The sequence below is a fragment of the Colossoma macropomum genome, unplaced genomic scaffold, assembly GCF_904425465.1.
Source record: "Colossoma macropomum unplaced genomic scaffold, Colossoma_macropomum, whole genome shotgun sequence".
Classification (NCBI taxonomy): domain Eukaryota; kingdom Metazoa; phylum Chordata; class Actinopteri; order Characiformes; family Serrasalmidae; genus Colossoma; species Colossoma macropomum.
Genome location: NW_023494804.1, coordinates 32,042,307 through 32,114,395, shown reverse-complemented (window position 1 = coordinate 32,114,395; position 72,089 = coordinate 32,042,307). Strand labels below are relative to the sequence as shown.

Here is a 72,089-nt window from a genome sequence, read left to right as displayed (position 1 = left end):
CTCTGAGGATAATGAGGCAGCTGAACATGTGGAGGTGAAGGAAAGTAAAAGTAAAGTCCAGTAAAGCCCTAATAACTAATGCTTAATCAACTCTTGTTTACTATATAAATAACACATAGTTCATCACTTATTAACCTCTTATTGACCAGGATATATTTTGGTTTTTCCATCTGAATTTCCATGACCAAATCTTAAGGCAAATTATTCAGTAACTGCATGAGATGAATGTAAATTTTTATTTTATTTATTTCTTTATTTATTTATTTATTTATTTTTTTTTTAAAAACCCCTCAAATTAACAGAACATGTGTTTTATGATCATACACATATTGCTATATGCTTACAATCTACTGCTAAAAGCCAGAAATCATAGATGCTCTCTGTATTATTTTATAAAAATAATGTTTACAGAGCAGATCACTGAAGAGACGCCATCTGTTTATAGTTTATAGGCCACATTTGTGGAAAAATGGGTCAACTTTCAGTAGACAAAAAAATTGTGCTGACCAAGAGGGGACAGTCAGAAAACAAAAGAGCAAATTTCTGGACTTTGTGTTTTATAACAAGAGACAAATGTTGCTTGTTGGACGTCAGATAAAGGTGCGTGTGGCTATAAAGTCAGCTCTTCTCATGCAAGCGTTTGAATGGGTGTGTTAGATGGTACTTTGCATTGTTGGTGCTCAGTTGCTTAGTGGTCATTCATATTGTTAAGTAGTGATTCATTGATACCACTTTCTTCAGACTGAGTACAAGTACGAATACATTTTTTAGTACTTGCCAATACTGATTCTGATACCATACTGAGATAGAGTAGCATTGCAGTGGAGAAGAATGAGTTTTGTTCCACGTTAGAAAAGTACTTCAGTACAGCTGTAAGTAAAGTATGTTTCATAGTTTTGATCCCTGCTCCTCATTTGTCTTTTTCAACAACAGTTTCTGTAGCACAGTAACAGCAGGAATCACATCTGACGCTAATGCATCTGAGGAGCTGATGTTTTGAGTTTTACGTCTTGTTGGAATCTTTTGTTTGGCTGGTTGAGCTGTAGTTGAATGTCCTTTAAAGCCAGACAGACACTGTGCGATGCACTGTGTATAAATCTTGTTCTTTGGTGAGTTACACTGCACCTTTGAATGGACGATTGTGAGCAGACAAAGTCTGATTTATATACTCACACTGTATGAAAACACTCAATCAATGTGATGTGAAACGCAACTCCTATAGAGCTCTGATAATTATCAGTGCCCTAAAACCAAAAGCAGGCAGTGATGTACATGAGTAGGACGTCTCTTTACAGCCTATATTGCAAATACAATTTAACCCTTGTGTGGTGTTGATGTGTTTGTTACTCAGTGGTCTGCTGGACCCACCACAGTATTGTTCTTTAAATCAATACAGCCATGACAATTTATGTAAAAATAACAGTTTAAAGTATCACAAGTGGCCAGAGTAGGGTTCTCCTTTAGCAGCTGTAGCCAGTCAGCAGCCTGTCCATGTTGTCCACCCTCACACCCACACACACACATACACACACACACACACACTAACAGCAGGCCATGTTGGAGGAGAACAGAGTGAAGGACACAGCACCTCCACACTTTTACTCCCCGCAGGTTCACCCAACACCACATGTGTAATATAAATGTGTGGGGGGTGAACAGAGTGAAGACACTGAAAATGGGTTATTTTATATGCTGTTTGCAGAAAATGAACAAAGGCCAAAAATCTGAGGTTGAAATAATAATAAATCACATCATTTTTTTTTTGCTAAACATTGAAAATGGGTCCCACAGACCGGAACACCACACAAGGGTTACAAAACTATACTTTGCAAGTACTTCTACTTGAGTAATTATCATTTCAAGGAAACAATATTTGAAAAAGAAATACATTTTTGGCTATTCAACCTCCTCTGAGAGCTTTAGTGCTGGATGTGAACACACCATTCCTGATATTATTAAAAATGTCACTGGCAGTAGCAATTATTAGGGGACTAATATTTTGAGAGCCATCAATAAATCATATAGCATTACATAGAGCGAGTAACTTGCGTCTTTTTCTTGAGATAGAAAATGTGTTTTTTGCCAGAAACCACAAAATGGCTGTGAGAGTGAAAAGGGCGGCAACTGTCCCTGATGCAACAGCAGAGGTAGTGCATAAGTGTCAACCTCTAGAGATCATAAAGGTTATATTCAGTTTCCCAACTGTTCACTCATGCCTGTACAATACATTTGTACCATTAAGAACAGCAACAACTGATCTAGTATCATTTTACTGTGATGTACACTATATGGCCAAAAGTATGAGGACACCATCATTCCTAAATGAGCTTGTTGGACGTCTCATTCCAAAACCATGGGCATTTATATGGAGTTGGCCTCCTCTTTTCCACTCTTCTAGGAAGGCTTTCCATTTTTTCCACATGTTGGAGTGTGTCTGTGGGAACTTGTGCCCATCCAGTCAAAAAAACATTTGTGAGGTCAGACGCTGTTGTTGGATAAGAAGGCCTGGCCTAGCTTGCTCCAGTTCATTCTAAAGGCTACGCTCACATTACCAGGTTGAAGTGGCACAAATCCGATTTTTTGCCCTAATGTGACTCAGATCTGATGTTTTCAGGGCTGTGTGGAGACGCAAATCTGATCTTTTCAAATCCAACCTGAGTCACTTTCATATGTGCTCAGATCGGAATTCATGTGCTTTTCCTCCACTGCGCGTGCGCCATCATTCAGCGTTACCATGGCAGCAGTGTCAAACAGAATTAAAGCCTGTAAACAATGGAAAAGCAGCTCATCTCACCTTTTTCTCCTTCGTCTCGCCCTAATAATGAAGCTGAGAGCTGATCAGAGTTAATTATCTTCTCAGCGAAGCTCGTTCTGCTCGTTAGTTTGTGCTGATGATGCACGTGATTCATTCACGTGACTTTACTGAGTAGGATGAGCGCATGAGGGTCATTTCAGGAAGCCGGTTCGTTCACATTAATAACAGATTTGAATCACTTACCTAAACGAGTGTGAAGCATCGTGTCAGAGAGATCGGATTTGAGCAAAAAGTCGGATTTGAACAATGAGGCTTGTAATGTGAATGTAGCCAAAGATGTTCAGTGGGGTTGAAATCAGGGCTCACTGGAGGTCCTCCACGCCAAACTTGTCAAATCATGCATTTCTGGATCTTGCTTTGTGCACAGAGGCACAGCCATGGAAAAGGCCTTCACCAGACTGTTGCCACAACGTTGCTAGCTTAAAATCGTTGTCCAGAAACTGAAGTAAAAAAAGTAAAAACAACAAATTCTTTGCATTTCTGGTTTCCTACATAATTTCAGCTCAACAGCTACCCTTTACATTGTGTGTACCATGCTGCAAACTTAATAATGAATGGACCAGTAGAAACACTAATCATGCTACATTAACTTACATTAAAAGTTGAGAACTTTTTTGCCCTGTTCTGTAAAGTCACCATTTCAGTGAGTTGTTTTTCTTCTGAAACTATTAGTGAAATGTAATTTATCACTCCAGAGAACACATTTCCACTGCTCCAGAGTCTTGATCTTGAGTGATCTTAGGCTTGTTTGCAGCTGCTCAGCCATGGAAATCCATTTCGTGAAGCTCCCAGCGCTGAGTTCTTCTGCTGACGTTGCATCCTGAGGCAGTGTGGAACTCTGTAGTGAGTGATGCCAAAGAGGACAGCCAATTTTTATGCACTACATGGCCAAAACTCCCTGCCAGCCCTTTGCCAATGTCGGTAAAAATGTCTAGATCTGCTGCAGCTAAGTGACAAAGTCATTATTAGGCAAAACTTTTTGAAAAATTTGGTGAATGATGCTCTAAAGTTGTCACATTAGGCATGTCATGTTAGAATTTCACATAGATCGGTGTACCTGCTCAAGCCCTCCACACACAGTCTGGTCAGATAACTGTTTAGCCCAGTAAGTGAAAAACAGTGCTTAGATTTTTTGGCCAGAGTTTGTGAGGAACCTACATTAGACTAGATATCCTGCATCACAGCCTAATACACCCAAAACTGCAACAAACAACAACAACATAAACAGTAAACAGTGTAAACAGTATGGGATGATGTAAACATCATGCTAAAAACATAAACTCGGTGAAGGTCTAGTTGCATTTTCCTTATTTTGGGGCCCTCTCCTCCACAGCTCAGCGCAGAAAGCCCCTCACAGAACTGCCGTGACTCATTTGTTCTTGAACTCCTCACTGCGGTAACCGTCCCCACATGTGAGCGCATCTTGGCGTCCGCATCACCTGTGAGCCCGTTCTTTCTTCTGAGACGCTGCTGGACATATGTTCGGCCTGCGTTCCAGCAAAGAGTCAGCAAGGCTGAGAGTCACATGTGCCTGCATCTAAAGACTCTGTACTGCTTCACATCTTCACATAAGGGAGAAGAAAATGATCTAACAAAGCTGGCATTGTGCAAGCAAACAAACGCAAATCAATGCAAGGCTCTGTATGTAACAACTGCTGTAGTTTTCGTTTCTGCTTGCTTTTTTTAACTAGGCTCATCTGATCATCATGTAAAATTAACAACAGCTTGATTAGGAAGTAGTTTGTGAAACAAATGATGTCCTTATGTGAGAACAGCGGATTTATTTTCTCGTAACGTTTTAAAATGGCTTGAGAATGGAAAGCTTATAATGGCCATGGGTAAAACAAGTAAGCTGCAAGTTGTTTCCTGCAGATGAAACCTCTCAGATACCCGGGACTGGATTCTCAAAAGTGTCTTAAGAAAGAAAATCTTCTTAAATGTGTTTTTTCTTAACTTCACTCTTAAGAAAAAGTTATGAAACATTGTTGTTCTTTAAATAACTTCTTAAGAATTCTCTCATTTGTTTCTAAACTCTTTTCTTAAGAATCATATTAAGAATAAGTGGTATTCTTGAAAACAAACAGCCTCACACTTGTCTTAGGCTGTAAGTTCGACAAGATAAGCATCTAAATTGATCACAGACGCTGCCTCTGGTTTTTGTTTGCTAATTTTTTTTTAACTTGTTTTGATGTTTTTTTTTGTTTTTTTTTTGCCTCTTCTGAACAGATTAAACTAAATAATGGAAATAATTCAATTCAGAATGTATCTTGTATTGTTTAAGCTGTAAAATACAACATTTTCCTACATAAGAAAACATTTTTCTTAAGAAAATCTAATTAAACAATAAAATAAAATAAAATAATTAAGACTCTCTTAACAGAATATTCGAGAACTTAAGTTTTTTTCAAGAATTGCTCTTAAGAACGTTGGGCCTCATTCTCCAACATCTTCCTAAGTCTTTTCTTAAACTTGTTCATGAGAAACGTCCTAAGAAAAAGTCTGCGTCAGATTCATGAGTGCAGTAAACAACAAATAAACAACAGCATATCTGTTAAGAAGGCATTAGGATGCATCTGCTTGATCTGAATCCTGTAGCCTGTACAGATTTGGTTACAGTGCAACAGCATACAGAACGCATTATAGCCTACAACCAGGGACACGGGGAGGGGTTTTAGTTAGACGTGAATGATGATGTGCAAAATGATTTATTTGATTTTTTTCCTGATAATTTTCATCAAACAGAGCCTGTCATACCATAATGCGGTGAGGGACGACAACATACACATAATAACTGACACATTAAACCTCTGACGCACACCCTGATCTCTCTGCTCTGTTTCCTTTTGGGTTAACCTCATGCAAATGAGCTGGCTGATGTCCAATCAGATGGTTGATGTGTCACATACAAATACATTCAACATAACTGAACAGTACAGTTGTTCATTCTGCGGTTCTCTTGTTGGTGTCTGCTTTTCTAGTGTGGAATGTTGAAAACAGCTGCACAGGAACATGTTATTTCATTTATACAGCAAATCTTTGTCCAAAGGATACAAAATGTTTCTCAAAACTTTACAGGAGAGGACAAAAACATTCTGTACTTCTATTGTTAATGTAAAGAGATTTTCTATTGGTCCATCCATCATGAAATCTTCACATCATGTAAAAACAGCTGCTGCATTTACATGATGTAGAAAACTACTAATTGAAAAAAGGAAGATACATCTGGATTTCGACAATGTGAAATAAAAATAATTTCATGCAAAATAATATAAACCATGATACAACCCTCAAATAAAAAAGAGCATCACTTCATTAACAGCTACTAGCGCTGCTCTGTTGGTGACCCTGCCAGTCTGCAGTGACAGCAGAGGAGGGTAAAGTTCAGCTCCTCACTGCTGGGCTTTAATTACATTTAGAGCATCATATGCCTTCAAAGAGGGGGGCAATTATTTATTATCACCCACCCCTAATTCTTCAGTGATATGAAGCTGAAGTCAGATATTCACCAGCTTCTTGTTCGAATTTTCCCGTTCCTGCTGCACCATTTAAGGTGGAACGGGAAATTTATCTAGCTAGCTACTGAGACATCAGCATATCACTAGCGACTTTACATGCTTGTTATGATGAAAGGGATCACAATACATTAAAACAATATTACACTAATATAATACAGTGGTTATCGTAATTTTTAACAGAGAAAATTCTCACATTTGTGGGTTTCTTTGGTCTCTTGTTCAGCCATCTTGCCAGTTTTTCTTTTTTCCTCATATCACTCTGTTTGAAAAACCTGAAAAACCTCTGCTTGGAGGGTCATGTAGCCCCAACACTTCACCCTACCCCTCTATCTCAACCAGAATCAGGACACCCTACCCCTAGACCTGAACACGCAAAACAGAGGACTAAGGGCTAAGTGGTAGGGCTGAGGGGTGAAATGGGATTGAGCTAAAAATTGTGGCTTTCCAACTATCTAGGCTAAAAACTTACTTGTATAGTCAAGACTTTGGTAATTAGTTTTCCCTGTCAGTTCTATACCTGCCAGAGTCTCCGCTGCTCTGCTAACACTGTAATCTGTGATCAGTCACTCTTTACAGAACTGACTCTCTGTGTGTTTTTCCTTTCTTTCTTTTCTTTGCCGAGTTGAACAGCTGCCCATCCTGTGCGTCTGATGCCGCTGCCTCTTCAGCCTTGATCGGGTGCCACTGCTGCCAGCCCTCTGGCCCGGCTTGACCACCATTTAGCTTCATGCTGTACAACGGCGTGCAAACCTCACCCTCACAACCTGACCCCACTGATGCTGCTGCTGCTGCTGCATAAACTAATCAAATTAATCATTTGCTCCACCTGTTTTCCCCGTTTTGTACTAACAATGTTTACTATCCGGTGTCGACCAGAGGAGGATGGGTTCCCCTTCTGAGTCTTGGTTCCTCTCAAGGTTTCTTCCTGTCTTGCCACTGTCGCCACTGGCGACGCTCATGGGGGCTCAGACCCGGATTTCTTTTTGTAATGCTGATTTTGTTTTGTTCTGTGAAGCTGCTTTATGACAACACCTGCTATAAAAGTGCTATATAAATAAACTTTGCTTGCTTGCTTTGCTATTGTAAATATGTCTTATTAATGCTCTTAGTTATTTACCTGAAATACGTATATAGGATGTTTTGAAGGACACTTTGCCTTCATTTGTATTCAAAAGTTTGGGCACCCCTGGTCAAGTTTGATTTGATTTGAAGTGAAAATGTCAACATGCCCTTTATTAAGAACACATCTCTGCACATTTTAATGCACAATTACTGTTTACTTGCTAAATTTACCACACTGGTAAAAAATGTGGCCTGTGCAAAGGTTATGGCCCATTTTGTGTTGTATGTTGTATTTTTATCCAAAAAATTCAGCTCAGCAAATAAATAGACGTTGTGCAGTTAAAGTGTTATGTTTTAGTGTGCTCTCTGTAGAGGAAGTGTTAACTTATTTTCACTTAGAGAAATAACAAAACACGAAGGCTACAGATCCAAACTACGCAGTTCCCTTTGAAGGTTTTTAGTGTTGTTTTCATTAAAACCTGAGCTACAAAACAAGAGACATTCAGAAAGCAAGTCATCTACCAGAGCCTCACTTCAAATTTACCTACACACAAATTAATTTAGTGCATGCAGTTTATGGGGATAAACATCACTAGCACTCCTTAAATGCACTAAAACACTGTAACAAACCTTTTTTATCATTTTCTCTGATAGTTAATCCATACAGAGGAAAGATCAGTCAGCATGCTTTATGCTAACCTACACTAGAAGACTTTAAAGACTTCTGAAAGACTAAAGTCTGACTCTCTCACATCTAAAGACAGTGTCACAGTTTTTAGTCTCAGACTGTGATTTTGTGAAGACTGGGGATCCTGCAGTGTCACTATTTACAAGACTGCAACTAGATTTTTGAGATTATTTCCCATCATGCACCTGGTGGAAATGTACAAGCAGATAAACCCTTTTCCTTCTCCACTCTGTAGAGGGACAGATGGGCAGATACGTTGGCTGGTCATGTAAAGATCTGGGTTCACTGTAGAGCTGTATATTCTGGCAGATCATCACTCAGTATTTTATTAACTAACCTGTAAAATGTGCAGTTACTTTATTATTTATTATAAATATTTACACATAAACAAAACATGCAGTGATTTAGCACAGATGACTGGGTGTTATGAACTAAACCTAGAATAAGAAACCACTGTAACAGAAAGTTTTAAAAAATGGGGAAAAATATTGATGCTTCTTCAGTAACAACAGTTTTACAAGTCCTCTCCATATTTCCTTACAGCACTGTTACACTCAGTGAACTTGAAATATTAAAACAGCCAGTTTACATCTTTAGATTAATATGATTACTGTTTAAGTGGAGCAGATTTGCCTCCTTACAGAGATTTCAGGCACTCACAGTAGCTCATTCCCACACGCAGCCCTGGCACATCACTATTTGCATGAGCCAAGACTTTAAAACTTATTATAATATTAAACACGATTGATTTTGTCGTAGCGTCAAGACCAGAAAAAGACTGACCTGAGACGGCCATCCTGACCACCTCACACTAAACGATCGGGATGGCGCGACGCAACTCTAGCAAGATGCTCATGATTGTATTCCGACCCTGGAACTTTGTCTGCGAGAGTGAAATCGCTTGAAAAGTCGTTTGGTGTAAAGCCGGCATTAGCAAACTTCTGATATGACTCTGTTTTACTTTCTCACGGCTCTCTGTCAGGAGACTTTGGAGCTTCACAAAAGAGGAATAATACGAAGCAGATAGCAGCTGATGCGGTCACCTGTTTGCTGTTAAGCTGTGTAAGTGGATGAGGTTTTGTCTCGAGGGTTTCCCCATCAGAGAACCACAGCAACCCGTTTTAACCATTAGCTGATGCTTAATCATCAGCATCTCTAACGGTGCTGGATAACAGGACGACATGCGTGAGAGTGGTGCACGATGACCTCATCCGCTTTTTTGTCCTGACTTTTTGTTGCTCGCAACTGATACACGCCCCAACCTCTATAAGGTCAGATGGTTGCGAGGCAGCTCTTTTCAATACAAATAAAAGTCTTCATTAGGAGAAGGTAAGGTTTAGTTATTCTCTTAATCCTCTCTTTAACCCTCTACTGCACACATTATGAGAGTAATCAGATCTGATTATTAAAATAAAAACACATTTAAAAATGTGTTCAGGGGTCCTTTAGGAGTATCTGTGCATTGATTCAACATTGTACATCAATGAGAAGAAATTATATAGAGGCAGAAGTAGTGAGATCTGGCTTGTGACTGGCTAAATCAATTCTTCTGTTGCATAATGTTGCCTCTAGGCAACAAACATGTTTTTGCAAATTCTTATAACAAAAAAAAAATGATAAACTGAATGATTTGACAATGTTAAAAAAGATGTTTAAATGTGCTCATTAAGAGACAGTATGGCCAAGTACCTGCTTTTTATTGACTTACTCAAACTCTTCCCTTTATTATTAAGGTGAGGAAAATGAGTTTGTTGCCCTGAGGCAACATCATGCAATAGAGGGTTAATTTGCTGCCCTTTGAGGCTTGTCCATCCTGCCGAACAGTTGCTTCTTATTCACACTTGTTGGCTCATATAACGACATATCAACAACAAATAATCAGAACTCAAAGTAAGTTCAAAAGGGGTGAAATGTCTCGATCCTTAAAAAAAACCCTGAATCTAATCTAAATTTGTCTAAATGACACTTGTTTTCTCTTAGGCGACAGCGAGCAGCCAGCTGTTGGAATTTCTTTTCAGAATTCATTCATTCTATCCGTTGTCTTTTCTTTCTTAAGTGTGCCTATTAGATCTGAGAGCGTAATGATCTAGCACCATTAATGCCTTCAAAGCCAATTAGAGCGTAAAAGCAACAAACAAATGGCAGTTCAGCTTGATCTAAGATCAAAAGCTCAAGGCGAAATGCATTTAAACAAGAGCATTTGTCAAGGAAACCAGACACAAATGCGATAAAGCAGTAAAATACGCAAAGCACCAGCTTCTCCTGCCAAAGACACACTGGGCTTAGCTGTGGTTTGTTAGACACTTTCTTACCCTGTTAAGCAAACATAAAGCAGGAGGCCATGCCCTCCAGCCACATCGCTCACCACATCACTCTCACTGTGAAACTATGTTTGCTTTTAGTCATGAGTTTTTCATTACAAATATGACTGAAATCAGTCAGCATGTCATCACAGCGACACCAGGGCCAGGAGCCATCCTGCAACCCTCAATGTTTCTTTTAAGTAAACCAGGAGAAGCTCTCGTGTTGTAGGTGGAGTGTTACTGCATACAAAAGATAACCGTGGTGTATTTCAATGTTGCGTCTGGATAAATAGTCATAGAATTTGCCAAATTCATCCGTATTTACTATAGTAAATAGTAACTGAATGGGAATTTAGTGTACTATGGAATTAATTCTATATTATTCAGTGGTTGAGATATAATTAAAGTCATTCAGAGTGGTTTGATGTGAAATGGTTCCTTGTGGAGAAACATTCTGACTCTTTACAGTGGTGCTGATAGGAGCCAGGGGTCATGATGTCCACAACACAGAGCTATTTTAATTATTATCTAAAAAGAGCTGTGGACGTACATTATTACATGTGTCTTTGAGTTTTATATGTAATGTTAATAATGTTAAAATTGTGTTAAATCTGAAACTTAAAAGTTTTGCCTTACGGTGTCCTGCGTGTACCTCTCTGCCATGGATTTACTTAAAAAAAATATGCTTTGGGCCGAAGCTTCACTGCAAAAAATATTATAAAACAATGACTCTGGCATCAGACAATGTATTTTTAACCATTTATGTGAAGAAGCTTTGAGAGGCATTGAATGCTTCAGACCAGGGGTCGACAACATGTGGTTCCGGAGCCGCATGCAGCTCTTTTACTGCCCTGTTGTGGCTCCACAGCAGAATTAGATTTGTAGGTAAAAGTAAAATAATCCTCCTTTACAGTAAAATAAAGCTCTGCTGATCGTTCAACACAGTTTAACAATAAATGGTCTTAAACGCTGGAGATAATGTAGAACTGCTAATTCACCCTTTAACTCTGAAGATCAGCACAGACTGCTGGTCACCATAGAAAGTCAGACCACAATCCTGCCTAGCAAGTAGCTAATAAAATGGCAAAGAGAGAGATTTAAGACGACAGACTTATTTGCATTTATAATCACTCCAGCTGGTTTCCTGATACGTTTCTGCAACGAGAAACTGTCAAACACTAAAATGTCACAAAGCTGAAGTCAGCTTCTGGTTTAAATTGTCCCATTCCACGGTCCTCGTAAAAAAATTGAACGCTGAGAGACATCCAGTTTTGTGGAAAAGTTTCCTGCCGGAGATGCGAGAAAAGCGGCTATAGCTGAGCTAAAGCTTAAAGCAGAGCAAGTAAGTCTGTGTTTTATATAATATTTGTAAGCCTATAATAGGGCATTAGCACATACTGAGACATATTTACAGCCAAGATGGTAAAATGGATATAAAATGTTGTGGCTCCCAATGTGGTTAGATCTTTTTTGAAAGGACAAAATGGCTCATTTTAACATTTGGGTTGTGACCCCTGACCTAGAACAAAGCATTTCACATCAAACCACTCTGAATGACTTTTTTTACATCTTAACTATTTAATTATGCTGAACTTTTGAAGTCGGCACAGTTGCCCATTAACTATATAACCAATAAAACAATGTATTTATATGTGTGACTGATATGTCTTGTGTGTCTGTAATTAGATTCATTTTTCAAGCCTTTTGTTGTCTAATCCTTAAAAACTATAATGTAGCATTGTAATGAAACATGTAGTGGCTTTCCAGGTATTTCCCCGAACCAAATGTCTGACAGATGAGAACTCTCCTATATGAAACTTTAGAGCTAATCAGATTAGTTTGGACTGTAGCTTTCCTTTGCGCATAGCTGATTGCAGTGGATTTCTCATGCAGGAGTGGAGGAGGACAATAGGCTTCAGAGCTGGTTCTCCAGGCACAGAAAATCATATGATCTCCTCGAACAAGAGCCAAACATGCAGTCAGTGAGGCAAAAGTTACTCCTGCGCTGGGACGGCATTGGAACCAGGCTTTTCCAACACTTTTCAAGGTGCTTAAAACCAAGTTCGATTGTGCTTTCAAGGGCTAAATTACTGAAACTGTACTTGTAATGCTCTGAAACACTTCTACACACTCCTACAGTCGTCTCGCTGAGTCGGGGTTAATTGCTGTTGGAGGGACGCATCTGGACCGAATGCACAGGATGCATGTTGTAATCGAAATGCTGCCAAAGGAAACCCAGTGACACTGCAGAAGAATGATGTGATGCTTTGGCTCAGGGTGGGATTTCCAGCTAAGCTTGACATTCTTCTGGAGCACGGAGGAGCAGCGACTTCTGAAGCGGATTACAGTATGCAACCCTAATAATGACCAGAGGGATCCCATAAATCAATGCCTGCTTTTCCTTCGCAGCTCGATGCAATCTGACAAGAGCTTTGGAGAGCGGGCCCCTCAAGGCTTGACTCCTTCAGTCCCTTTTTCATGACTTTAATCATGTCCATATTGATATTGGATCAGAGGATGTCAGGGATTCAGTGGGTTTTAATGGCTTACTAGACGGATCCCACTTTAAAGCTCGACCAAACTGGATGCCTGAAGCCGCCGCTTACTCAAGTTGTTTCAAGTTGAGTTTGAATGTGTTTGCTTAGAAAGACAAAGACCATGCAAGGTGTGTCCTAAACAAAGAAAAGAAAGGTACCACGATCCCATATGTTGCTGCCCGTACATGTCTCAAAAGCCGTGTTTGCCCACTGCCAGGACAAAAAGGTCTGCAAGAACATCAAAAACGGCAAAGGTCAAATAACCAAACCACAAATTCACACCTGTAACCGATGACCTCATTTTAAGGTAGTAGCCGAGGAACATATTGGCTATTATAACACACAGAATCAAAAAGAATGAAAATAATGGCACCATAAATATGAAATACTACGAAACGGTGTTCGTACATCCATTAAAGGTCAATTTTATTAAACAATTTACCAAACAGAGGTAACAGGTGCATACTTTTGAGGGGGTTTAGAGGCACTTGATACATACACCATCAGGAGGAGATAGATGCTATAGAGAACGAACAAGTGCACAAGAATGCCAAGCTGAAAGTATCGTGCTTTAGGGAACTTAGGAAGACTGAAATGACTTGAATAAAACAAACAAAAAGTCACATGAAGTAACAGGATAAGTGCGTCGGTTTAGAGCGTACACTTGCACTCGCTCTGAACGTGATACGGTTTACAGCATGCTCAAACGAAAACATGTGAAGCTTTGCACATCCTTAAATGTAAAAAAAACACATTCATAGGCCTGAATGCAAGCACCAAAAACATGCACAGGTCAGACATCAAGTCTTCCATAGCTCCTGGCATGCCGTCGAAAATATAAAAATATTATTTAAACCTCCTATTTTCCCTCCACACCACCACCAGTTCAGTCCCAGCATGGATAAACTTTAGACAGAAGGCACTAATTGCATTTATTAAAGACGTCGGTACGTCAGTTCCTTTGAGGCTGTAAACATCTCGTGAAGCGTTTAATAACAGATTATGTTTGTGGGCTAACATGTTGTTCCGTATCAACATCTTCCCTTCACGCTCTGAGGAGACTGCAGGGAACAGCATGTGCCAAATGATGCCCTGATCTTGGTTACTGCCTTTTTATTGGAAGAGTCGGAAGACGTTCTCGGAGTTATTTTCTCAGAGTAAGAGAACTGATCTAAGCGAAGCCCCAGTTTGTCATTGTAACACTTTCCATTAGCTAGAATAGCTAGGATCGACTCCAGCCCTGCCAGTATACTTTCATTAGTGTAGGCCTAAAATGCAAATTCAGATCCCAGATCAGCGCTCTTAGTCCGAGAAGTAGGAATGAACAGACGTCCTGTTCTTCGGGATCACTGTCTGCGCTTGGCAGGATGTCTCACCAGTCTCACTCTCCTCTTCATCCCTGCAACATGAACAGGAAGAAGGTAGAAGGGAACAAACATATAATTGGTGAACGTTGTAATTCAGTCATGTGTACTATAAACTGTTTCAATCAGAGTCACTTTGAGCTGAAGTTTCTTTTCTTAAAAAGTATCACAAGCTGGGCTTCCATCTATAGCTGTGTTCCAAAGTCTAGGTTGCAGCCGAGGTAGTGCGGGTCTTCGGTCGGACTGAAGACTCCTCCTTAGTAGCCTATTGGTCACACAAATGGAGCAGTCCTAACGAGGCTGTGTGGTGACGTCACCAGAGCGGCGCGACACTCGTGAGAGAACTGGTGCAAGAAAATGGAGCTGCTGCATTGAGTTTGTTGCTTTTTCATTTCTTCATGGAAATGGAGGAGATGTTCTTATGTAGTTCAATAAACTACATATATACAAATACTTATTAAAAAACGATATATGGACGAATGCTTTAATTAATCAGTCATTTAACACTTCATAAGGTAACAAAGACAAATTCAGGTATGTGAACAACTTACTTCTGTATTTGCGTATATTTTGACATATTGATTAAAAATGACTTAATGGAAATGGCAAATATTGCTGTTCAAAATTTCAAAATCCAAGCTCTTTTGAGGAGGATACATGTTTTGCGGATAAGAAAGAAATGTGATAAATTAAAACAGAAACACATTGACTCAATAAAAACCTAAATGTAAATAAAATATAAGGTCATATGCCTGATATGATTTTAGGCAGCAAATAGATGTACGGTGTCTGTAGCTGATCTTGAGCCACAGTACGCATTTTGTCTTTGCACTCTTAGACTTTCAGAAACTTTCATGCAACTAATTGCATGTTGTGAGTTGCAGGCAACATCATTTCCATGCAACTTGACAGATATACACAACACGACATTCAGTTACTCCACTAATTTTACAAACACAGCTCATATTTTTGAACACACTGTATTTTTAAGTGTTTGTTTTCTCGCTCATCCTGTCCTAAAGTCACAGGTTAATGGAGGATATTTGGAGCTTTTCTGTGTCCTCTTGTATAATAAATGAAACTGAGCTCTGTGTAAATTTAGGAGGCATTGAGAGAGGAGAAGATTAATCTAATCTTAATCTACATAAATCACAATAACAGCAGGCTGGAAAAATAAACAGCTGTCACTATTAGCCAGCTACTTAAACCAACTAGTTGCAGAAGTTGGCTTCATGAAACTCACATTTGTTGTCATGGCTCAGGAAATTTTTATTACAATTTTAAACTTTTCACTGCCAGCTTCAGTTTAATTTTCCTGTGCATTTATCAAGTCAAATCAATGGTTTTAAAGCATGCAAAACAAAACAGCGTTGAAAAGTTGGCAAACATTAAAAATTTCTCTGTAAACTTGCTCTACAGTTCACTGTCGTGCCTTTATGGACTTGTCATAGAGTATTATATTCTCTTGTACAGAGCTGATGGAAATAATTCACATAATTTAATTTGACAGCTTGATGGAAAACTGGCCATTGATTCGTTTGAGTCTATCCATCATGCTTTTCTTACCTGGTGATTTTTTGACAGCTGCTCTTTTCTGAGAGCCACCCTCTGAAAAAAAGAAAGTTGACAGCTTAAGTTAGAACGTCTTGCAGCATAGTCACCTATTTCATGCATAACTGTCACCATCTTTATCACTGAATCCCAATGATGGTCCTGGAGTACCCCTGTCCTGTGTATTTAGGAGTGTTCCCAGCTCTTTAATGCCTCAAGCCTGGTTGCTACCATTTTACTGGAACTAATAAAACTAATAAGCTAACAAACCCTTCCTCAGTTGAAGAGGGTGTGTTAGAGGAGGGGAATGTGTGGCAGAAGTACTCCAGGACCACAGATTGGAACCCCTGTAGGTTAATGACGGCTCTAACTTTTGATAAGTTTGGCGATCCGCTCCGATTCCGCGTCAATTTGATCTGGGTTCGAGAAATCTGGACCTGCAGTGGAGGAACAGAAGCATCAGTAAGAATGCAAACTGACTTTTTAAATGATTTGCATTATTAGTTATGCTCAAAACTACTGACTGCATATTGATTATGCTATCAAATCTCACCTTCAATGATATGTGGCTCTGACTTGATCACCTTGGTGACGGTGGTGATCCCTGGCCCACCTCACGAACAGAAAGAAACAATACAAGCATTATTTATTTACAGGAACAAACACACCGCACCCAGGCAACAGAGACGAATCAGAGGAACTGCTCTATTGGGACAGAGAGAACATGTGGAACATCCTATTTTGCAGATCCAGTTCAAAAATTTCCAGTAAAACAAACAAAGTAACGTCTACCTAAATATTATTTAAGTGGCTAAATCAACTCATAGACACTTAAACCAACAGGCTAAATCAAACACTGCTCGACTGAAAACTACAACATGATGGTAAGTTGCAAAAACAATGTTTAAACAAGATCAATTTCCTATAGCTGGTTAGCCAGAATCTTAATAATGTGTTGTAAGCAAAATAGGAATGTTAGTCTAAACTGCAACATTCCTGTTCATAAAAAACTGCCAACAACCAAAAGACTCAGTGTATAGATGCAATTAAATCACTGGCATTTGTGATTCACATGAATTAAATCATAAAAATAACAGATAATGTTGTTATAACTGGATCCAGCGTCTAAAAGTTCTGTAAGGAAAATCTCAGCGTATTAAAGATGTTTCAAACACCCCTGACTAATGCCCCTAATCCAAGCTCTGCAAGTGATTTGAATCAATCATAAAACGAATACTGTTTTCTAGACTCAGCTATCTGGCGCTTCAACAATACTGGATAAAGCTCAGAGACATAAAAATGATGTGTTACAGACACTTTGCCAATCATTCAGTTGTGTCACTGGTGGATACATTTCCATCCCTTCATTTCAGAAAACATCTCTAAAAGTGTCCAATGTTAAAGAAGCTTTTACATTTAGAACATTTACATCCTTCATCTTCAATAAAGACCCCTTTATCTACAAATAACACTCACTTTATCTAGAACTCTCCAACCATTAGAAACACACTCCAGGCCCATCTTGCTGGTGTACAGTTAAAAACTTTAGCTCCTTTGTTACCATACACAGCTTTCTCTAGCCCTTGACCAGCGGTCAGTTTCTAACCACATAACCGCTCTTGACTAGATATTATTGAGTGGTGGACCACTCACAACCTAGCAGGGACACTGAGGTGTGTAAGGCAACCCAGCAACCCTGATTGTGTGTGACAACAGATGGGCTTCGGTCAACTATATAGTGGACCTATAAGGTAGGTGGCTAGCGAGTGGGGAAAGTACAATGTACAGTACTGTGCAGAAGTCAGAGACCACTGGACATTAGTACAAGTTATTCATTGCACAGCAGTGAAAAAGCAGAAAACATATTTAACTGAGCCTCAAAAACTAAATATATACATGTTTCAGTATTTATTGTGTCCACACTTCTTTTCCGAGACTTGGTTTTAGTTTTTCACTGAAATCTGCAGAACTGTTTTGAAACACCTCCAAAGTTCAGTCTTAGAAGTTAGCTGGATTTCATGCTTCTCACGATCCAATTAATCTCAAACATTCAGTGATGTTGAGGTCTGGACTCTGGGGTGGTCAGTCCATTGTTCAGCTTCTTTGTTTGATGTGTCCGTCTCCTTTTCTCAGTGAGGTTCTACTTGACAGCTACACATCCTTTCAGACCCACAGCGTTGAGTCGTCTTCTCACAGTGGAAGGATGGACAGAAACACCTGTGGATGTTTTCAGATCTGAAGCAGCTTGATTTTCTCCTCTCTCTCAAAAAGGAAAACAAAGCTGGTTTATGAAAAGCCTGGCCACTTCCTATTTTCCCCAAAAACAGGACTGCTAAGCAGCAGAGGGCACCCATGAGCAAGTCCTCAATGGATGGGAGTAAATGGAGCTCAACAGTTAAAAACGAGAAGTTAAAGTAGTTTCTAATCACTCGCTCAGAACTTTCCTTTTTTGAGGAAATAGAAGAATGTAAATCACTCAAAAAGCAAAGAAATCTCACCTGTATGTTTCCTTTTTTCTACAGCAAACAGGTTTTGGGCAGCAGAAGGTGGGCATTACTGCTACTGAGTGCCGAATGGTTGGCGAGCAGAGCAGCTCATTGGCTGTTCGCGCTCACGGACATCATGAATGTACATGAGGCGCGTTTTAAACTCCTATAACTCGAGTTCAAAAGCTCTTAAAAATATAACAGCAGTGTTAAAATGTTTTATGCTGCTCTGTGTTCAGGAAATGACTGCATTCTTTTACATTAAAAATGTTTAAGCACTTATAAACGATTTTGCTCAAACGCTCCATATTAACCCATTCATTTTGGACTCACTCGGGAGCGCCCTCTAGCGTTTGAGAAACCCTTCCCCTTCCTTCTGCAAGTGGATTATCTTATACCTAATCTCCTCTGAAGTACCTCCTGAGAAATGAATAACTTGTATATAATGTGTTGCACAGTACTGTGTGTTTCTAATAAAGTGGACAGTGAGTGTATTTTCAGTATAGTTTTGTCTTGAGACGAAAGTGAATCCACCAGCACAGAAAATCATACGACCAATGTTATAAAACTGTGTCCAACTCATGCTCATTCAAATGCAGGTTACAGTGCAATTAATATCGTCCTGATCTCACTGTAGTGCTGATCTAATCCACTTTAAATAGGTCAGTTTATTATCAGTCAACTTGTTATAGTGTCAGTTTTAGAGATGACAGATTCCTGGCCTAATTTGGACGATATTAAGTGCACAATTATTGCTGTGAGGTCTGAATCCAAGCTTCAGAAATATCACCGATATATAATCTGGGTTTAATAATCCAGATTACATATTCAGAACTCAAAGGAAGCAATCAAGTCTCATGCGACAGAGTAGAAAAGTGGATTTTTTTGTTGTGGAGAGGTTTGTGGGTGAGGAGGCCTCTTTTCCTCTGGCATGCTTGATAGGTTGAGTCAGTCTCTTTCTTGCACCAACCTCCCTCAATGATTTTTTTGATTTCCTCCTCCTGCAGAATGCGAACCTCTCCTCCCACAACCTTCTTAATCTTGGTCACGTCTATAACATATAATGCGGCATAAGATGTAACACTCTTCACAGAGACGCCTTGCTGTGTCCATTCTGAAGAACACAAGCTGCTCTTATACACAGCAGGTCATTCCAAGAATACTATGACATCAGACCGATGGACATGGGCCCAGCGGCCACAAACAGGGGTCTGCTTTGCGTTTCATGGTTACACTAGTGACACAAACCTCTACTACAATCAATGCTTGCTTGCATGCTTTAACACCACATTCAAAAATAAGTTTTTTTTCTCATCCTTTCTGGGAAAAATACGAACATACACTGGACATCTGTTTCGCATGCTGTGCAGTTGATCGCACGTAAATCTTGTCTTGAGCAAAGCTGCATTATTCTTTTGCTGCCCTGTTTATTTAGAAAGAAGCTTTATTAATATTGTTGACTGAAAGAAGATTTTGACATTATGACAATGTGGAAAAATTGAGAATCACAGACCTTCTCCCAGAAGCTTCGTAAATTCCTCAATCTCCCCGTCAGATGAAGAACTGTGGCCTGAAAAAAAACAGCAATGAAACTAATAAGTTCCCGAACTCTAAGCTTTGATGTTGGATTAAAATTCTGCGATCTTGTTGTGAATAATGTGGCTGCTAAAACCAGTTTAAGCTTGTGCTGAGCTCTTGTTTTCAGGAACTTACTTTCAATGACTCTGGTGACCTTGGTGACCTTGGGATCATTTTCGATGACCACCTCCTTTACAACAGGCTTGGACTCGATCACCTTGGTAATGTGTGTGATAACTGGGCTGGTCTTGATGATTTTGGAGATATTTGTGACTGTAGTATTTCCCTCAACAATCACCTCTGTAACTGTTGGCTGGGTTTCAATCATTCGGGTCACTTTGATCTCGGGGACTGGAGCAAAAAGACAGACATTACAAAAAACATGCAAATTCATCTGCATGAAAAAAATACAGCATGTGCACAAAATGTATGAACAACATGAACAGCATGCTCTCTCTGGACCAACTATGGCCTACTACACCACTTCCAACATAATGTCCCCATTGTTTACATCAGTATAAGTTTATTCTATTGTCTTCAAAAATGGGATTTATTCATTTTAATATAATGACTATTGCGTCTATTTATTCTACTATTATGACATTTCTAGCCCATTTTAGCTATATTGCTGAGAAAATGCAAATACTCAGATTTCAGACTGATAAGATTTATTTTTTTATATCTTGTTTGTTGCACTATACAATAATATCATTCAAAAAGAATATTCAAAGTTTTATTTGTCATAAAAGACACTGTTCGGAACCAATCATCCTCACCACTACTGTTTATAATGGGATCATAAGCAAAACTGAAAGACAGGATTTGGCTCTAAGGCAGCTATCAGTTTCAGCCGATGATTGCTCTCTAAAGACCAGCGCTAATGGAAGCAGTTTTTCCCAGCTGTGCAACAGAGGTTCTACATCCTGCTTTTGCCCCAACATTCAGGGGTCATTTGCCAAAGAAGAGTTAAAGAGTGTCTGCTTAGTTGCTGAGGTCTTATGGGAGGATTTCCTTGCTTCGTTATCAGTCATTTTGACAGTAGGTCAGTGAATAAGAGTGACTTTATCTCTTCCATTGTACTACTTAAAATTCCAGTGTAAATGGCTACTGCAAAGTGCAAATGAAGGGGAATAGCTACACTGTCAAAATTCCTCTGAACTGTAATTTTGAGTCGTCTTTGCGCTCCACCCTAACTGCACAGTTTACTTTTGCAATTAAACTTGAAATTAATGAGCACACGTTTGACAAAGAAACTGCGATTTCACTTTAATCGCTGATCTGAACCCTACTGAACTCTGAGCTAATGATACAAAGCCTCTGCAGGTAGGCCTAGCCCTGCATTCAGGGGCACGTCCTCAATCATCCTCATTACACCACTGACGTTCTGCTTGGTTTTATCAGCCCAGCAGCTTCCTGAACAGATGCCAGAAAGGACTCAAGCCAACCAAAAAAAGTCCCAGTCTATTTAGCTCTTTCACTCTGGCTCTTTGTGGCTAATCAATCAACTCAACACTACTGTGCGGACAAAGTTCACGTCCCTGTTGTCAGCCAGAGTGATACAACTGTGCAAATACACATACATGAGAAAAATGTCTATTAAAAGAAAGGTCTAATTGAGTGGCCAGGTTAATGGGTTGGCTCTTACAAAGAAGCATCCTGAGCTGTAAAGAAATGGCTGAGAATAATAAACTCAAGCAGGTCAAATAGGGTCAACTGTGAATAAGCTGAGCAGTATGTCAATGGGATGAATAACAGACCACTAGCCTATGCGTGTGAGTACATGTCCTGCACTTGTATCAAGAAAGCTGTGGTGTAATGTATTACCTGATTTAACAGTGTGGGTGGTGATAGTTCTTTCTGCACAAAAGAAAAGTGATGTTAATACACAAGTGTGTGTTAATCTGTCATAGAAGACCAACATTTATGTGACATGCTAGAATGTGGTGTGAATCACTTTCTCATAATGGGTTTAAGCCCCAGTCAGAATGTGCCAAAACAGTGCCACGACTGTTCGAGGAAAAGTATTGAATCTCCTGCCAAAGTCAAGGTAGGCGTATAGTATTTCAGTGAGCGCGTTTACATGCAGTTTAAAATCCGATAACTGCAGAAAATCAGATTTTGTCAGTAATCCGAGCAACACGTTTACATGAACTTCAGTAATCACTCCAGGAAACTCCAGGTCTACATGAGTCAGACAGCAATTAGATTTCTGCTTTACAACCAGCCAACAAACTCACAGGAGAGGACGTGACGTAAAACTCAAACTTCATGCCACGGCTTTTTTTTAAACATTGCGCCACTTTACTTGAAAATATGAACAAACATCATCTAGAAGATGAAAAATATTCAAATCCTTTATTTTGTGTTTGGTTTCAGTGCCACTCCAGTGTTGTGCTGCGTCTCATGGAAACGCTGCTGGTACCGGCGTCTGGAGAAATCTGATTACTGAGCTAAAATCCAGCCTCTTTATCGGATTTCTTAATTGGATTTCCAGATCAGAATATGGTGTTTACATGACCATTTGAATAACTGGATAACTGCAGAAATCTGATTATCGTCGGATTACTGAGTGCATGTAAATGTACAACAAAAATGAAGGATAATAGTTTGATTGTGAAGTAGTTATGTTCAAATGTTCAAACATCAAACCACAGGGCTTGTTCACATAAAAGATGAAGTGTGCATTTTTGATAACATTAATTTTATATTCTCACGTTTTGCGTGATGTCACTCGTATTTATAGTCACCACTATTTTGAGTGATAGACAGAAGCCGAGAGACGAGAGACACACAGACCTTTAATTCAGTGTTTAACTCCAGGCTTGGAGCCGCTGCACTGTACAGTTTAGTGTTTCTCTGCTGTTCACCTCGTTCAGCTCAAGAAGGGATTAATCAGCTAATAATATCAGGTATTTTAACCAGGAAACCACAGTTATGCAGTGCAGGGGTTTCAGGACTGGAGCTGAACTCTGAACTAACTGCACTAGCAAACTTACAGAATCATGTCTGTCGAAACACGACGTCGTTTTCATACCCACAACATTCAGTCTGATATTCATTGAAAAAATCACGGACTAAAACCTTAGGATAGTGTTAAAAAGCAGAACTCGGTTAATATGAACAAGTAGAGGTGGGCAATATAAAAATATTTTATTGTTACGGTAATAAGTTTTGTTATCCTAATAAACCATATGCTTTTTTGACCCTGTATGGACACTGAACTTGCACTGAAGTGTAATGCCTCATTAAAAAGAGAGCATGATTAGTTTTGTTTAAGTGGACTTAGTGCAGTGAAAATATCATGATACATATTATGTATCGTGAAAATGTATAGTGATATGATTATTTTTGCCATATTGCCAAGCTCTTCTGGAAGGCTAATGTGTTCCTGAATCAGAATAGTTGGAATAAATGAAGGACTGAATTATTTTCACACATATTCTAAATTGTTCAGTGCTAATTGTAAAATGTTAATGACTGATGCAATACAGCCGGCGTCTGCAAATGTCATTGAACTTTCTTCCCTGATTGAGCAATTTTGGCCCTCGGATAAGTAAAATGTGGATTTACTTGTCCATAAGACCATGAAAATGCTTACTGTTAAGGCTTGCAATTGCAGTGACTCATGGTTGGGGCACTGACACAATATAAAATAGAATATAACAGTAAAGGTTTTATATGGCAGCAGGCAGAATGTGCTGGTGCAGTTCAGAACTCACTAATGAAGGTGAGTGGGATCTCCTTGTAGGTGAATCCAGAAACAAACTATAAGAGAAAACAAACAAAGAAAACAAATGAGCAAACAACACAACAGAATTAGGAGGAAGTTACAGGTAATGCTCAGTAATTGTATCCTTACTGTACCTTGATCTGGATGTACTTAATAAGCCTCTTCAGCAGAAGCAGCAGATCCTCACGGCCCACCGGCAGATCTTTTAACAAGAGAAAAACTTTTAAGTTTGCCCTACTGATCATTCCATCCTTGCACTCAGCCAAACCAGGCAGTCATTAAAATAGCTTGGGCGTCATAAATGTGTGGGGTGGGAATAATAACTGGCAACCGTAAATGCAGCTAGACAGCTGCAGCTTTAAAACCGCAGCACAAAAAAACATTTATTTTATTGTTAAGAAAAACATAACCATAATCATACGTTTATATACCACTTCCATGGATGGGAAGCTGGCCTTAAGATCTCAGAGATGTTTTACGTACATTATGGACCCTGCTTTCCTCTCATAAGTACATAAACAGAGACCATCTGTCAGTGTAATGACTGCACATTCACCCACCTCCTGGATACAGCAGTGTCTTAACCACATGAACCACTCCATTGGATGCCATGAGGTCATTGCTTGGAACGTCCACTGAGTTCACTTGGATGGAGTTGTTGACCTGAACAGAGAAAACATATTAAAAATAGTATTAATAACCACATTTTAAAGGAAAGTCATAATAATGTGATACAGGCAGTTGAGATTAGGTCTAATGGGGGGAACTCCATAAGGAATAAAGACAGAAGAAGCAAAAATGGTTTCTCCCTAAATTTGGAGGTTAAAGACTGTGACTCCCACAGTGGGAAGAAAGCAAATCTGATGGGCAAATGGCCAGTTTGTATCAAGTTTGGAAAACTATAACACTTAAAAGTTTCTCAACATTACTATGCTTTGATTACATTAATGTCATGCAGGAATTTTTTTTTTATTCTTTTTTTTTCATATTTTTTACAAGGCTGGCTGTCTTTTCTATTGTAGGCACACTTAATGATAAACGGACTAGTAAAACCTCTAGAAAATAAAAGCTCTCAAGTTATTTTTTAGGTCATTAGCAAAAGTTAAGAACATTTTTCCTTCACTTATGAAGAGAAGGTTACCATTTTGGAGACAAAGGTCCAATCCCATTTCACCCCTCACCCCTTCAACTTAGCCCTTAGCCCTCTGCTTTGCGCATTCACGTCAAGGGGCAGGGTGTCCTGATTCTTGTTGAGATAGAGGGGTAGGGTGAAGTGTTAGGGCTATATGATCCTCCAAACAGAGGTTTTTCAGAGACTCCAAACAGAGAGTTATGAGAAAAAAAGAAAAAATGGCAAGATGGCTGAACAAGAGACCAAAGAAACCCACAAATATGAGAATTCTCTCTGTTAAAAATGACGATAACCACTGTGTTACATTAGTTTAATGCCGTTTCAGTGTATTATGGTCGTTTTCTTCATAACAAGCATTAACAATTGTTAATAGTATGCTACTGTCTTGGTATCACCAATACAGTTTCATATCACCAAATAATAAGAGGAGAGCAATAAGAAATAATTATTCCTCTTTGAAGGCACATGATGCCCTAAATGTAACTGAAGCCCAGCAGTGAGGAGCTGAACTTTACCCTCCTCTGCTGTCACTGCAGACTGGCAGGGTCGCCTAATGAAGTAATGCTCTTTTTATTTGAGGGTTTTCGTAGGAATGATTTCAACTACCACCCCTTGTAACTCAGCTCTAAGGGGTGAAGTGACACTCACATTCATTTTCATTCATTTTTAAAACATGCTATGTCATTTCACCCAAGAAATCATGGCACTACCCAATGTCTGAACATGTTGATGTCACCTGATATAGGTAGTATGTCAAGTGAACAGCAAAGTAGCAAAGAAAAGTAGCTTTCATGGCAAAAGATGCCTGTTATAAATGTCTAAGTACAGCAGTGTTGCTATAACTTTATCCTTCACACTGTTAGAAATAAAGATTCTCTGCTGGTACGTTTTTGGTTCATCAAGGTACAAACAATGTAAATGTTCCCTCAAAGGTACAACAGTGGTTTTAAAGTCCAATTGCACCTTAAATGAGTAAAAAGTTCGTATTTGTACCTTTTCATAACCGAATGTTTTAAAACAGAACAGTAAAATAAAAGCCTGGAGACGAGACGGGGTGTGTGGAGTCAGTACAGCTTAGAACATATCATTTCAGTGGATTATGGTTCAGTTATGTTCCCTGACTAAAGGTACTGAGATGGAGCCTTGAGGGAACCACCCCAGTGACAAGATGGGTACCGCTCCAGTGACAGTTTCATAGCTTAATTTCTGAGAGTGTACTGGAAAAAAAAAACAATGCAATGGTTTCATATCCAAAAGAAGATTGTAATTCAAACATCTGCGTATTCTTTCCCTGAGCAAGCCCTTTCCTTTCTACTTATTCTGTAAAGCCTTCCTTGCTTTGAGTCACAGCCCAGATCCCCTCATTTACAGTAAGGAAATTCCAGAGCAGAGATTAAAAAAAGCCATTGTTCCTAGTGTCGGATAGACATCTGAAGGGCAAGGGAGCTTCTGGGAGCTGACACATGATGGGAGTTAGAGTGATGATAGCCAATCGCCAGGAAACCGACAGATTCGTATCAGTGCGTACAGTCTCTACGTGAACTTACACACGCCCATGCATTCAAGCATGCACACACAGGCTTGGAGGTTGGAGATAAGTAACAGCATTAATGGAGAGCTCATATTACGAGCCTAAAGAGGAAAGAGGAAGGAGATAAGGCTTCTTGTTCAGACTGCATCCAAGGTATATATCTTGTGTGGCGAATTACAGAAGGGTACTGTTCATCATTCCTTCATTAAAATGAGATCCAAAAATCATGGTAATATAATGAGGGGGGCTTTTTTTGCTTCTGTTGTCATGGCTCCCAGTGGGAGAGAGCAGATTTTGTGCAAGGGCTTCAGAAAGAAGACACCTCAGGAAACGTGGCCCAGACTTAATTGCATTTCTGCTGATAAGGGCTTGCCAAAGCCTTCCTCTAGTGTATTAACAGAATATCATTTTTGGCAATAATCTTAGTCACTCCAATTAATCACTCCTCAGCAAACAAAATAGGTGAAACCATCACCTGTCTATGTCCGTGACTATCTATCTAATATACTGTAAAAAGCAAATCCGCTGGAAGTTCTCATGATTTAGTGATCTAATGATCTAATTATAGATGATAATTAAGGGAAATGCTCCTTTAGTGTAATGACCCATGAGGATGGGGCTGCACTAGAGTGCTTGTTTGTGTTTACACTGGATTTATGGCTTTGTAAACAATTAGAAGTTGCGGAATGTAAAATTGGAACAGGATGCTGTCCACTGGTACCCTCTGAGTTTGTGTGTGTTTACAGTGACAAAGGTGACAAGTTCAGAAACCAATTCCCTGTAGCAGCGTCTGGCAACATTGTTCTTAGTAGAAAATTTCAGTGACTTAAATATTAAATTCTGATGCACTCTAAAAACTAAAATAGAGGGGTAGATGCTGTGGAATTATTTAGTTTATTGAGCTCAACAACTAAGTAACGTCTAAATATTGTACTGTTCTCTAGGTATTTTTATTTATTTGTTAAAGACCTGTTGCTTACCATACCAAAGTCAAAAGTTCAATGTGTATAAAATTTGACAGGGACCTTCTTTTGAGACCCCACATCTATTGTACATTGAGATCATTCTAAAAACCTTGCCCATTGTTTGTATTATTCTAGCTCCATAAGGCTTGCTTGGACCCCAATGATTGCCACTTGCAATGTCATTTGTGGACAGTTGTTTAGCTGTCATAGTCATGATTGTCTACGGAAATCAACATGTTTTACATCAGTTTCAGAGACAAGGTAAATGGAAGCTGACTGGTATATAAAAATGATCCTTTTACATATATTAGCCTTTTTGCCCATTGTTAGAAAGCCACTGAAGGAAGAAAACGAAAATGTAACCAACTTCGACACGTAGCTCAATTTTCACATTTCTTAGCTTTGATTAGCCCTTAAAAATATTAAGTACTATATCTGTGGGTTGGTCAAATAATGAATTGTTGGGTGTGTTTAGGGGAAGAATAGGACTTCTCTCTCTGAATTCTCTGCTGCCAGCAAACACCTCCACCCTGCCCCTCCTAAAACTAAAAATTTCTCAAATCTACATGATTCACAAATCTACAAGTGTTCAAAAATGTGCAAATTTTGCTGAAAAGTGGCAAGTTTGGATGTATGTGTATTCTCAAAGTAAAGCATTACTTCAAAAAATAAAAGGGTCAACATTTTTTCCTTTAGGTTACTAATGTTAGGGTAAAGTATAGCAACATTTAGCTACACTAACATATACACTACTATTCCAAAGTCTGGAATCACCATTCAAAAGAAGCCATATGTTACTGTGACTGAGTCATGGGTAAGGACTGATTTGGCACAACTTGAAGTGGAAACAACAAAAAATCTGAAAAATAAACATTATCAATTAAATCTTTGTTTTAATTAAATTTAAAATTGCAATAAATCATTCTTTCACCAAGAACTTTCAGTAGCCTATTTAAAATTGTAGTCGCCTTTCACTGTGTACTGCAGCTATCCTGCAGTTTTTGCTCAAGTTACCACTGCAGCAATAATGCTAACTTCCGTTAGATCACAATGTGATTTCCTCTATTGTGTTAACATCAAGCTAAAGTTGCAAGATGCAGTTTTTTTTTTTTCCCACACTGAAAGAAATGTAAGACCTTCAAGGAAAATATCCATATATTGCTCCAACTTTTTACTGCTTTTACAGTTTTGCAGTGAATCATTCAGACAATATTCCAATTCAAAGCTTAACACTGAATATTAATGTAGGAGCAGTTTAGACTGTGAGCTATCTTTGAGCCTGTGTAGGCATTTTAGTATAGTTGTAAAGAAATATGTTGTCAGGCCCTCAGCTTAAACAAAACCAAGTTAATTCATCTATAAATACACAGCAGCAGTCCATTCACAGCATAATGGTTTATACATACTGGACACATTAATAAAGAATTTAATTGTTGTGAAATGGTTATAAGTGTGTGTTTATCGAGCATTTTACAATCATCACTGTTTTCAATTTTAAAAAAAAGTTGTTGCAGATAAATGTAATAAACGAGTCTAATGTAATACTAGTGCTAGCAAAACTTAATTCAATTAATAAGTTGGATACCGTTAATAATAATGTCAAGAATAAATTTAATGATAAAGTTATAATAAATAAAACAATAAAATAATAATAGAATAAATTTCCAGTATGTCTCAGATTTGATGAGTGGCTTTTAAATATTACTTTTAGATATTACTTAATTTTTGACATCTTACTATACTTAGATAATTCCAGCATATTATTTGTATGTTAACTTCCTGCTCCCAAAAAACTTTAAATCTTGACAAAAAACATCTAAAAATCATTGTAAGTATCTAATGTCTTTGTGTCAATGTCAGTGTCTTGACTCCAAACTTTTGAATGGTAGTGCAGGTTAATAAATAACCTTTTCAAAATAATAAGTCATAAATTAAAACAAAAAGATCACCATAAAAAAATCTATGTTCAATAAATAGTTAAAATAAGATCAGATAGATTAACAATATGTTGTAAAATAGTTTTATATGGCACTGTTATGTACAAGAAACTACTAAAACGGACCTTAACACTCATTAAATCAAAGCGAAAATCTATAAATATGCACAATTACGCGTGACTGTGTAAAGCTGTTTAGGCCTTCTTGCTTACTAGCTGCTAACGTCTAGCAGCATAGCTGCAGGGCCACAATGCTCAACCCCACTGGCATTGCTGTGTGTCTGACGTTAGGGCTGAGGTAATGGGGAGAGGAGCAACAATTTCTTTCCCTACATTTCAGCTTGTGCCGCCCATAAAGAGAGCCAGGTGACCTTTGCTTTGCTTTGGCAGCACAGGCTCATGACACTCCCCACAGCTGTCGTGGGCGCGGGCGCTGGCCTCATTCCGCCTGTAACAGCTCTCAGGGACACCTTGAACATCCTCTCTGCCTTTTAACTTATGTTAGTATATGAGACTGTTATATTCCATGAGTTTCAAGCTCAATGTGATATACAAAACTAAATTGCTACACGGAGCCCCACACTTTTTTTGAATGTAATGAGAAAACATTTGTTTTCAATGCAAAAAATGTAAACACACGCTATAGCTAAAAAATGTACACAAATACCAGTCTGTATAACTATAATATACCATCTAAGAGGAGTTAAATATGTGAGTCATTCTACAGAAACGTCCATTTTTGTGTCCCTAGCGTTTACAGATATTTTACACTTAAAAGGCATGTTAGAGTTACAATTTATTTATATTTTAAAATAAAACAACAAGTTATTTTAACAATTGCACCTTCTTGAGCCTCAATTTAGCAATATTAGTTTTTAAATCAATCATATAGAATTCCAGCATGACAGAAGAGCTCATCCTCACAGTCATGTGTAAAGGCTGAGTGTCATATTTTGTGGAAGAAATCATGTTTTTTTGCAATTTTCACTGCAATAATCTCTACATGACTATTAAATATATGATTTAAATGTCATAAAGAAAACAAATGACAAATAAATATTATAAAATATATAATTAAAATTGTGGTCCCCAGGAGTCGTGTCACTGGTGTTACTGCGCAACAAAAAAAACTCTTATTTTGAAATAAAAATCACACTGATGACATCACTTGACTTCCTTTTACCTGTTTTCTGAAGATCTATGAAGAAAAGCACATGGTGAGTCCACTGTGTCTTTCAGTTAGCAGAGATTTTCTCATTTAGCTCATGATTTCATATGAAGCTTTTAGCTGAAGTCACTGGTGTGACCGACTTTATTCTTAGGTAATTGTGAAAAAATAGAATTCAAATGGATTAAATTCCATATTTTAGTGGATATTCCATGATTGACAACATGTGGTTTGATGCTCTGTAGCAGCCATTTTGTAAAATGCATTTTTCATTAAAATGTCTCTGGTGTTACCTTTATTATGTGTAAGACCAATGACGACCAGTAACACCAGTGACTCCTATGGATAGATTAAAAAAAATGACGTTTCTGCAGAACGACCCATTTAAAAATACAATTCTGAAGGTCTTTGAAGAAACTAATGCATGAGTTTGTGTGTGTGTGATAAGTGGACATGTTATGAAGTCTGATGAAAATGCACGCACAGACATCACTTGAAGGTTGTTGCCCTGGATGGTCGTGAGCAGGTTGGTCACTCCACCTTCCATGCCTCCATTGATAAAGACACCATTGCTGAAATGGTAGAGCAGGATTGTCTTCAGAGCGTTCACATCACCTGAACAAGGGTTGGAAAAGAGTTTATGAAGAGTTTTATATGAAACTGGTTCCACCAGTTATAAGTTTGTATGGTGGTTATTCCAAAAAATTTCAGCCAATCTCTGACGATAATAGCCTATTCTCTACTAGACGTCTGACTGCTTTGGTTCATTAAATAAACATTAGTGTTTCATGTAACAGTGGAAAAGAATTTGAGGAGAAATCAAACCTTAGAAGATGCATTTCAAAATAAAATGAAGCTTGGGATGAGAGTCATTATTCTTTGCTATTTGATTTACATTACCTATATGAAAAATTGCATTGTTAGTTATGCAGTTAATAACATTAACATTCTGTGTCAACAGGTTTAAGTTTGCACTTTACTGTACACGCACCAAAGAAATCAAATCATAACAAAACATCTCTTTTACTTCTACAAACACAAACATGTTGCCAAGTGAAAGTTAAGACTCTGGGCTACAAGTAAGAAAGAAATTCTCAAAGAAAACATATGGAGAAGCATAGGAGGGGCCGAGGAGCATTAAGGAGATATAAAAGAGAAAGGAAGGAGGAAATTTACTGCTGAGAAGAGTCATGTCCTCCTCCGTCAGGCCATCAAATGCGTCATCAGTTGGGGCAAAGACTGTGTACCCTCCCTCCTGCTTTAGCAAGTCTGTCAGCCCCGCAGTGTCCATCAGAGACAGGAACACTCTGGAACATTCAAGTCAAATCATCCTTTACGGTATTAAAAAAAAATTAGACGCAAAGAACCTTAGTGCAATCGCATGTTTTGCAGTGTTTTCTCATTTACAACAATCACATAACTATCTGCTACCAGGGTTAAGTCCAAAAAGTTCAGGCAGAAGGTAGAAATGGCAAGTTGGTACTATTTAACCCTTGTGTGGTGTTGATGTGTTTGTTACTCAGTGGTCTGCTGGACCCACCACAGTATTGTTCTTTAAATCAATACAGCCATAACAATTTATGTAAAAATACCAGATGTTTAAAATATCACAGTGTCCAGAGTAGGGTTCTCCTTTAGCAGCTGTAGCCAGTCAGCAGCCTGTCCATGTTGTCCACCCTCACACACACACACACACACACACTAACAGCAGGCCATGTAGGAGGAGAACAGAGTGAAGGACACAGCACCTCCACACTTTTACTCCCCGTGGGTTCACCCAACACCACATGTGTAATATAAATGTGTGGGGGGTGAACAGAGTGAAGACACTGAAAATGGGTTATTTTTATGTTCTTCACAGAAAATGAGCAAAGACCAAGAATCTGAGGCTGAAATAATAATAAATCAGATCATTCTTTCTTTTGGTAAACATTGAAAATGGGTCCCACAGACCTGAACACCACACTTGATACATAACACTTATTTAAGTTTTGTAGCATTGCTGTTAAAATCCTCTGCTATTGCAAAACCAAATGTTGGCCTGCAAGATTCCAGAATGGCTCTAAAAGAATGTGCAGTGAAAAACAAGCTAACAGCAACTTTTTGACAGTGGTGGACAGTAACTAAGTAAATGTAATTCATTACTGTACTTAAGTAGTTTTTTCCTGTATCTGTACTTTACTGAAGTTTTTCCATTTTGGTGACTTTTTACTTTCACTCCACTACATTTCAAAGTCAAATATCTCACTTTTTACTCCACTACATTATGAGAAATCTGTCGTTCCTTTTGGTTTATGTGTGTATAAAAACGTAACATGTCAAAACTAAAGAATCGCAAAGCAAGAACACCAATCAGGGCACAGCGGTCACTTTGTTTTGAGCTTGTTTTGACCTGTTGGTCATATCGACCCAGTGCAGCACACGGTTCAACATCAGTGCAGCAGCATAAAATTTTGGGAGAGTCTATTCAACATAAATGATGAACTAACCTAACTTTGTGTAAATAGACCACAATATAGAAATATGTACACATATGCAGTTGTGACTGACGTCTTTTTTTCTGAATTCATACAAACACTTTCATTTTATTATAAATTTGTTTTTGCTAATTTATGTTTATGAACAGAGACCTACAAATGCAATATAGCAAAGGAAACTCATTTGTGAACCTGAGTTTAAAGCAAGTTTAAGTTTTATTAAACTTAAACTTGTAAATAAGTTGCAAATAAATCTTAAACTGAAACTTTGCTTGTTTGCAAAAAGTTATTTCAGAGCCACTCAGTTCTACTCAATGGAAATTGTTTGCCTTCAGCTTATGATAATTTTAATAGACATCAGCGTCACTAATTAATGACTCTATTAAAAGATTGGTTTACCAAGAGTGACACTGGAGTATTTTCACCTAAAATGAGTAGCAAGAGTCTTGTTACAAAAATGGTAGTAGGACATGAGAGCCACAATTAATCTTTTAGTACTTTTATTTTCAATACTTAAGTACATTTGAAGGCAAATACTTTCGTACTTTTACTCAAGTGGAGGTCTAAAGGGAGGAACTTCTACTTTTACTAGAGTAATATTGTACCTTGGGTGTCTCTACTTTAACTCAAGTACATGGTTTGTGTACTTCGTCCACCACTGCTTTTTGAGTAATCTCTCAATTAACAACTGCTTTTTTAAGCGATATCACATTCCATGTTCTCTTGTCATCTGCCTCCATAAAGCATTTCCTGCATTTAATCCCACAATGCATGGTACCAATTTGGCAGTAATTAGATGCAACTGAGTCTGGGGTGCATATAAATAATGGTAATTGTTGTAAACTCACGTGAAGCGTCCGTCTGCCTCCAGCAGCTCATAGACGGTGGTCGTGGGCAGTTTGATCAAAGATGTCAGCAGGTGAAGAGCACCATTGCTTCCCTCTTTACTACCTCGGACCATGCAGGCGTTCTCGATGCACACAGCCTGACGCATAGACACACAAAAACGCATGCATGTGTTTGTGAGTACAGTGATTTAGCGCAGGACACACATGCGCTGCACATGGATAATGAGGTGATGGATAATGTTGACAGGCGTTTTGGACTACTTTCAGAATACTGAAGAATAACAGGCACTGAGGAAGGAAAGGCAATTTGACACAAGAGACTTCTGGACAGGCTGGAGTGAAAGCAAACAAAGGCTTACGCACAATTGCCAAGGATTAATCAGTGAAGCATTTAAAATGCAGTTGTTTGCATCTACTGAACAAGTGGTTGCCATCATTCACACTTTGTAACTATTTGAACTTGAGCAGTTTCCATCTTGTCCTCTCACTTTCTCTTTCTTTCATCCACACACACACTAACCGTGCGGTAGACAAAGACTCTGAGGAACTTCCCTCCCAGTGTCTCCAGCAGTTGGCCGTTGTAAAGATCACTCAGGGTGACCTTGAGCTTCAGGATGTGGTTTTCCAAAATAATCTTCAGCAGACGCTGGTCCATTAACATCACCTCCTCTACAAATCACACACATAGGTGACTACGTTAGAACAATGATTACCATTAGAACACTGACCTAGTGGTAGATCAATCAGGCCTGTGTGCAGACGTTTTGGGGGGCAGGGGCTCAAGGGGAAAAATGGGCAACATGAACATGAATTAAGCTCAATTTGATTGACTTTATATTGTGATCATTCTTATCAAGAGAGTCAGTGTAATTACGTTTTAGATAAAACCAAATGTAGCATTTCAAAGGCAGACAATAGCACTAACATTACTAGCTATGCTGGGATGTGAACCCCAGTTGCCAGCATGCAAAGCTGTGGCATTACTTACTACACTATTTCATTATGTACCATGTTGTTATAACTCTATTTAAGAACTCCCCAGAATCTCATATAAACCCCTGTTTTTACAACAATAAAACCTTGGCGTACCAAGTTATTAACACCCCTTATTTCTAACATTATGTTTACTTGTTGCTCAAAATAGCCACATTGTGGAATGCAGTGCTTTATTAAAGAGATTGGTGGGGTTTCCTAGTTCCTCGTTTCCTCGTTTACCAACCGTACCTGAGACAAGAAGCTCTCATAGTGCTTAATTCTGTGATACACTAATGTTATTTGAGCAGCTGGGATGTGATCTTCTTCGGCCGTGTTTTACTTTAGTAACAATTTTAACAGACACTCACTAATTGGTTGAGAATGCCAGTTTCGTTAAGTTTGGTCATAAGAAATAACGTTTAAATATGAAGGAGAAATGACATTCCTCATTTTGCAGAAGTTGAATAGTTTGGATCTTTGGTAATACATGCCTGGAGTTCATTTTGAAGGCATTCTTCTTGGAAAAAGCTTCATTTTAGACAGACTCTGTGACTTCTGGTAGCTCTCATTAAGATTGGCCAATGCGCTAACAAATATTTATGCTAAATGACACAATTGGCCTAAAACTGTCAGTTGGGCAGACAAACAAACTGACGAACAGAGTTTTTCCCCAGACACTTCAGGGAAACCACTGCAAAAATCAGACACAACCTCAAAACCGGACTGTCTGAGTCTGAGTTACTGGGGAGAACCAAAAGCAGTCAGTACTGCATCAGAGGCCCAAGACAACACAAGCTGAACCACAAGCTCTATTTCCCATGGTCTCCCTGAAATGGATCTTGAAGAATGGCAGGGGTGACATAAAATATAGTTAGTATATACACCACCCAAGAGAGCACTCTGAGTTTGAGGGCAGAGGGGCAGGTGCTCAGGTGGTTTTAAGCCTTTTTGTCATAAGTTAAATCATAACAGAATTCTCCTTTTCGGGTTTACCACCTTTTCGAGTGTTAGTGTGTACCTTTCTTTCATCACATACATGAACACAATTCTGGATGCAGTTTTGCTAAAGCATCATGAAACCAAAACATGTGTTGTGATCCTTAACAAAGCTATACTACTATTTGGGGTAAGGGGAAAATAGGCTAAACTATAAAAATAAAAATAATAAAAGATTATGCATCTAGTATCACAAATACAGTGCCCTCTAAAATTCTTGGCAAGCTTGGTATAAATATTTTTGTTCAGCAATTTTCCCTCAGGAAATTTTGGTTTTCTCTTATATGTTCAGCACAAGATCAAACTAATAAACAACAAAGACTTTTGCCATATCAGCGCATTTGCCATATCATTCTGGAGGGAAATGCATACAACAAACTCAAAAAACTTTAGAGCATATATATAATAAACAAAAGGAATGTAAACAAAATAATTCTAATTTTACACATATCTAGGGCTGTCACTATCGGTCATATTAGTAATTCAGTCATCTTGCAATAATTTTGCAATTTATAACAGAAAACATTCTACTTTTTTTCGTATGCATGCAATTTATAACTACAAACTTAAATGCATTCATGAGATCCTGCTGGTGTGGGTTTCCTCTCTTTCAGTGATGCTCACTAAAAGACTTGAAGAGAATGTTTAGACTGCTAAACATGGCTTTATAATGACCTGTGAATGCCCTAATTATCATTCAAACTACAAACCAATGTATCAAGAGTGTGCATTTTAATCAAATAATTGTTTTAATAAGTAAATTGATCCTAATCCAGTAATCCTGACAGCCCTACATATAGCCCCTTTATAGAAATGAACTGCAGTCAGTGCAGTCGATGTCTTTTTTGTATGAACCGTGCAGGTCTGTTGTCGTGGCATGGTGTTAGACGCACCGTTGAAGGCTCCATTGAGTGGAACGAGCAGTGTGTACTGAGTCTCAGGTCTCATTGCTGCAGACAAGCCCAGCTCAGACACCATATCACTGAAAGTGCTCTGGCTCCTGCCTATCAGCTCTGTCACTTGCTTAGCTTCAGGAGGACCGAGAGACAGAGAGAAAGAAAAGGAGAGACAGAGAGATGTCAAGACCATGGAACCATTTACATTACAATACATACTACATGGCAAAGTTGCTTTTGATCTGAATAAATTAAACAAATTTTGAATGTAGAGATTTTTCCTAATATTTAGTGCATTAAAATTGTTTCCATTTGCCTGTCAGATCCCATGAAATGGCAGCTGAGATTTTCAATTGTAACTGCCAGTGTCCTTGAGTAGTGTACATGTGTACAAAGCGTTGCTGTTGCACTGCTGTCTTAAATCTAGTTAACATATCTAATCTAAGACGATTGTTGTAAAAAGATTATATGATTATTTAACTTACGTCAAGACATTTTTACCCCAGTAGTTTTGTGAAAAGTGAAATTATATCACAGTATTGGCAGATCGTTTTGCTTGTTTTAAGAAATATGCTTGAAGCAAGCAAAATTATCTGTCAATTTAGTGGGATAATTTAGTACAGAGTAACGTAGAATTAAAGTAATGGGATTACTTTTTCCACAAAGTATTAAGTAACGTGTTTCAAATACATTTTGAGAGAAGTATCTTAAAATAAATTGTTTTTTGGAGCAAACTATACATATACATAGCATTAATGGTAGCATTATATGCAGTCTGCTGAGCCTGGTCAGCACTCTATTCTGACCGAAAAACTTAGTTATACTTTTGCTTTCCTCCCTATTTTTATGTTTTTTTTTTCTGCTGCACTTAGATCACTTTAATTGATTTTCTTTCAATGCCCAGAAAATCACACAGAAGAACATCCTCTCCATAATATAGATTATCGCTTGATTGTTTTGTTCATACCAGTCTGTCTTTGGCACTTATGTCATTACTTAAAAACATGGAATAGCCCTTTATGACCATGACCAGGGGTGAGGCTGCATTAAAATTATTGACAATAGTCATTGCAATTGCAAATAATTTTACAATTGCAATGCATTTTACAATGTAGATATATTTTGGAATAGGCTATTTAACACCAACATGTACAGCATATTTATTTTTTAATTTAATGGGGCTCTTGTCTCATGGGAGCCCTAGACAACTGCCTAGTGCTTAGTGCAAAGACTGGTTACAAAATGTTAGTTAACAAAGTGCTAGACGGTACAATTTACTATAGTATCTGTGGTAAGACACTCACCTGAGTCAGGCATGAGTACTTGATTAATGAGGTGGATGACTCCATTTCTGGTGACAATGTCCTTCTTCAGCACCATCTTAATGCCGTTGACCGTGAGACTGTCTCCATCGCAGCCGATTTCAATAGTGCTGCCCTCCATTGTCTCGTACACAGAGCCAGCCATTATGGCTTCTGAGCACTGCACTGAGCTTAAGAGATGGTACTTCAGAAGGGCTGGAGTACAGGGAGAGTGAGAAAGAGAGAAAGTGCAAATTCAGAGAATGCATGCACAATATTTCATTTGGTAAGTGTTATTGCACTACTAGCCTCTGCAATACTGATTTTTCCAAAAATGGGCTTTCAACATGTAAACAAACCCTCAAACAAATCATGAAATGTATTATTGTGTGTTTTGAGCTTCCTGATCAATTCCCACACTTGATGAGCTTGTGTGAGTTTTTGGATGAAGCAAGACAATCACGTCATCCAACAAACATACATGATTTTAATCTAAATAATGCGAACTAGTTGTGAACCGTGTCACATTAAGGGTTCACCAGTATGGTTTTAATGTACTGCAAGGCATGAAGGAATGTAATTGCAACATGCTAGGGATGTCGGGAGATCGGAATCAGCCAAGATCGGAAATTGGCAGATTTTTGATCTAAAGGTTAACGGCCAGTTTATTATTTCGAATTTGGCTGATCTGTGTTGCAGTTTTATGATGTAAATAATATAAGCTGGGTAGGTGAGCTTGCACTGCATTTGAATGCTGCTCCTGCTGCACACTATGTGGCCAAATGTATGTGGACACATGACCATCACACCTATATGAGATTGTTGGACATCCCATTCTAAAACCATGGCATTAATATGGAGTTGCCCTTCTTTTTGTGACTATAAAAGCCTTCACTTTTCTGGGAAGGTTTTCCACAAGATTTTGGAGTGTGCAAGTTTACTCAAAAGAGCATTTTTGAGGTCAGGCACTGATGTTCGCAATCGACATTCCAATTCATCCCAAAGGTGTTTAGCGGTGTTGCGGTCAGACCTTTGTGTAGGCCACCGGATTTCTTCCATACCAAGTTTGTTAAACTATGTGTTTATGGACTTTGTGCACAGGGGTTCAGTCATGCTGGAACAGGAAAGGGCCTTCCTCAAACCATTGCTATAAATTGTCTAAAACAGGGGTGCAGTTCTCCAGTCCTGGAGGGCCAGTGTCCAGCACAGTTTGGTGATTTACCTGCTCCAACACACCTGATTACACTTATCTTTTAATTGCCAGGTTAAGTGGGTGTGTTTGAGCCGGACCTCCAAACTATGCTGGACACCAGCCCTCCAGGACCAGAGTTGTGCACCCCTGGTCTAAAATGTCTTTTTATGCTGTACCATTAACATTACTCTTCACTAGAACTACGAGGCCAAGCACAAACCCTGAAAAACAGCCCGGATTATTATTCCTCTCCTATCAAACTTTACTGTTCAGACTATGCATTCCAGTCATCCAGTAGTCCAGAGATCTAGCAGTGCAAGATGACTTGAGGCAAAGGCGTTCTATGATCGTTTAAAATCACTCCCCTCAGTATGATCCATTCTACTCACTGCAAAAAATAGTATCTTGTCAAGTGCAATTATCTTAATTCTAGTCACTTTATTATCTCACTATACTGGCAGCCAATTTAGCTTGTTTCAAGCACATTTCTTAAAACAAGCAAAATTATCTGCCATAGATAATGAGATAATTTTACTTAATAAAATTACTTAAAACAAGTAAAAAATGTTTGGAAATAAGTTAAATAATCTTAAAATAAGCTTACAACAATTTCAGCAGGAGAAATATTGGATATATTGACTAGATTTCAGATCATTTTACTTGACAAGATACTCTCTTTTGCAGTGCTGCCAATGTTTGTCTATGTGCTCGATTTTAGCAATGGGTTGGCTGAACCAGCTGAACTCAAAAATTAGGAGGGATGTCCACAAACTTTTGGCTGTATTGTGTACATCTATACCAAAATGCTGCAGCATAATTACACATGACTCATTGTACTAAACAGCCAGGCGTCTCTTATTTTCTATGAAGCACTTTATTTGATTCATGTTACAAGAAACTAATGTTTCGGTTAAGAATTTAATATGCCAGGTTGGCTCATCAAAAAAGCAAATAATTTTATTTATGTTGCAACTTTGGCTAAAAGAAAGTACTGGATATGTGTTAGTGTACTTTGTGTGCTCATTTAGCCCAGACAGTGTGGAGCTTCAAGTTGGAAATGAAGGTTGACTAAAAATCGGCTTATTTGGCTGTAGAACAATCACGTTCTCTATTAAAATGATGATGGCCTACGTATCCCTACACTATGCTATTTTAACCACATCCTGCAGCCTTAGGCTGTGTCCACTTCGACACTCTGGGGTTATTGACCTGAACAGACAGTAAAGTGTGATGTAATCTGCCAGACATCCACCCAGTCCTTCCTGTGCAGAGGCTATCTGGAAAGACAAGTGGACAATTCTCAGAAACCACACTAAGCACATTATCGCTTTCCCAGGAACACCGTCTGTTCTGCTAATTCTCACTGTCCGTTCATGCAAAGTGTGTGTTGTGTGTGTGTGTGAGAGCGCATAATGCCATATCTATCCATCCCTCTTTATTGTTTTGTTTCAAGAGCCACTACCTTAGCAGGGCTGAACAAAACCAATACAGTGGAGTGGCTGGCGGTCTTAAACTCCTTCCTATAAAGCAGGCTTGGCTTATGACCCAGAACACTGCAGCCCTAAGGAGGTCTGGCACTCTGTTTCATGTGTTTTGGAGCAACTGCTGGAGCGCCTGACTCCTCTGATCTCTCGTAATGACTGGGTCTCTCATGCTGCACACTTTTTTTTCAGTGTATGAACTGCTTGAGTTGATCTGGACCGGGCAGAGGTGCTAGCTCTGAAATAAGAAGCATGTGCTACAGACCAAAGTCTTGATTTTTGATGTGACCTCTTCGGAGAGCAAAAACAACCCTGAACAGAAAAAGAATCATCCTGACCAACAAGTGACCCACAACGTGTTTAAAAGACTCAATCATCAAAAAAGTCACCGCAGATTCTGTTGCTGTGTTCCTTTAGGCCAGAGTCACTACAACTGGCAGGTGAACTTCTTTGTATTGTAACGATCGATGCCTCCAACTAGAAAGTGCTACAAGGCCATGCCACTCTATGCAGGAACATAGGAGTATATACACCGATCAGGCATAACATTATGACCACCTCCTTGTTTCTACGCTCATTGTCCATTTTATCAGCTCCACTTACTATATAGGTGCACTTTGTAGTTCTACAGTTACAGACTGTAGTCCATCTGTTTCTCTGCATACTTCTTCAGTGGTCAGGACCCCCATGGACCCTCACAGAGCAGGTACTATTTGGGTGATGGATCATTCTCAGCACTCAGAGAGCTATCGTCTCTGACTTTACATCTACAAGGTGGACTGACAAGGTAGGAGTGTCTAATAGAGTGGACAGTGAGTGGACACAGTGTTTAAAAACTCCAGCAGCACTGCTGTGTCTGATCCACTCGCACCAGCACAACACACACTAACACACCACCACCACGTCAGTGTTACTGCAGTGCTGAGAATGATCCACCCTACTTAGTATACTTAGCTAACATATTCAAGCCTATAGTGCTACTCTTCTGATCTCTGATGACTTTGAATACTTTTATCAGTTGCTGGATATATTTTTGTCCAAATTGCTGGAAGTTTCACTGGTTCTGGAACTGCATGCGCAATTCTGGTATACGAATGACAAAGTTTAAAACCCACACACGACAAAAAGTCATCGTTTATCAAGATCCGATACAGCATTGTTCAAGCATTTCCTCCCAGGAACAGTGAGTGGGAGCAGACTGTCTTGACTTTGGATGCCCCAGCGACTGTGGTTAGGTCTGCTGTTTGCCCACTGTCTGAGAACTGAACGCAGCTTCCAGCCGGCTGTATTCATCCCGTTTACTTAGAAATACGAGACGTGGACCTTTAGAATCAATTGAGCCATGACAGCAAAAGACCTTTTTATCTAGCATGTCCTTATTTGCCATAAATGCATTAACAGTGATGAGGTCTCCAAAATGAGCAATGCTGTAAGACTCTGATTTAGGAGTATCATAAAATGTGTCACAAACTAATGTATTACTTAGAAGTACCATTTGTTAAGGTCCACTGGAAAAGCTCTTACCTTGGACGACATTCTTGTCTCCTAGCACTCTCTCGATGACTTCTCTGTCCACTTTGTCAAAGGCTTCATCGGTTGGAGCGAATAGAGTGTAGTGACCAGGCTCACCTAGTTTTTCTAACAAGCCTGATTCCACGCTAAAAGCAGCCTAAAGCCAAGAAATTATAACCACAGTGTTGTCTGAAAAATTGCCTCATTCATTTCTGAATACACAAAAGCAAAGTATAGACTAAAACGTTCTTTGAAGAACTTTTTCGTTCACACTCTTTATAATTTTATTTCCTCTTAATGTGGCCCTTACACAAAACAATGTTGTACGGTGTGTTCAATTACTGTGAAAGGATATTAGAGAATAAATCATTATACATACACTCAATGAGCCGAGCTCCTCGTGGTTGTTAATCACCTCCTTGATGGTGTTACCCACTGCGCTGATTACTCGGTCAATTACATGCACCACGCCATTCGTGGCCACCTGGTTAGCATTAATGATCCTGGCACAGTTGACTGTCACAATCTGCAGACCGTAGAGCAGTGATCGCAATCAGACACGTACACAGTAAATAACAATGAATAAAATCTGTTTGGTAACACTTTACAGTGTGATAGTGTTCTCAAGGCTACATGACGCCTATATAAGCTCGTCATGACAACTGACATAAGCCTACATAAATATTTCAACACGTTTGTTCCAGTAGGTGTCGTCTGTTGTCTGGCTGTCGAGTGACACTGATTTGTTCAGACACTGAACGATGGTTCATGAAACTTTTTTGGGTAAAATGAGGTTGCATTTACAACAACTGACTTTGTATCTTAGTGTGTATCACAATGACAATGCTGACCATGTGACAGCTTAAATCTTATAAATGGTACAGTGAAAGTTTTATCAGCATTGTGTCACTATGACACACACTGAGCTATAAAGTCTACATCATTTCACCCCAGAAAGTGTCATGGCATAACCTTAATGTCAGACAAAAGCTCATTTTCATCGGACGTGACATCAGATGTTATTTTAACTTGATAGCAAAGTTGGCAAGAGCAACCTTAATGACAGATGATGGATACTGGAATACGTGTTCAGGCCTATGTCAGTTGTCATGTGATAAGAAATATATCAGACCTTTGTTGGAAGAAACTCATGTCTCCAAAATGGTAATTTTACAGGAGAAGGAAAAAACCTACTTTGCTTTTAATGTAAGCAGATATACCAGAATTTTTTCCAAGTCATTTTGGGCCGTTTCTTTTGGTCTATTCATCATGACATTTACACACAATGTAAAGAGCAACAGGCATTTTCAAAGTAAGTCAAAAACTGAAAAACGACAAAGAATAGAGATCTGACTTTTTCCTCCGTCAGCAGCGATTTACACACTATTGATTGTTTTTTAAAAAACACACCCATCTCAGTGTTACAGTACAGTTACAGACTTCGGCAGGCATGCACAATTTATGTTAGCCATTTAGCCACGCTTAATTAACGGTCACCTTCTGAGCACAGAAACATGAGTGGTTTCAAAGCAGTGACCAGAATGGCCACCCTGAAATCTGACTGGCCACCCCAGATGCCACCCCAAAATTTCTGCTACCTCATTGACTTCCATAGTGCAGTGGGGCAGGTTTTTGTGCCTTTAAGAGGAGAGTCCCCCCCCACCCCACTCGAGCATTCTCCTTGCGAGTATGTCTCTTCTTTTCCACTTTTTGCCTCTAATGGGAGAATGGTTTCACCATCAGTGATCAGGGGGCAGCTGTCCAACCTCTCCACCCCTCCATCCTTCCCACCCACTTTCACACCAGACTTAACATAGCAGTGCCATTGATATGTATAAAAACACCTGCAAACAAATGGTGCATGGCAACAGACATGCTTCAGTCTGTAATTGTACACTTATGAGGTCCTTCTAGGTTATATAAGATGACCAATGAGCAGAAATACAAGGCAGCTGTTATAAACAAAATCATTATCGTATATGCATAATTCTATGTGGTGTTTATTTTGATACATACTCCATTGGAATAGTGGTTGATGTATAACCCCAGGTTGTTATACATTGACTCCAGGCTCATGTCATTCTTCAGGTCTTTAGTAAGGAGACGCTTGTTGACCATGTGGTAGTGCAAAGTGTTGTACAGCTCGTTGTTCACAATACTCTCTAGGGCCTTTCTTGCAGTCTGTTACAACACATAAAAAAATGACCAGTAGGTAATTTTGTCAATATGAATATAAGCAGTTTTTGCCATATAGCATGTTGTGATACATGGCACTGAGCAAACGTCCAAGCAAATTGTTTAAAATCATTTCTCTGGACAATAAAAGACTATATAACAGGGGTCAGCTCTGGAGCTGAATGTGTCTCTTTTACTGCCCTGTTGCAGCTCCACAGCAGAATTAGATATTTAGGTAGAGATAAAATAATCCTCCCTGGCAGTAAAATAAAGCTTTTTAACAATAAATGGTCTTAAACGCTGGAGTTATATGTATAACTGCTTATTCACCCTTTAACTCTGAAGACTGGTGTGCAGACTGCTGGTTACACAGCTAGCTATGCAGACAACAAGTAGCTAGTAGTTAACGAAAAGGCAAAGTTTGGAGACGAGTGGAACTGAAGACAAATTATTTCATTTATAATCACTCCAGCTGCTTTCCTGATACATTTAATCTGCAGCGAGAAACTGTCAAACACTAAAAAGTCGTGAGGCTGTTCTCGTGAAGTCAGTTTCTTATTCAAATTTTTACATTCCACCTTAAATCATGCAAGAGTTAGGTACATAGTTAGCTACATTCTGGCGGCTAAGGCACCATTTAAGGTGGAGTGGGAAAATTGGAGCAAGAAGCTGATTTCAGCCTTTTTATAAGAAACTGCTTTAGTTTTGCGGGAAAGTTTCCTGCCAGAGATGTGAGAAAAGCAGCTATAACTGAGCTAAAGCTTAAAGCAGAGCAAAGTAAGTCTGCATATTTGTTTATATTATATTTTTTTAGTCTATACTAGGACATTAGCACATACTGAGACACATTTACAGCCAAGATGGTGAAACGTTACTTCAATAAAATGGACGTGAAATGTTGTGGCTCCCAAGGTGGTTAGATTTTTGTTGAAACTTGACAAAATGGCTTTTCTTAACATTTGGGTTGCCAAACCCCTGCTATATAACATTAGAATAAATTCAAGCAATAATGCAGTAGAAAGTAAGCAAATATCACGTTTCCAAAAAAACTATTGATATGTTGTGAGTCGGTCAGAAGAGCAGAACTCTCTCGACTTCTCCTTGATTTCCGCAGCCACTGTCACCAGCACACCTCATTTAAATTAATAAAGTATTATATGGCCAAACCAGGATGATCATTACAAATAATGCTGGGCTTCCTCGAGGAGAGCTTTGGAAATGGTTGCCCTAATACACTGATAAAGATAAAATCACTACTTATTGTATTAATGTAATTTGCATTTATTCTAATATCAGTGCTGTTCTAATCAAATAAACTCTACTGACCAGATAAACAGCTTTTTAAATATAATTTACTCAGGTGCTTTAAACTTTTGCAAGGTACTGTATATTCATTAATTCCTGCGTACCTGCTTGTGCACCAATTTATGTGTCAAAAACGTATATCCAGATACTAATGATCCTACATGCTACATAAAGACTATATATATTAACTGTATGTAATACTATTATTAGAATATATCCAAGTCTAAATTCCACAAGAATGTGAAACTGACTAAGATTACAGAAGACAGAAGATTATACATACACCATCTAACTGGTTCCAGGCATCATCATTAGGAGCAAACATGGTGTATGTGCCACTTCCATCAATCTCCTCTTTAATCCTGGATATGTCGGAATACTCTTTAGTGATGTCGGCTTTCACCAGGTCCAGTGTTCTATACACGGTGTCAATGGGGGCCACTGGTGGACGAACACAATGTGAATATAAAAAAATTCCATACATTCAATACATAAAGTAAATAGTAACTTCCACTCATCTGATCCTTCACTGTCTAACCTGTTTCTGCCATGACTGCCGTTCTTATGCATTTTAATTAGGAAAAAAATCACGCAAACTTGCATCACCCTTGAGTACAATTTGTTATTTTTATTGTCTTTCACTTGTAGCTGAGCAAAACAAACTTCCAATTTGTGCTTGTAAGTAGAAAAGGAGATATTTTACTATAGTTTTGGGCATCGCTGTGTGTCCTGTCTTGCAGAAGGATAAACTGTCCTTTACTTTTTGCCATGTTTACATCGTTTTATGACATACAAACCATCAAAACAAATGGAAAAAATGTCAGAAATGCAGGCTTCAACCTGTCGGAAAAAACTGTAAATCAAACGTAGATGTAATTATGGAACTACACAATTAATTATACAGTCATATGCCAAATTTTGAGCATCCCGGGTCAAATGACATGTTTTGTTATTTTTTTTTAAGTGAAAACACATCCTCTACAGAGAATCCACATTTGCACATTTAATGCGCAATTACTGTTTATTTGCAGAATTGAACATATATATATAAATAAATATATAAATATATATATATATATATATATATATATATATATATATATATATATATATATAAATTGTGCACTAAATGCCATATTTAAGTGTGCTGTCTGAAGAGGACGTGTTCATTTTCACTTACAAAATCGACAAAACATGTAAAGTGGCAGGTGTGTTTAAACCTTCACGTACAACTATGTTAAGGGCTTTGTCACTCTTGTATCTGCTGTTGCAGAAAACTAGAACAAAAGAACAACATCACATAGGTTTTCACATTGCAAAGCCGGTTGCGTACTACATTTTGAAGTAGGTCCTTTTAACTTTTATTGGGTTATTTATTTTACATACATATAATTTCAGTCTGAAAGAAATTATAGGTACTTCATTCAGAAGGGGAGTATGTAATCATACACCCTTTCCAAGCCAGTAGACTGGAACAGACTCTGTGTTCCCATTCTAAACATATAACTAATGAATAACTTTAAAATTAATCACAGTTTGACCTCAGAGTTACCCCAAACCTTCAAACACTTGCCATAATGTGGCCTATAAGCACCACAAAAGACACTCTGTACATGGGAATGCATTGCTCAAATAAAGAAGAGCAAAGAAGCATAAAGGGGCACTAGCTGGATGTGGTCCAGTTCACAGGCTTTATAATATAATTACAGCTTAAATATGGATGAATGAATAACTGTCAAGGGTTATTGAAAACATCACCCTGTAATGGAGGGTCAGCTGTAATCAGCATTCGCAGAGTTCAACCATTATCAGCCAATACTGACCTGCGGGGCAGCCGGGCATTCCCTCCAGTTTCATATAACCGGGACAGCACTCATATAAAACAACCCTGCAAAAAACAAGCCACAGAGACTGTATTTAGCCCGAATATATCCTCACATTCTATTAAAGAGTGATAAAACAATAAAACTAATGCAGTGTACTAGACAGGTTTGAAAACTGACTAGAAACTGATCATAGCTCATATGATTTAAACTCATTGAAACATAGTTTGGACTTGAGCTTCAGCTGGTCTGTTCTATATTTATTGATTCTTGCTGTTAGATAGAAATGTCACATATGGTCTTTGTTTAGTCCAGACCATTCCTTACCCAGATTTTCTCAAGAACTGCAAACCATCATAAACTTTGTATGTATGCATAGCTGTTTGCTTATGGCCTTTCCGTGAGACAATCTATCAAGTATTTGGCCTTTTTCTTTTCTTTTTCTCTTTTTTGGCAACAGATAAAAAACACAAGACTTTAGCAAGACCTCTGACACAGTAATCATGCTTTATTTACTTTGGATTAATTAAGTAGGTCACTACAAATTAAGAAACAGCATTACTCAACTCATTACTTTAAAATACAAAAAAATGATATATATACACAAGATATACAGATGGGTGACAAATTTGAGGAGAAAGCAACAAAAAGGGTCTTAGTAGGAAGTTGAGCCACCACAAGCTGCCAGAACAGAAATTGGCAGAGTTTCTGGAGCTGTACTGGAGGGATGGAGCACCATTCTTCTAAAAGATTCCCTTGTTGAAGATGGTGGTTGAGATATCTGTCCGACACATCGGCCCAAAATATCCCTCTGGTGTTCAACTGGGTCGAAATCTGATCACTGTGAATGCCACAGCCTGTAATTTACATCATTTTTGTAATCTTCAAATCATTCGGTGACCCCTCGTGCCCTGTGGGGAGGAAGCATCGTCATCCTGGAAGCGTCCACCCACATCAGGATGGAAATGCTTCATCACAGGATAAAGGTGATCTGTCAGAATAGCTTCCCTCTAGCAAGACAAGTGCGCCCAAACCATGCCAGCAAAATGCCGCCCATAGCATAAAAGAGCCACAAGACCCCCTCACTGTAGAGGTCAAGGCCTTCAGGGCAACACTTTCTTGGTGAACGCCACACATGCGCACTTCCACTTGTGGAAAATATAGCGAAAGATGACTCATCTGGTCAATATCCCTTGTTTTTAGATCCTTCTGTATACCAGTGCCTATGGTTTTTGCCCCACTGAACTCTTAAATGTGCAGTCGTCTTTGTAATGAGGGGTTTATGGACTGCAACACTATCCGAGTAGTGGTGGACGGATTGTTCTTGCTGACACAGTCTGATCACGTCCGGCGTTCACATTCTCAGCCACCTGAGGAACAGCTGGTCTTCTGTTTTACTCATCACACAAATGCACAAGCATCACGGCCACTGGACGTGTGTTATCAAGCATATTTACTGAAGATTTTCCCATAGATCTAAATGCAGTTTAGTCACTGTACCTATTGAAACACTAGCCAGTCTTTGTGACTGAAGCTCCCGCCAACTCTGCTCCAATGATGAACTCTCTTTCTTGCTCCAAAATCTAGGTCGGCTCGGCCTGATCAGCATTTTTATACATGCCACAGAGTGTGGCAGGATGTTAACAGCTTAATTGTATCATCCAGCACACCTGTCTGTGAGCATCTGCGCCCATTATGCTTCTCCACTGATTCAGGTTTCTCCTTTAATTCGTCGCCCGTCTGTATGCAGGGTATGAAGATGTTTCCGATAAACTTGCCAAGTAAAGCAAGTAAAATGGAGAAATTCAGTTAAGGAAGTAAAAACAATCCAGACAGATAAAGGGTGCTATAAAAGGCGTTCACTCGTAGCATTCACCTCAGAATCTCATATCTAAACATCATTTCTCCCCAACACATTCCCACCGAAGTCAGTTGGCCATGCTCCCATAGACAACGAGAGAGAAAGACTGCAATAGATCCAAGATCATAAAATAGATATTAACAAACATTTCATTAACACTCGACTATTTTTTTTCTATTATAACAGTGGATCTCCATCCCAAGTGTACTCAGGCATGGCCCAGTTTAGTGCTCTGCTCCAGCACACCTGATCCAACTCAACACAGCTGATTCATAAGCCGTAACACAAACTAGACCGGTTGTGTTGGAGTAGGTGTGTGATAATAAAAGTGCAGTGAAGGGCACTGAAGAAAAGCTGGTTTTTTAGCCATTTTTGGACCATCTATTCTATTGTGCTTTATCTCTCTCTATTTCTTTTTCCTGCTAGCAGCTCTGTAAAAGAGAACGCTGGAGATCCCTGTTTTGATCACAACTGAATTATCTAGCTGTGGAGCTCTACGTTGGTTTAAAGGCAGTGGAGCTCATGCCAACAATGACTGACATTGCCCTGTCCTAACTTTTGTACTTATGACCATTAAGAAATGCTTAAACTCATACTGTGTATGGTTCCCTTTGGTGGAGCAGAAGAATAAGAGATGGCTTTTAAGAGACGAAAACAGAATAATTGAAACAAGCTACGTTTGTAAGGCATTATTTTAATGCTGAGTTGCAGTACTCAGAACACATGAGCTCATTAATGTTACTAATGCAAACTTTTCATTTTAAAATTTTCTCCTTACATGAGAAAGCTGTTCTTTCTTCAGTGTGAGTTCTATTCATCTATCAAAAGGGTTTGAAACGTTTCATTAACAGTAAGAAACAGGGTCACAGTTTAGCTGCTGTGTTTACCTGCGGATCAATATCCGATATGATCATGTGAACATCATAGTTCACTTGTCAAGGTCTCTAACAGAAGGCAAAACGCCATTACAGCTGACGTTAAAGAGGACTAAAAACATTTTTGCTGTTAGAATTACCTCGACAAGCCAACATGTTGGCAAATTATCCAGTGAGGGTTAAAAAACCAGAAGACACTGAATCGTACTCACTCTGTAAGCAAATCTGTAAGCAAAGCCCTTCATTACATCTCTGCTGTAAGTACCAGTTAGCTAGTGTTAGCTCATTAGCTAAGGTTAATTTAAACAGCCTCTCACTCATTCTTCTTTTACATTCACAAAAAACTACTAGTTTAACCTCCAGTATTAAAAAAAAGTAATAAATTAATAAAAACAATCATTTGTGTTCCTTAATTTATACCCTGCTAGCATATGTGCTACCTTACCACATTAAAAAGAAAGCAGATAGTTCTGCTTACCCAACAACACAGGACACAGGCTAATGCTAGCATGATAACAAGCTAACTTGGGCTAGTTAGCTGGCTGTTACTTAAGACTGACAACAAATTTACCACTAAAATGATCTGAAATTCACTTGCTATTGCCCGGCTCTGCTTTAAACACCTAAATGTGGAAATAATGTAACAGTACGGTCAGTTAAACTTAACTTACCTCAGTATGGAACTCTGCTAGGATAACGTTAGCTACGCTGTAAAACATACTAATTGCACTAACCTAATTTTTTTGGTTTACTTTATTTATACGAATCTAGTAACACTTACTGTTTCTTGTATAAACCAAAGTTACTCAGATAAATCTAGTTATAATCAGTTAATCTGGATAAATCCCACAGATTGAAAAGTCTTTTTGCCCAGAAAGCTTCCCAGCATTCTTAGAAGTTTTGTCAGTTTCTGTTATTTAACTCTAATTTTTCTTATTTATGAATATAATTCCCTTTGCAAATATTATTTTTGGGTCACATCGTACTCTCATGTTAAATGTGAAGTTTGTAAGCATTTAACATGTTTTCGTTCTTCTCATCATGATGGTGTTTTGTGTTTAGGTTTACCAGCTCAGTCTGGAGCTATTAATGCTAATGCCCGCTCAATGGACACCATTTATAATGAATGGGCTGTCTGAGTTAACTTAACTTGCTGGAGAAGTGTGGATCACTGAAAATTAGAAAGTAATTATAACCTATATGTGAGGTTATTTAAGCTTTAACCTGTGAAGTCAACTCATTTAAGTTTACAGTGTAGCCTGGCTGACTCAATTCACAAGAAACTAATGATATGTGTCTCACTTTAACAAGGGTAAATAACCGGCTCAGCAGATCAACTGACCGCTGGTTTGTTCTTGTGCAGATCATTTAGATTTCTGTTTATTTAATTTAAAACAAGGTTAATGTGCACACAGTGCAGCAGTGCAGCTACTGTTGCACTTGATTGAGCTTTTATTACACCACAAAAACTCAATTTAGAAAACGGATAGTTCCTGTCCTGAAATCTGATTGGCTGAGCCGCGTTCGAAGCTGTTGTAAAATCTACATTCCATATACCACTCCTATGACCGCCTCACAACACCTGAACTCTGTATCACTGCGCCACAGCACGAAAAACTCTTCTGCTGTTAATGGATTAATCTCTGACTCTAACTTTAAACTGAGGGGCTGAAAAGTTATTTTATTTACTAGAACTAGGCTGGTCAGCTAGCTAACAGGCTAAAAGATAGCTAACATGCTAAACAACTCCAACATTATATCACAGGTTTGAATTAAAGAACTCACGATATGATTCACTGAAAAACGGCAATATAAAAGACTAAAGAATGTCACCTGAATGACTTACACGCTTCAAATGTCCGTGTTTCAGTGAGAATCCCAAACGGCTCCGTACTCCCTAGCTAAATAGTAAGCTGTGCAACATTAACTTTAGAAATTGTAGCTTCTGTGTGAATGTGAACGAATCCCAAATGACCATTTTAGTGATATTTTGCCTTGTTGGGTGCAGGAGTAGTATTTAAATGCCTATGGTAGCTAGCGTTAGTGCGCAAGCTATGTAGGGAGTAGGGAGCTGTTTGAGATTCAGCCCCAGCACGAGAAAAGTGGCGTCGTCAGACTGGCAGGAGACTCACAGTGGTGATTTGGTGACCAAATAGTACTTATAAACTGAAAGTATTTGCATTAAACAGTGCTGTGTTATCATATGTTCACTGTTATATGAAAAAAAGTTTTAAAAATCATGAAATGTCCGCAGTTTACAGTGACCGAACATTATTCTCTTCAGCGGTCCATGGTTGCTTAGCAACAATACTGTACTGTAAAGGAACTACATTTCTTGGCAGAATACTTGTTTATGTCTGTTATTATTAATAATAACAAATAATTATCTAAAACATTGTGCATTTTGATATATGTATTTATGTTGGCTGCTGTTTATAAAAGCAACAAGACACTCGAGGTTGTGGGTTACTGCAATTTTATTATGGGGAAGGGTGTTCTTTGGCATGACACTTAAACTCCCTTAAAAAAAGTTATTTAAGTGGTAAATTTGCACAGTTCTTGGCCAATCTGGGCCAATGTTTGAGCTGACATTTCAAAAAGAGACATGTCTCCAAATGCCCAACCAAAATTATGGTATGCATGGAAACGGTATAAAGTTGAAATACACTGCACAACAATGGAAATACAAAACAAAATGTATTATATGAGCATTTATACCTATATATTACCCATGTTTTTCAGCGCTCTTCTAGTAGATATGCTCAGTGAGTGAAAGACAGAGCCTCATTCCTAACAAGCCTCCGCACAGGAAGCACAGATGAAGTCACCAGGCTCCTGGACTCTTTTTCTGACTGCATAATAAGTGCAGTTTAACTTCAACAGGGGGACATAGCTGAAGTGATATATTATTTTTGGCACAATTTCATGATGTATGGTTCTTTAGTCAGGGACGTATGCCAGCAGTACGGCTAAGAAATGCTAAACTACACTGTAGACTACACTGGGGAATAGAACAAAAGAATGTTCTCATGTATCTGGTGTAAATTATGAGGCAGGCAAGAAGAGCTTTGTTGGGCTTTGTTGAGGATTATTATACTCGTTGTGGTTTCCCCATGATGCTTTAGCACAATTGGATCCAGTTATTGTTTATACCCACTGCAGACCATGAAAAAGTGGTAAAGCAGATGGAGATTTCAGTGACATTTGCACCCATGAATATTAGGAAAATGCTTAAAGCCATAGTTTGATGAAACACAGTTTTTCCCTTATCCCAAAAGTAGTGGATCAGCCAAGACATGTCTGTTGTCTGAAATTTGGTTCTTCAGCTACAAGGCTAATATAACTGACAAGTAATGGAAGCCTATACCACACTAAATGCATGCACTTTGCCGAATTGCACAAATTGTAATCACATTTTTTAACCTGCATAACTAATAATTAAAATGTACATCTTCATCAGTTTTGTTTGTGTACTGTTTTATATTTTTTGCATGTTTTTGCATGTTTTTCCCAGCTGGCCAAGCGGTTTGCCACTGTATCAGTCGAGAGTGACTTTCCCCTGTGGCGCAGAGGCTTTTTTTGGGGGGGAGGGCTGCTTCAGCAATGCTACACTGCAGCTACAAGGTTTCCTGGGCCAGGCACTTGAGTGATGTTACACCACAGCCATGAGGTTTTCCAGGCCAGATGCTTGAGCACAGCTGCACTGCAGCTTTGAGGCGTCCTAGGCCAGCCGCTTAAGCGATGTTACACCGCAGCTATGTGGCCTGCCAGGCTGCCTTCTTGAGCGATGCTACATTGAGGACTCATTCCGGGTCAACTAAGTGAAACTTTTTATTTGACAGTTTTTATGATGGTTTTGAGGTTTAATACTTATGTATTTTTGATACACTGATGGTGGAGAGGTAGGCTTACATGCACGGAGTGACCCAACAGCCACGATTGCGAACATTCAGCAAACAGTCATCGTGTTAGTGCCAGCACCATTGGCAGACGGCTGCACGATGCAGGACTAAATGCACGCAGACCTATTACGACTGTTCTTAACACCACAATAACGTTGCCAAAGACTGCAATGGTGTCGTGCCAGACTGTCAGGGCCTGACTCAGAATGGCGGCGGGTCATCTTCAGTGATGAGTCCCGCTTCTGTCTTGGTGGAGATGACCAACGAATCTGTGTGTGGAGGCACCGTGGTCAGCGCCAAGATAAACAGTTTGTTGTCATGCGTCGCTCGTCCAGAGGGCTTGGTGTCATGGTGTGGGGTGCAATTTCGTACAAAGCCAGATCACGTTTGGCTCTCGTTACAGTCACTTTGACAGCCCGATGTTACGTTAATGAGTTCCTGCGGCCAATGGCCCTACCTTTTCTGAACACACACTCCGGTGTGCTATTACAGCAGGACAACGCTTGTCCACAGACTGCTGCCGTCTCTGGAGCCTGCCTTGATGACACAGATACTATGCCATGGCCAGCTATCGGACGCACTATCAACACTCTACCCTTCCGTAAAATCTGCAGGAACTGTGTGAGAATATTTAAGCTGCATGGGATGGATTATCGCAGGACACCATTGGGAACCTCTACAACTCCATGCCAAGGCATCTGGCATGTTGCATTAGCAAACATGAGGGCCCGACGCTAAACTGAGAGACACTACTTCTGTACGTGTAGCTCAATAAATATCACCCATATCACTCTACATTTTTAATAATTTATTGTTCCTGGTAACCTTTATCTTCCCAGTGTAGTATCCAAAGATTTTTATTATTATTATTATTTACGACTATTTACTGGGTTGTATTGGTGTTGTAGACATTGTGCCCCCTGGTTTCTGTCACCACCACTGTAAGGAAAATTGTGGTAAGTAATGGTAAGTTTCTCTATAATACACCATTTCATTTCCAAATCACTCTGAATGACTTTGTTTACGTCTCCACGATTGAATTACGCAGAAATTTTGAAATATCAGTGTAATTTCTCTTTAAGCTCTGGGTGTGGTATGAAGCAATCGTGCGAAGATGAATTTGCACAACTCTAACTGGCAGCGTATAGGCTTCCCTTTACTTTTTGGCTGCGTTATCCTTGTAAGTAATGCTGGCAAAAGCAGGCAGGAAACTGCACGGAGGCTCTGTAAGCCATATATCTAGCAGCTATCCCGATTGCCCAGTTCTGACAGTGATGTTTTGGGAGGGATGCAACACCTGCCCCGTAATTAGTCAAGCTAGACTAATGCCTAATTTCCACTTCCTGGCACGGGGGAAAGCCTGGCAGATCTGTGAGTCATCACCCGTGTAGCCTGACAGTTCGTCGAATGATGATGTGGAGGAGGCAGACACCTGACAAGGAAGGAGGAGAAAGGAAACCCAAGCCACTGCCACAAGTCTGTCTCTTTCACCCTCTCTCTCTGTCTTTTTCTCTATTCTGTCTCTCTCACACATGCTCTATCATTTTATTCATTTTATTTCAATCTCTCCCTCTTTTTCTCTATTCAACAGAATCCAGAACCCCAGACATAATGGCCATGATTTCCTCTGCTGCCTCGAAACAATGCTGTTGGTGTCTGGGAGGAGGAATGAAAAAGACAGAGAGAGAGTGAGAGAGAAAAAGAGAGGCAAAGTGTGACTCAACCTTTCCCTGCATGTATTTCAGTGAGTTAACAGTCTGGAACTCATTGGAACTCTAAGGCCAGAGGCAGTGGGCAGTGCGGGGGGAGCACAGTGCAGCTCAGCTCAGCGGTGGGCACTTTGTGTGACTTGGCTTCAGCTCGGCAACCTCCCCAAAGACACACTGGTCAAACAGCTTCCACATGTTTAATGCACTGTTAGGGGTACAAGACACAAGACAGACCCACTCCTGGGGACCCTGGGTCAGTGCCAGTCCAAGATTTTTACCCCTAGATGTTTCAGTTGTTGTCAGTGATAATCAAAGCAAGTTGTGGTTTTATATGTCCAGCTCGCTGAAATATGTACAGAAACTATGAAAAAGCTAGTTGCAATCTTTCAGCCAATAATGTATTTGTCTTTGTAAACTCTGTTATGATTTGATTTTGTTGAAAAGTTATTGTGGAAAGAATAAAACGTTTCATATTTTTGCTATGCTTCTGTCAGTTTTTCACATCAAAACAGAGAAAAGTCAAAATGCAAACTCAAACCTAAGCGTAAACATAATTATGCAAGGGGAATTGAACTGATATTTCAAAATTCCTTCATAATTCAAAGGTTAAAATGTAAAAAAGGTCATTCAAAGTGGTTTGAGATGAAATGTTGCATGCTAGAAAAATCACAATTGTTCACAGTGCTGGTGATACGAACCAGCATTTAATGCCTCCAAACGTTGAAACAGTAAGAAATGCATTGTGCGTTGATGGTGGAGAGGTACATGTAAGGCAAAATAAAACCCAAACATATCTTCTTTTTCCAGGTCTACCACTATTTTACCATTATCAGTATTACATATAAAACACGGAAGAAAAGGTGGAGGTTCACTGCTGATTTTGGATAAAAAATAAATGGCTATATTTGCATTGTTGACATCACAACCCCTGGTTCCTTTCACCACCACTGTGAAGAAATTTGAGTTAGTAAGTTTGAGTTAGTAAGAACATACCGTAGGCCACATGTCTCAGGCTCCAGTCCTCACGGACCAAAACACTGCAGACTTCAGCGCACTGCCTCATTAAACACACCTGATTTCAGATCATCAGCTAACTAGCAAAGCCTTCATGAACTGAATTCAGAGCGTTAGATGAGGGTAAATGTAATCTTAATCTAATATCCACAGCACTTTGGCCTGGAAGGTCCCCAGTTTGACATGCCTGGTGTAGGCCTATATACCTACACTACCAATCAAAAAGTGTGGGCACACCCACTGTTTTTATTCAAATAAGCTTACAATTTTAAGAATAATAATGAAGATATCAAAACTGGTTAATATGGATTTAATTCAGTCTGAATTATTGGCCTTCTACCAAATAAAGCTATTTAGACTCCGCCCTCCCTTGTCAGAAAACAGCTGATGGGCTGGAATGCATTAACAATGAGAAACATTCCACTAATTAATATTAATTACTTCTACCTATAACGTTTAATGAGAAACAAAGAGTAATTAGGATGATATGATGAAAACTTCTCGTTTTAAAAAAACACTTCATTTATTTATTTATTTATTTTATAGAAGTTCACATACAGGCATCAATTTCAAACGTCTTTAAGATTATCAAAAACATACATTCAGGTACGTCCATACATTTGACTTGAGCATGATAGGGAGAAGACGAGCTGGGGTTTCAAACGATCAACCGTAACTCCAGTAATAATATAACTAGCATGATGAAGTGAAGGCATGAAATCATGTGTGAAAATCCCTATAAGACAGGGTTACACGAGGAACCAGGCACCCCCTGATACAGCGTCATGGGCGGACCATGTTACTGAACAGCTTTGTGCCATGAAGCACTAATATCAATGCCTGGATATCAGCATCAGCCTTACGTAACACATCAGCCTGGAGTCAGACGAACCCGAGCAGATAGGAGTTTTCCACACCCTGTTATTAACAATTCTCATGAGAAACACTGAAGACGTAATTAGTTCTTGTCTTTTTTCACATTGGCAGCAAGTGTGTGTGTGTGTGTGTGTGTGTGTTTGTGTACTAGTATGTGTGTGTGTGTTTTTAGGACACCAGAGAAAAAATCTTGGATTTTTCTTTTTTTTGAAGCCCAACGTGGTTTCAAAACGTTTAAATTCTTGTTTTAACAGTAATGATATGCTGCCAAATTTAATACAATTTAATGGTAGATAATTTCTAAGCCGCTGCCTGCTCAGAACCGTGCTCAGACGCCCGCCCTAAGACCCCCCTTCAAGAGAAACAGACCACTTCGCTCTTCTTGACCGGAGAACAAGTCGTCCAACGGTCATTTTACAGGTCTAACTACATTTTGCAGCTAATGTTGGAGAACTCAGGCTTTAATCAGATGATGAGTAGATAACAGACATATTGTGTATTATGATATTTGAACAAAATAAAATCATATCCATAACCTGCACACTGCAAAAAATAGTGTCTTGTCGAGTGAAATTATCTTAATTCTAGTCAATATTTCTAATATTTCTTATTTTGAGATGGTTGTGCACTTATTATAAGATTATTTAGCTTATTTCTAGAAATTTTGTACCTGTTTTTTTTTATTTATCTCATTAAACTGCCAGACAATTTAGCTGGTTTCAAGTACATTTTTTAAAACAAGCAAAATTATCTGCCATTATAGTGAGTTAATTTAACTTAATAGGTTAAATAATCTTAAAATAATCTTACAACAACTTCAACAAGAGAAATATTGTAAATATCGACTAGATTTACGATAATTTTACTTGACAAGATACTATTGCAGTGTAGCTAACTGCTGGGTTGTGCTTCTGTGGTCCTTTCTGAGTCAGCATGGTCTTATCTACAGACGCTGTGGAGAAATTTCTTGGGTGCTTTATTGTTCACCTACCCCTGCATGACACTATTGCAGGGAAACACTGTGAGCCTTGATGTTAGTGGGGTAGATAATGTATGTCTTTATTCCTATAGTCAAAGTGAGCCTATTATCACGCTCTCCTAAATGAAGTTAATGGCTTAGAGTCAGATCCTGCAGCAGGTGGCTTATGCAAGTAGGAAGCACATCTAGTTACAGTACAAACAATGGTGTAATAAACCTGCTGCTGCTAGTCTCCCTGTAAAGCCTGAAATAATAATCTGAAAATCAGCCGCGTCAGATTGGATTTTGCAGGAGTCTTTCGGACCACGTCATACGTCTTCATGTATTAATAGCACACACAGGCTTAAAAAGAAGATCTAGCTCAAAATTAAGGCTTCAAATGCAAGATCAGCGTTTTACAGATGAAGACATGACGACAAAAATAATTTACTTGCATCCCCGGAAGACACATCCTTCACAAAATTATATTTTTCCACCAGAGAGGTCTCCAAATCCCTGAATCTTTCATTATGCAGCCTTTACTTATCAATATTAACCTCTTATTCTCCAGGGTATATTTTGGTTTTTCCATCTGAATTTACATGCCCAAATCTTAAGGCGAATTATTCAGTAACTGCAGGAAATAAATGTAAATTTTTATTTTATTTATTAATTTTTGTAAAAGCTCCCCTCAAATTAACAGAACGTGTGTTTTATGATCACACATGTTGCTATATGCTTACAATTCACTGCTGAAAGCCAAAAATCTTAGAAGCTCTTTGTATTATTTTATAAAAGTAATTTTTACAGAGCAGATCACTGAAGAGACGCCATCTGTTTATAGTTTATAGCCCAGATTTGTGGAAAAATGGGTCGACTTTCAGTAGACAAAAAAATTTGTGAGTTCAGCTTCTTTTATTATAAGGGTTTAAAATTACATCACCCATCTATTTGACTGGAAAGAAGACAGTTACAGCTCTCATACGACCCCCACCTTTAGAATGTAGCTTATGAAATATGAAAGTTATGAAGAATATGACGAAGTGTGTTTTGGAACCACCGGTGGTCTCGAGGAGTTAAAAGGTTAAGAATATGAAATTGCACCAAAGAAGAATGTAATGGCCAAATAGACCAATGACAGATTTTTATCATTACTTTCTATATGCTTGAAGCTGAGTGACCACATGAAACACACTACACACTTGTGCTTTTTAGCAGCCAAAGTCACAACATAAATAACACGATTTGCTCTTTAATAGGTCAAACTGTCAAACTGTCATTTGCTCTTAAATGGATCAAATCCGTTGCCTGTTTTAAAAACATGCATACAAGTCACGCATAGTTCAGCGCCATATTGGCACGATGTAGCAGCGGCATTTAAGTAGCAGCATGTTCACTTAACTGACTTACACTGTTACACCTTAAAATTGAAACAACGAGTTGCCAAAATCAGAAAAATGAATTGGCCATTTTGGCCACACCTCTAGATTTCAAGAGAAGAAAACCACAAGACAGCCTATCAAAACAATTCATTATATATGTGCAAGGTAGACGTCTGCTACCAAACCCAAGCCAGAGAGAGGGTCTGACAAAATATCTGACTTGGGTCGGATGATGCAGGAGATGAAATTTAACAGCACATCAATCACAGTCACATCATGGCTGATTAGAGGGATTGTTAAGCTTTCCTAAAGTGTATTAAGCATTTTTGCAGAAGCAGCAGTAGCGTGAGGAACTTCATGCCCATGCAGATCTCTAGCATACATGCAAACTCATGAAAAATTCACTGTTTTGAATGCTAAATTCACACGACTCGTTTTAGTAGGTGAAAAACATTTTACATGTTTAAATGATAATTGTTCCCAGAGGAAAGAAATACTCTAAATGAGATCTCCTCTTGATCTCAGGGTTCTTCTCCTAGACGTGGTTAAGTCCAGTTTGAAATCAGAATGAGATCTGAGCCATTTTCTCCTATTTCTGAAATTTGGCTCCCAAGAAATAAAACTCAAATTTTCTCACTTTGATCAAAATGTTGTCAAAATGTTGTTGGATTAACACTTCAGTGTCTGACTCGTCTCACCCCAGTCTCAGCTGAATAATATCTCCATAAGAAAAGTGTCAGATCTCATTGTTTTCTTATACAGCTGGTACTGATCTCCTGCTGTCTGAACTGAGCTGAACCACATCACTGTATCTCCTCTCCTGCTAATACAATAATGACTCTCACTGCACAATTTACACTGTAATAGTGCTGCAACTCCTAGTTAGTTATGTCAGTACTCACTGTGCTTTTAGTTTACCTCATACCACTCAGTGCCTGCTATCATGTAAATACAACAAATCTGTCTTATATGCAATGTAAATATGCAAATAGATATGCTTTTATTTTATTTCTACTCTTTTATACTTTAACTTATGTCTAGTGTTATTTCTATTTTTTATTTTCTGCATAGTTTATGTAAGTTTATGTGCAATTATATGTCTTGCTACTGAGACAATGCAATTTCCCTTCGGGATCAATAAAGTTCTATCTATCTATCTGTCTATATATCTATCTATACAGCTCTGTTTTAGATCACAGAACTCTTTCAGCAGTCTCTCAGTGCGGAAGGAGAACTCTCGCTTTTCTCCTTCATCACCAGAACTTCTCACAGTGAAATGCTGAGGTTAATCTTCTCTTTTCTCCTACGGCGTGTTTACGAGAAACAAATCAGAAATCAGTGATCTTTCCATTATATAATATTGAGATCTGCTTTATCCATCTTAAGAAAGATTTTCCTCTGGAAAGAAAATCCATTTTCATTTCGTTTTTGTCAGGAATTGATGTAGAACATGCTTATTTCTGTGGGCTGTTGTAATCACTGTGAGCTAAACAGCCAACTTCAAATTAGATTGTAGGTGGCAATCTTTGGGGTCCAAGCACTACACACAAGTGGAGCAAGTATAACACTAAAGTTTTTAGAATGACCTTTATCAATATTAGCTGTGGGGTCTCAGAAGACTGGATTCAGCTTTGGTATATAAGAAACAGATTTTAAGCAAATGCATTAAAATGTCTAGAAAATAGGTTGTTGAACTCAATGAACTAAATAATTCCACAGCACTTACCCCTGTGTTTTATTCTCAGAGTGGACCAGAATGTCCAGTCATCCCTAAAAATTTCCTCCAAAAATGATGCCACCAAAACCCACTACAGGGGTTTCAGTTTCTGAACTTGTCCCCTTTTTCACTAATCATGAGTTTTCATGCCTGTCTAGTCTAAGGCCTTTTTTAAGTCTAATCAAGCAGCATGGGTTCATTAACAATATGTATACAAACTTAAATGTCATTGAATACACTAATATATATTGGAAATAATGTAATTGAATTTTATCAGTACCACCCAACTTTAGTGTACACACGCACAAATGCTAATGCACACTTATACACTATGGTGCGTATAAACTGTGATTAGTCTGGACATGAAAGAGGCCCCACATTTGAACACGGACCAATATGACGTAAACAGAATCATGAAGACAGTCCACGTCTTCAACTACAGCCTGTCTCCTTGAACCCTCTGGCCAGTGTAGAACTTCTGCAAATGATTAGTTCTAACGCTAACGCCAAAGTTACGTTCATTTCCAGATGAATATCAACTTGTTTTGCTGTTTACTATAGCAATAACTGTGTTGATGTCATATGTTTATTCATGTTGAAATAAATTATTTGAATCCATTCAGTGAATCAAAATCCAGTTATTCATATTGAACAACTGTCTGCTGGAAAAGACATAAAGAAGAGGTGAAGACAAAAAAAATTGGCAAGGGAAGGAAGAAAGGTAACAGTTGGAACAGGATGCTCTTTCTGCCTGGAGCCAGCTTTTCTGTCGTTGTGTTTTTCTGCCAGTGGAAAAGCTGCATGAAGTTCATGCCAATCTGACTTCTAAAAATTTGGCCACGATGTTTAAACAGCTTAACATATCAAAGGCTGACAGCTACGTTTCTGTTTGATTGCCATCTATATTATTCTGGCACTTAAAGCAAATTAGCACATCATCTCAGAGTGAGATCTTCACCAGTGGAGCTTGGCCAAGCTCACTTTCACCTCAAAGAAAACCTCATTTAGAGCTCTGACATCAGGGGAAGCCCCGTAAGCCACATTATGCACAGATAAAGTTCTGTAGTGCTGATCTGAAACCATGGTTTTACTTCTCAAAGGATAGTTAACCCTTTACTGCATAGTGTTGCCATATGGCAGCAGTGACTTTTTAGGCCTGACGACAATGTAAGTCATTTTTTTCCTATTCTTTGGTAAAACTAAAGGCTTTCTGAGTGACATGGGATACACTTCTGACCATGTGAACAGATCTGACTTTCTTGTTGCAATCTGTGCACGGACCTGAAGCCCTCTCAATGTATGTGTATAATCCATTATCCATCCAGGGTCTGCAATTCATACCATGGGAGTAAAGGAATGTGTTTCTTCAGACACACTGGTCACTGTTGTTTTCACATAACTTTTTTATATCCTTGACTTTGATGTTCTGATGTTTTTATCTATTCAATTATTTCCACAGTCCTTTCTGTATGCTTAAAACATTTAGGCACATTTGTCTGTTATGCACATGGTTTTTGTGCCTGGATTATATCCATGTCTATATCCTAAGGCAGTGTATTGGTTTACTCCAGTTGTATACATTACAGTTCCATTGTTGCACACTGTTGCCACATGGCAACAAAATGCAAAGTACACCCCCTACCTGTTAATAATAAAAATAATTCTATTACTTAATAAGAAAAATCATATAAACATGTTTTCATGTGTATTTTAAAATTCATGTTGCAACCTACCTCATAGTGCACTACCACCTACATTATAGTATACTACAGCCTACCACTTACTGCACTACCGCCTACATTATAGTGTACTACAGCCTACCACTTACTGCACTACCGCCTACATTATAGTATACTACAGCCTACCTCATAGTGCACTACAGCCTACCACTTACTGCACTACCGCCTACATTATGGTATACTACAGCCTACCTCTTAGTGCACTACCGCCTACATTATAGTATACTACAGCCTACCTCATAGTGCACTACAGCCTACCACTTACTGCACTACCGCCTACATTATGGTATACTACAGCCTACCTCTTAGTGCACTACCGCCTACATTATAGTATACTACAGCCTACCACTTACTGCACTACCGCCTACATTATAGTATACTACAGCCTACCACTTACTGCACTACCGCCTACATTATGGTATACTACAGCCTACCTCTTAGTGCACTACAGCCTACATTATAATATACTACAGCCTACCTCTTAGTGCACTACAGCCTACATTATAGTATACTACAGCCTACCTCTTAGTGTACTACCGCCTACATTATAGTATACTACAGCCTACCTCTTAGTGCACTACCGCCTACATTATAATATACTACAGCCTACCTCTTAGTGCACTACAGCCTACATTATAGTATACTACAGCCTACCTCTTAGTGCACTACCGCCTACATTATAGTATACTACAGCCTACCTCTTAGTGCACTACCGCCTACATTATAGTATACTACAGCCTACCTCTTAGTGCACTACCGCCTACATTATAATATACTACAGCCTACCTCTTAGTGCACTACAGCCTACATTATAGTATACTACAGCCTACCTCTTAGTGCACTACCGCCTACATTATAGTATACTACAGCCTACCTCTTAGTGCACTACAGCCTACATTATAGTATACTACAGCCTACCTCTTAGTGCACTACCGCCTACATTATAGTATACTACAGCCTACCTCTTAGTGCACTACCGCCTACATTATAGTATACTACAGCCTACCTCTTAGTGCACTACCGCCTACATTATAGTATACTACAGCCTACCTCATAGTGCACTACCACCTACATTATAGTATACTACAGCCTACCTCATAGTGCACTACCACCTACATTATAGTATACTACAGCCTACCTCTTAGTGCACTACAGCCTACATTATAGTATACTACAGCCTACCTCTTAGTGCACTACCGCCTACATTATAGTATACTACAGCCTACCTCTTAGTGCACTACCGCCTACATTATAGTATACTACAGCCTACCTCTTAGTGCACTACAGCCTACATTATAGTATACTACAGCCTACCTCTTAGTGCACTACCGCCTACATTATAGTATACTACAGCCTACCTCTTAGTGCACTACAGCCTACATTATAATATACTACAGCCTACCTCTTAGTGCACTACCGCCTACATTATAGTATACTACAGCCTACCTCTTAGTGCACTACAGCCTACATTATAGTATACTACAGCCTACCTCTTAGTGCACTACAGCCTACATTATAGTATACTACAGCCTACCTCTTAGTGCACTACCGCCTACATTATAGTATACTACAGCCTACCTCTTAGTGCACTACCGCCTACATTATCGTATACTACAGCCTACCTCTTAGTGCACTACCGCCTACATTATAGTATACTACAGCCTACCTCTTAGTGCACTACCGCCTACCTTATAGTATACTACAGCCTACCTCTTAGTGCACTACCGCCTACATTATAGTATACTACAGCCTACCTCTTAGTGCACTACCGCCTACATTATCGTATACTACAGCCTACCTCATAGTGCACTACCGCCTACATTATAATATACTACAGCCTACCTCTTAGTGCACTACCGCCTACATTATAGTATACTACAGCCTACCTCTTAGTGCACTACCGCCTACATTATCGTATACTACAGCCTACCTCTTAGTGCACTACCGCCTACATTATCGTATACTACAGCCTACCTCATAGTGCACTACCGCCTACCTTATAGTATACTACAGCCTACCTCTTAGTGCACTACCGCCTACCTTATAGTATACTACAGCCTACCTCTTAGTGTACTACCGCCTACCTTATAGTATACTACAGCCTACCTCTTAGTGCACTACCACCTACATTATAGTATGCTAGATCCTATCTCATAGTGTGCTACCACCAGTGTGCGAAATACCCCCTGGTATTGGGGGGGGGTCACATGTTGGCTGGCTACTTCTGCATTGGCTGGCTGCTAACTCACTCGTCATAGTGTGAACAAAATATTTCCTCTTTTGGAAATGCTCTTTTCTAGTTTTACACATTAATTAAGGTCTTACGGTGTGTATTCAGTGTGAGAAATAAGCAACAATTCTTTCTTTCCATCAATCACTTGGGAAATTGGGCAAGTTTTTAGATTTACAAACATGCATACAGCTCGTTGTTGAGTTTTTCAGAAGTATCCTGGGCATATTTACAGTTGTAGGCTATGAAGGACCAACTGGCTGAACCAATTTGTTACAGGACCACCCTGAGGCAGACCAGTGGTGCAGCTCTTGTTAGTTAAGAATACCAAAGACAGAAGCTCACCGTTTTGTGGGTGAAGCAGGCCAAACAATGATCTTTTTTTTTTTAGGGACCCCTCCAGAATTTAGATTTTGAGACATTTAGGAGGTCCAAGAGGCTAATGAGGAGGTCCCGGAACCCCCAGGACCCCCTGTATTTCGCATGTTGATGACAACCTATTTTAAAGTACACTACAGCTTACCTCATAGTGCATTACCACATACCTTATCCTTCCACTCATTGGTTACTTTATGAGGTCCGCCTACTTAAGTCCACTATGTAGTTGTTCAATCATAGACTACAGCTTGTCAGCCACCCTCTACTCCATTCATCATTGGTCAGCGTTATGGGGCTGCTGTTGACCAGATACTATGATTGACCATTCTCAGCGAGCATGGTAGTGTGTGTGTGGTGCTGGTACGAGTGTATGAGTCACAGCATTCTTTTTACACACGTCAGTGTCACTGCTATGTTGAGACTGGTCCGGCACGTTAAAGTCGCCAGCCAAGAGCAGCTCTGTGGTTAGAAATTGACCACCAATGAAGAGCTACAGGATGACTAAACTGTGCCTGGCATCTGTACATGGTGGAACCACAAGAAAAGTGTTTCTACTAAAGTAACGGGTACATTAGGTTCTCTAATGGCACCACTGACAACTAAGGTTACAATTGCCAATCTGAGACCACTTCTGTGGCTAATTTAGAATGGCTAAGTTCAGCTGGTTTTAGGGCAGTACAGCAGGGAAACACCTCCCTGCCTTCTACTCTGCCTTTAAGGCCAAACACTGTAATGCTGATATTTATGTAAGTCTGTGTCTCCATCCATCTCTGCATCTCTGAAAGTGAACAATCTACCCCGGGGGTCCGCAGCACAGTGATGGCAGAGAAATGGAGAGATAAAAGTGATGTTTATCTTTCATCATCCTCTCTGTGGATCAGGTGAGATCCTGCATACAGCTCGGAGCTCATAGCCTGTCTAACCCCTATCCATTACCACCCCCCCCCCGTCACCTACACACACCTACCACCGGCACACAGAGTCACACAGCTATCACAGATCAAAGAGACACAGCCCAAAGCAGGGCGAAGAGACAGAGCACTTACGCCTTCTTGCCGCAGATGGATCCCTTGTACCAGTTCCTGCATGTGCTGAAATACTTCTTTGTGGTGCCCATGACCTGCTGAAGGGCACACACGTTGGGCCTGCCAATGAGGTGTGTACAGAAAAAGGATGAGAAGAAAGAAGAAGGCTTCAGGGACCGGATTCAAGACTGATAACTGATAATTGCTTTCACACCTTGGTAGCTGGATTTTGGAGTCAATCCAATTAGGAGCATAATCGTTTAAAGCTCTTGACAAATTGCATTTAAGAACACATGCAGCAGTAAAATGAAAAAAAAGTAAAAGCCATCAGTTCCACCAGTCATCAATAAAGCTTTGTTATAGCTTTAAACAAAAGTAAACTTTTATTTTATAATCAGTTTATCAACTTTTAATACAATACTTTTTAAACTTAAAACGATTTTTAGTTTCAGTCAAGTCCTAGCACAAACGCTCAGCAATGTTTGGAAAACAATTTAAAAAGTCAACCCATTTAGATTTTTTGATTTCTGAATTTAATGATCAATTGAGCAGTTTTAGTCAATTCATTTAGATTTTTTCAAGAAGCATTTATTTTAGCTTTGCAAAAGCTTTTATTTTTCAATCAGTTTATCGATTTAAAAATTAAGTAATCAGTTTCAGTCAAGTTCTAGCATGAAGGACTGTCAATGCTTGTAAAGCAATTTAAAAAGTCAACTCAATTAATGTTTTTTTTAAAAAAGCCTTAGTTTTAGCTTTGCAAAGAGAACTTTTATTTTGCAATTTATGAATCAATTTATCAGTTTCAGTCAAAAACTAAAAAAAAAATGTTTAAAAAACAAATTAAAAATTCAATTCAGATTATTTTTCAAAAAACACTATAAACTTAATACATATAATTTTGTTTCAGTTTAACAATTCATTTCAGTTTTCCAATTTAATTAGATATAATAAAAGTTTGTCAATGTCTGCAAAATAATTCAAAGTCTACCCTGTTAGACTGTTTCTAAAATCTTAAGGTTTAATATAAACTTTCATTCACAATTATTTATTAATTGATCCATTTGAATTTTAAAGGGTACAGCAAAACAGGTTGTAGGATTTTAAGAAAACAATTTAAAACATCACCTGTAGGTTCAGTGTTTAGAAAAACATCAACAAAAATTGTTAATTCTAAACATACAAAACTACATTTCTTTTGAATTATTACAGCTTTCCAATTTCTCACCAATATTTCTTACACAAGCATATTGTCTTACCCCTGAGTCCTGGCCCGGATGCGGCTGTGGGACACAATCTTGTCATAAGCAGATGAGTCCACCTGGTCCAGGTAGGAGAGGGCCAGCAGGGCCAAGGTGGCCACAAACAGGAGCTTCATTTTGGCTCTCCCCCTGCAGACCAAACCCACTGAAAAAGCAGGAGAAATGGGAGCAGACTACAGAGAGCCAGTTTTTATATCACCCCTCCCTTCCACTCTCTCACATACACACACACACACACACACACACACACACACACTGAGGGGATGAATACAGAGTGTGAATATCAACCTATGTAACCTCTCCCTCCCTCAGAGCCCGGGGAGCCCTGGATGTCTAACTTGTTTTCCTCCGATGAACTGAACACCTATGGGTGGCAGTGCTCATAATCCAGCGTTGAGTATTCTGTACTGTTAACAGTAAAACAATGTTTCCTTTATTTATATTTCACTACACAATTAAAGTATCACTATTACTGTATCATTTAAAGGCCCTTTCTTCCACCTGACTGGCTACAGAAGTTAAATACTCACTCAAAAACACTTTATTTCCAAAAATAAAAGTCTGCATATCATCACTGCAATAAAATCTTATATCTCCAAAATTATAGCCTCATACAAGAAGAAAAAACATTGAGAACTTTTATGTGAGCTAATGTAACAAGTCTTTTTAAACCATTTCTCTTTCTCCATTTATCATGGAAAATATATATATATATATATATATATATATATACATATATATATATATATATATATATATATATATATATATATATATGGATATAATTTATAGGATAACAATGGTATGCTAACATTAATGCATACGTTTGACTGTAAAATGTACATTAATATCCACCTAGACATCTGCAGGAGGCTATGTTGGAACGGCTTGCCCTCAAAAACACTGTAATTTCTAATAGACTGCAGAAACTTGCTGAAGTGAAGTTATTAAGATGATAGCTTTACTGCATTGTAAAGCCGTCTTATTCCCCACTGAAACGCTCCTGATCTCTGGGCTTCGGTCCAGTTGCAATATAGCATGTGAGAGTGACAGTTTAGCTGTAGGCTAGCTGCAGAATTAGGCCTCAGGGATCTCCTTGGACAAGTCAAAGCCAGATGGGTGCATTTTAAATGGGAGGGAATAAGCTCCAGGGAATTAGAACCACTCTTATCTCACTTGTTCCGGCTCTGACAGGTGTGTGGAAAGAGTGAACAGGGAATAGGAGGTTGGATAAGCATGAGAGTGCGGTAACCCAAACAGAGGGGCTCTAGATACAGGCTTAAATGTTTGACTTAACCCTGTGTGCATCACTACCTCTAGTGGTGGAGGTATAGCAGCACACCGTCAGCAAGGCATCCTGTCATTAGCCAAAACAAATTGCAGCTCCAAGCAGCTGTTGCACCAAATTGAAGATTCAGAATCAGTGAAAAACCACCGTTCTCCACCCAGGTCCTAGATCTAATCACACTGATCTTTGATAAGTAACTAAAAGCTAATTTCTAATGAGAGATGAGAGATGAGTGGACGTAGTGGGTAGATTTTTCCCCCAGTGGTTTAATCTGCAATTATCTTCATTCTTCATCTTGATTAAAAGTCATGTCATGTGTAGCCATGAGTAAGCGAATGAGAACAGTCAGCCGCCTGATTTCTTGGCGGAGCGGATGCCGGTTTCCAAAGTTATTATCCTGCTCATCCAATCAGATATAAAGCAACTGAAATTAGCAGGACTGGCCAAACTACAAGCCACAGCCCGACAAATGCTTTAACATCTGGTGTAATATAAACATTTACAAAAGATGAGACAGAGAAAAAGAACTAAAATCTTCTCTGGACTTCTTGTTCCTGACCTTAAAGACTAGTTAGTGGCCTTTGCTTGATGTTCCTTTTACATATACACCGATCAGCCATAACATATCCTTGTTTCTACACTCACTGTCCATTTTATCAGCTCCACTTACTATATAGGTGCACTTTGTAGTTCTACAGTTACAGACTGTAGTCCATCTGTTTCTCTGTGTACTTTGTTAGCCCCCTTTTACCCTGTTCTTCAGTGGTCAGGACCACCACAGAGCAGGTACTATTTGGCTGGTGGATCATTCTCAGCAATGCAGTAACACTGACATAGTGGTGGTGTGTTAGTGTGTGTTGTGCTGGTCTGAGTGGATCAGACACAGCAGTGCTGCTGGAGTTTTTAAACACTGTGTCCACTCACTGTCCACTCTATTAGACACTCCTACCTTGTCGGTCCACCTTGTAGACGTAAAGTCAGAGATGATAGCTCATCTGCTGCTGCACAGTTTGTGTTGGTCATCCTCTAGTCCTTCATCAGTGGACACAGGACGCTGCCCACAGGACGCTGTGTCTGGATATTTTTGGTTGGTGGACTATTCTCAGTCCAGCAGTGACACTGAGGTGTTTCAAAACTCCAGCAGCACTGCTGTGTCTGATCCACTCCTACCAGTGCAACACACACTAACACACCACCACCACATCAGTGTTACTGCAGTGCTGAGAATGATCCACCACCCAAATAGTACCTGCTCTGTGAGGGTCCATGGGGGTCCTGACCACTGAAGAACAGGGTAAAAGGGGGCTAACAAAGTACGCAGAGAAACAGATGGACTACAGTCTGTAACTGTAGAACTACAAAGTGCACCTATATAGTAAGTGGAGCTGATAAAATGGACAATGAGCGTAGAAACAAGGAGGTGGTCATAATGTCATGCCTGATCGGTGTATCTAGTATCAGCTAAATGTTTCATTTAAAAAACCTTCTGAATGCTGTACAGTTTTGCTACAAATCAAGTTGGGACTTTTAAAAGCCCTTGAGCAGCTCTTGCAATGTCAGCCTGAGCGCAGCATGGTGCTAATCCGAATCAGATAGAGCAGATAAGCCCTCTGCGCCACACCAAAGGGGAAATTAGTCAATTAGAACCTAGTGAAGGATGCCACCCAGGGTTTAGCTGCCTCCTCCTGTGAAGTACTGCGGTGGGTCTGGGCTGGACCGACATATCGCACAAGTGAAGCACATGCAGGAATTCAGTTTAGAGCATCTGGCTGACTGACTATGCTAAGCTTGCTTTACCCACTGAATGCACACCCACCTCCTAGGAAAAGCAGGTTTTGTTTGATAGTGGTGTCAAAAGGCTTAAAATGGGATTACTGGCCTGTGTGTGTGGTGAAACAAGCGGTCAATCGGTAATGCATCCAGAACTGATAAAAAGCAGTATCTCACCTGATCTTTCTCTTTTGTGGGCTAAATCCATTCATTCGCACGTTTTTGGAATTGAATCAGTGATTGCATGAAATGTGTCAGATAAAACGCAGTAACTTGTGATATTTTCCAGGTTTGGGGTTAATTCCATCCATTCCGACGTTCTTGGAATTGAATCAGTCGACACACATGACCTGTGACAGTTCACTTTGTACTTGCACAGTGTAGAGAGTATTTGAATAAAAAGAAGAGGCGAGAGAGAGAGAGAGAGAGAGAGAGAGAGATCAAAGGTACATTTCCATACAAGAAAGTGACCCAGTTAGCGCTCCAGCCAAGAAGAAGAAAGCATCCAAAGACATGGTGGGTCAGAACCAAATGAACTAAGACAAGCAACATGGTGTTTGGGAACTAATTAGAGCTCTCCCCACCTATAGCACTGGTTTTGCAACCTCTTTGATTTGGGGTGAGATGATACAATGCTGTATTTAGTATGGCCTCTTATTACACTGAAATACTGCAGTTCCTCTATTTTGAAATGCTGTAACGATTTAGGGTTGGTTTTGAAACCACTTTGACTGACTAGGAACTAATTAAGCGCCTCATCAAAT

General features: G+C 39.1%; 1 protein-coding gene across 2 annotated transcripts; it reads right to left on the bottom strand.

The window, feature by feature from the left end:
- Positions 1 to 13,321: 13,321 nt before the first annotated feature.
- Positions 13,322 to 68,453, bottom strand: postna (periostin, osteoblast specific factor a). Of its 2 annotated transcripts, XM_036594414.1 has the most exons (24): positions 68,265 to 68,452; positions 67,030 to 67,128; positions 47,343 to 47,407; positions 45,803 to 45,960; positions 44,056 to 44,220; positions 42,419 to 42,565; positions 42,052 to 42,196; positions 37,858 to 38,070; positions 36,551 to 36,685; positions 34,207 to 34,355; positions 33,687 to 33,823; positions 31,538 to 31,668; positions 30,846 to 30,976; positions 24,190 to 24,292; positions 23,764 to 23,831; positions 23,619 to 23,664; positions 21,724 to 21,756; positions 20,035 to 20,250; positions 19,835 to 19,891; positions 19,292 to 19,372; positions 16,389 to 16,448; positions 16,207 to 16,272; positions 15,851 to 15,892; positions 13,322 to 14,319 (listed from the first exon to the last, which is right to left on the bottom strand). In XM_036594414.1, exons 1-24 carry the CDS (start codon positions 68,381 to 68,383, stop codon positions 14,267 to 14,269), a joined length of 2,619 nt encoding a protein of 872 aa, XP_036450307.1. In that variant the 5' UTR covers positions 68,384 to 68,452; the 3' UTR covers positions 13,322 to 14,266. The 2 variants fall into 2 exon arrangements, with proteins under 2 accessions (XP_036450307.1, XP_036450308.1); XM_036594415.1 differs by lacking the exon at positions 19,292 to 19,372 and having other exon boundaries at positions 68,265 to 68,453.
- Between the last annotated feature and the right edge of the window lie 3,636 nt (positions 68,454 to 72,089).

Excerpts from the sequence above, each read along its gene's own strand:
- postna (XM_036594414.1), bottom strand. The coding sequence starts at position 68,383 with ATGAAGCTCCTGTTTGTGGCCACCTTGGCCCTGCTGGCCCTCTCCTAC. Across the intron at positions 21,757-23,618 it reads GATCCCACTCACCTTCATTA|AAAGAACTATCACCACCCAC; the intron begins GTGAGTTCTGAA and ends TCTTTTGTGCAG. Across the intron at positions 19,373-19,834 it reads TACGAAGCTTCTGGGAGAAG|ACGTGACCAAGATTAAGAAG; the intron begins GTCTGTGATTCT and ends TATATGTTATAG.